Here is a 72089-nt window from a genome sequence, read left to right on the forward strand (position 1 = left end):
CAACATTTTTAGAAAGATATGGACGGACTTTATTTAAAATCATTGAACATTTAAGACCGCTTTTGTGCTACTTCTAGAAAAAATTGTCCCAGTTTCTAGTCCTGGAGGCGCTTGGTTCTAAACAGTTGAAAAGTGAGAAGTTATAATGAAAATTTTTGGAAGCGATTTGACCGATTTCAAAATTTTGTCCCAGTTTCAAGATATTAGGCCACATGAATTTAAATAATAGGAAGACCAAAACTTTACACAAAAATCCTTATGTATCTTATAGGGACTAAAACGATCTGACAAACCAAAGACATTGAAATTTTTAAATAAAAGGGCCGAACCCGCCTTGGGTTGCCTACGTATCCCAAAGGAATCAGGCTAGACGTAGTTCATGAATAAAAATAAGAACTTTTTGAGGTTTTCTAAATAAAAGGAGGGTCGAACCGATGTGGGTTGCCTACGTATCCAAACGGAAATCAGGCCATACGTAGTTCAAACCTAGAAAACAAAGATACCGACATATTTTAAATAGAGTGGACGAACCAGATGTGGGCCGCTTACGTATCCAAAAGGAAGTCAGGACAAACATAGTTCATTGCAGAAAATGAAAAATACTAAATTAGAAAGGCCGTAACAAAACATAGAGGCGACATGACAAAAAAACAAAAGATTCTAGCTTATGCCTCCGGCCCATTACAAAGGGAATTTTAAACATAAGCTACTGAAACTCCCGGCGAACCGGGGCTAAGATGCAAATCCAATTCTTCAACTCAGATCCTAGTTCGGCAGCCCATAAGGTTGGTGTTTCAACAATGTCTTCAATTACCACAACATGATCATCTTCATCTTCCACGAACAAGTTCTTGACACCTTCAACAATATCATCATAGGCAATTTCAACAGTCAAATATGAGGTTCTGGAGATGGCGGGTTTTGAGAAAGTTTGATTAATAGTGGGAATGGGTTTTGGCAAGAAAATGTCCTTTTCCTTTTTCTCTCGTGATTCCTTCACTTCTTCTTCAGTTGGTTCATATCCCAAACCAAATGTAATGTTGTGCAGGCAGGACTATAGGCTCAACCTGCCCATTTAATGTTTGCCCTACCCCAAATTCAGGTTGGTACCCATTTTTCAGCATTTCCTTTGTAACCGTGATTGTAGCGCATGACATTTTCGATTCTTGATTTTGACTCCCTTCACCCACTCTAGTAACATTTATAGCCTCCCAAGCATGGTAAGTAGTTCCATCGAACCCTCCTGTTGCCTCAATGAATGGGATAGATTGCTCCCGATAGATGGATACATCACCTTCTCCTTGTATGCATATTTGTTGTTGATTCCACTCAAATTTGACAGTCTGATGAAACGTAGATGGCACAGCTTCATCCAGATGGATCCACGGTCTTCCTAACAACATGTTGTATGTCGTGGAGATATCAAGTACTTAAAAATCCATAATGAACTCAACAGGTCCAATCAGCACGTTCAACTCTATTTCTCCAATAGGACACCTTTGAGCCCCATCAAATGCTTGAATATTCATATCGCTTGTCTTAAGCTCGCTAATATTATATCTGACCTTCCTCAGACTTGTTAGTGGACAAATGTTAAGTCCAGAGCCTCCATCAATCAACACTTTAGACACAAACATGTTATGACACCTGATAGTTATATGGAGTGCTTTATTGTGACTACATCCCTCTGGCAACAGTTCTTCATTACCAAAGCAGATTCGATGACTGTCAAGCACGCGCCCAACCATACCAGTTAATGTCTCACTAGTTGTTTTAATTGGAACAAATGCTTCACTCAAAATCTTCAAGAGTGCATTTCTGTGTACATCCGAACTCAACAGCAAAGAGAGCATAAGAATCTGGGCATTGGTCTTTTTCAACTGATCCACAACTGAGTATTCACTGGCCTTAATCTTTCTCAAAAATTCTTCTGCCTCGACTTCTGTCACAACCCTTTTGGGAGGCACATTGCTTTCTTTAGTTTGCCTCAATCTAGCTAGCTTTTCTGGAGTATAGCACCTTCCGGACCTTGTCATTCCTGAGGCTTAGTCTTGTCAGTGATCGTTTCCTTTCCTCGACATTCCATCACAGCTTGTTGATAATTCCATAGTACGACTTTGGTATCGAGAATTGGTAATTGATTTGGTGCTTGAACTATTTCCACAGGTGTTGATGAAGCTCCTAATATCTCGACAAGTACAAAACCTCTTACCACTATAGCCGGAGAAGGAACAGCTATAAGACCATGATCTTCCACGCTATCTACAGGCATTATAAATTTGGTCGGATCGTCATCACTTTCATCTACTCCAATTATATTTATGGAGGCTCCATCATGGGTCGGGAGTGGATTGTTGTCCACGTTTGGTGCCGATGCTGATTGTTTGACCATGATCTATTTTGCTTAAATAAGATATTCAACCTTGTGTTTCAATGCGTAACAACGATCAGTGGAATGGCTTTTTACCCCTGAATGGTATGCACAAGTTTAAGTGGGATCAAAACTTCAGGTAGTGGATCTGGAATTCTACCCTCCATAGGATATAATAAGCCTGAAGCTGCAGTCTTTCAATAACAACGCTCAATGGTTCTACTAAAGGTGTAAATTATGAAAAGGTCTATTTGGGCGAGGTATGAGTACATTGGTTGGATGATGGAATTGTGGTGGTAGAGCTTGATATGTTGGTGGTCGTGGAGCTCGATATGCTGGTTGTGTTTTGTAGACAGGGTATGAAATTTATGGTGATTGGGGTTGGTAAGATGGTGAAGCTTGATTGTATGACGTGAGGAATATTGAAAGTATTGTGACTCAGGAGCGTTAGACTAGTACTACGAAGGTTGTTGATGATGGTACGAGGTAATTCCTAGATCCATTACCGCTCTGGTTTCTTTCTTTTTTTTCTTTCCACTTCCGAGGGCTCCAGTTTGAATGGCCTTACTAGTAGACTGCAATGCCGCTAGACTTGTTATTCTCCCTGTCTTGATGCCATCTTCGATCATGTCTCCAGCTTTGATCACTTCTGCAAAGGTTTTTCCACCCATTGTTACCAATCATTCATAGTACTCCGGTTCAAGTGCCTGAATGAAAAAAGTGACCATTTTTGTTTCCTCCATGGGCGAATGTTCCCTAGATGCTTTTTCCCTCCACCGTGTAGTATATTCTCGGATAATTCGGTTGATTTTTTCTTTATTTTTGTAATTGAAATTCTATCAAGAGCGATTTCAACATGAAACTTGTAATGATCCACAAAAGCATTTGCCAAGTCATCCCAAGTACGCCATTTGGTCGTATCTTGCTTGGAGTACCACTCCAAGGCTTTCCCACTCAAACTCTGATTGAACACTCTGATTCATATCCCTGCATTATTCCCCACACCAATTAACTTTTCACAATAGACTTCTAAATGGAAGAAAGGGTTTTCCGACCCATCAAACTTGTCAAATTTTGGAATCTTGTAACCTGGTGGCAATTCTACCTCAGGAAATGCACATAATTCTTCATATCTCACGCTTCTGTTACTACCAAATCCACACAAACTTCTCATAGCATCTTCTAAACTTTTGAGCTTCCTATTTATCATTTCATCATTAACTGCCCTTTCTTCCTTTTCGACTTCGACATAATGATCAACATCTCGGCGACATAGTCCTTGGGTTTGTGTCACGGGTGGAGCCATGGCATAAGTATGTACCGGTGGAACTTGATGCGTACTATTAACATCATGTGCCAGCGGTATATACTGAGCCTTTGAAGAAGAAATTGTGAATAAGAGAGGAGCATTTGGAGTAACTGGGTGGGCGAGGGGTTCAGAATGAACTGGTTGAGAAGTGGTAAAATTGTTTGCTTGGTTAACTTCATCCAGGTTTGGGAATTGAGGTGGCATAGTCAATGTCTGACGAACCCCAGGAGATGGAGTCATATGTCGTCGAGTTTGAGAATATGATCGATTTTAAAGTACCATGCGACTTAGTTCAATAACTCGTTAGTCCAGACGAGCAATAGTCTCCGAATGTGTTTCTGTTTCATTTCAGGAGGTGGGATCACTCGAGATAGGTAAATTAAGAGGTGGCTCAGATGAAGTGGTTGCATTGATCAAACTTTGCTCCATTTTAGAACGAGTCTTTTTAGTTAACCAGGTGATTAGTGATGAGTCAGTGTCTGATTTCTTGGCTTTAGACCGTGTGAAATATGGATGCTCCGCCAGTTCCCCTTAGCACAATTCAACCTTTTGTTTTGAAAATAAGTTTAAAAGAAAAAGATAAAATAAGAAAAGAAAAAGAAAACGAATCAGTATGCGGTAAGGACATGTAATTGCACATAAACACATTATTACACAACATATCGTGTTCTATAATGCAAGGGACCTCTTTGTGCCTGAGGTGGGCCTAACGAATATTTGAAGGACAAACATGTCTTTTATGTATCATTCCATAACTCTCCTTAAAATTATTTTACAAGAAAATGAACATACTCTAATAAAAATTTATTACATGAATAATACAATTCAAAGCTAATCTAATCTATTTAGTCATTCATCTCCGCTAATTCCCTTAGTTGTCTTCAAACCTTCGTCACTAATTGGATGCTCCACATCAACATGCAACAAAATGTTAGTTTTCCTAAAATATCTATCTATAGAGTACTAGGTCCACATATTAGACACATTAATCCTTCAAATAATGCACATAAATCATGAATAGTGTCACTTAGAGTCGTAGACTCATTTGGACATTTGGTAAGGTTGAATAATGAACTCAATACACCAAGGATATTAAGTCTCCTAGGTTTAATATGATGCATGTTCTTACAAGGTTTTGGTTTCTCTCTACGCCAGGTAGACTAAGAGTGGGTTCACTAGACACAAGGTTCCCGAGCGGACTACTCGAGTAAGAAGGCTACGCGATCACACGGAAATCCGAACACCCCGCGCATATGCCAACTCACCTAACTTGGGTAAATTGGAAGAATTTCGCGATTGCACAAAACATATCTCGCGTGCACGTGTGATTGTGTGAATTTCCAGAAGTGGAGAAGTGAAACGGTATGCCAGTGTATATTAAAACAGTAACATATAAACAATTTATATCATACAAAACAGTTAATAGCACATATGAAAGTTCATGGTAAAAGCAAGGCAAAATACATCAAAACACCCCTAAACTATACCCAAAATGTCGATATCACACCTAAACTATACGAGCAACCTATTACACACCTTAACATCTTAAAAGTGATATTTTTTACCCCTCCAGAGCTGATGTGGCATAAATAAAATTTATAATTCAAAAATAGGCAAGTGAAGTCAAAATGAAAATAATTTTTTTTAATTATTCCTCCACCACCACTGCCCTCCCCCCCCCCCCCCCAACAACCTCACCCCACGCCACCCCCATCTCTTCCAGCTTCAAACCACTGCCACCGCCACTGCCACCCCGCCCTCCCTTCTCCTCTACCTTCACGCCACCCTACACCCCCAAACCTTTTTTCTTCATTTCACCAACACCACCCTCCCCCCTCCCTCCCCACCGCCGTTCTCCTCCCCCTCCCCGGTCAAACTCCACCACCAAAGCAACAATCCTCCATTGGTATACTTGTGAAATTTCCATTGATGTAATGTTGATAGCAAATCTGTTGCTCTAATCTACCTATAAAATAAAATGGGAAATTTTCTTCATTATCGTTAAACAACAATGAAGAAATTGCACGAACTGCCCTTCAAATGGGCAATGAAGAAATTGCACGGATTGCCCTTCAAATGGGCAATGAAGAAATTGCACGCACTGCCCTTCAAATGGGAAACAATGAAGAAATTGCACGAACTGCCCTTTGGGGGGTGGCGGGAAGGTGGAGAAGAAGGGGGTGGGGTTGGGGGTGGCGGGAATGTGGAGGAGAAGGGGAGGGGTTGGGGGGATGGTTGAATAAAGAAGAGGAAGTTGCAAAAAAAAAAATATATATATATATATAATAATTTTAAAAAGAAAAAAGAAAAAGTACTGAAAATAATAAAATTTATTTTATTTCCACGTGGCATGCGCGTGTGGAACACCACACGCTGTGAAAGTGGTATAATACCTTGCAGGGTGGTCTTAAATTCACTTTTAAGATGTTAAGGTGTGTAATAGGTCGCTCGTATAGTTTAGGTATGATATCGACATTTTGGGTATAGTTTAGGGGTGTTTTGATGTATTTTGCCTAAAAGCAAAGTAAGCAAAACACACAAAACTTTAAAAGTGATTAATTAAGCCCGTTATGGTTAGAACCTAAGTCTCCCCAGTGGAGTCGCCAAGCTGTTATATCCCATTTTAACTGGGTTAAATTAGAGTACAACATATTGGTGATTCCTAAATTAATTAACTAATTTAAGGAGTCGCCACTTAATTATTTTAGAGGTGAATTAGGACATCTATCAATTATTTAATATTAACTCCGTTTAAAGTCTACTAAACCTAAAAATTCTAGATAAGGGTCCAATTAATCTAAAGAGAAGGTGTTAAGCATCCTTTAAGATTCGTATTAAAACAGTGAACCAGCTGGACTTAGATTGATTAAATAAGGCTAAGAAAGTCATTGAAAACTTTGTATATAAATTACAGGTCATGTTTTTTTTTTTTTTTTTAAGAACCATCAACTATTGGATTTAAGACATTAACTTTGAAAAATACACTTGAACAAAGTGAGCAAAGATTTCCAAAAAAAACATCATTTTTTCTTTTTCCAAAGAAAGCTAAAAACTTGAACTTGTTATAAATATTATTTATTATTGTGGATGTCTATCTTTAAGAGAAATATTAGGGTTAGTGACTTTGGGATCAAGTCACTTTTTCCCTATAAATATAGAGGTTCTCCTTCATTGTAAATCAATCCCGAACAAGAGAAATAAGATATCTCCTCTCTTATCTCTTTCTCTACAAATATTCTTGTTCTTTTTTTATTATTTTATAATACGTTATCAGTACGAAGCTCTAATCAACTGAGATGTTACGATATTGCGAAGCATCCTTAGGTGTTAATAATATGATCGTTTGAACGGGTACTCACAGCTAGAGTCATGGTCTTGAAAGATGAAGCACTGTTTAGATTTGAAATATTGGATATTAATGAACATCACGTGCTCGTGCCTAAAACTGAAACGACTTTAACATATACCTAAAGTACCAAGTAAGTTTTTTACTTTTTCTATTTCTTTTGAATTCTTCAAGTTGTATAACTTGATTTTAAATATGAGCGAATATAATATATTTTAACTCTGGCAGAGTTTGAAAGAAAATATGATCCCATAAGTGATTATATTTTACAAATCTCGTTTTAATTAAATTTGTTAATCACCAGAAGTGATAATATTTGCACATACTTATTGTGATTACAATTGAAGATATATTAGAAAAATAAAAAAAATTCTATATTATATGTGTGCCACAATTTTCTCATGAAGTAGCAATATCTTAAAAGAGGTTCTAAGTTATCATAATTTGATATGATAAAGGCACGTTCAGATAATTACATTCTATTCGTGAAGAATGAATACTTTTGATTAACATTACAAATACAAATCCATTCCCTGAAGTGAATGTGACAGTATGTAGTAAATCTTATAAATACAGACGTGCGATTGGTTGTGAAGTTATCACAAGTCACCTCCAGAAGAGGTAGAATAATTGGAAAAAATAATATTCTCAAAAATTCTATGATTTACTCCCAAAGTAGTAAACTCAGAGAACTGCTCCTGAAGTAGCAAGATCAAAATATGCTTGTGCAACTCTATTACTATGGATATGCTTGAAGTTTATTATTATTTGCTTATCCACAATTGCTATTATGAATTTGCTTATAGACGATGGTGTTAATTATATGCTCATAACCATCAAAAGTGGTAATATTTTCATATGTTTATTGTGCTTGAGTAAAATAATGAGGCGCTAAAAGTTGTGTATAAAGCGCATCTAAATGATGAAGTTTCATTCCCCGAAGCGAGTGAAGAAATACCACAACACACCTCCTGAAGAGATAAAATAACAAAGAATACAGAGGTTATTTTGTGGTATGAAGATCATTGCTGCACGTACCTGTCGTACGTCAAATCATCTTGGAACTTTTATTATATATCGTTCCAAGGCAAATGAAAAAGATTTTGTCGAATATTTTCTATTATAACCACATTGATAGCATGATTAGTTCTTATTGATTTCCCTGAAGGAAATAAAAAATTCTGTATTTTTCTTCATCAAGGATGTGATATTTATATGGTCACCGCCAAGATACAAAATATTCGGATGTTAATAGTGTATCTCCCTGAAGGAGATGTTTGAGATACTGAATTCTAGAACATAATGTTTGCTTTTCGTTATTTATGAATTTATTATTTTTAAAAGTAAATTAGTTTACTGTCTTCTTACATGACATTAGAAATATCTAATCACATTCTCTTTCATGACACCAGCAGTGTCTAAGAAATATTTGGTAGCACAAAATTAATGATCAAGGTCTAGAAGAGCCTAATAATTTGTCTACAAGAATCATGACACCAGTAGTGTCCGAACAATTTGTGATTATGGAGAATAAATTAAAGGCTCCTGAAGAGCTTATATACTATTATGTCATTCATTCTAGATTGTAATATAAAAAGTTTTTATGATCGAAACACAAGTTGTAGTAAACCCGAAGTTTACTTAAGTAAATGGCTATCATATCCAAGTTATAAATGATTGGAGGACTAAATATCTCCAAAGTTCTAGTGGGTAAGAAATATTTATGTGAATGGTTCCCCTCTTTATCCTCCAAATTCTACTACACAAATATAAGCATGATGAAATCACATGTCACAGTAAACCAGAAGTTTATTGGTACAAAAAAAAAAATTATGTCATAGTAAACCAGAAGTTTACTAAAACAAATAGCACATGACATGGTAAACTTGAAGTTTACTATTATAAATAATTTTATCAGTTGGCATTAGCAATTTGGCCATCCTGATTCAAATATGATGTGCAGATTGAATATTTGACATTTATTGAAGAACCAGAAGATTCTTCAAGAATTTATTTTTGTTACTTGTCCTCATGATAAGTGGATTATACTGGCTAATGTTGGGATTGAATTTCCCAAATTCTGAAAAATAGAAAAGGTGAATATGGGCCCGTTCACTTGTTATGTGATGTCTTAAATAGATGCATCAATAAGACAGTCACATATGCGTTTATTATCAACCTGCAGTTTGACATATGCAAAGTTACTTGCTCAAAAATGATTGAGTTGAGAGCGCAATTTTCAGATTATGTAATCAAGATAATTCATCTTGTGAATGCTAGTTTATATCCAAGTTGGTTTGGCATTGAATGCCTCCGATAAAAAGCTAAACCATTGCTTATGAGAACAATGCTTCATGTGCTGAATTATGATAAATTCTCACCTCATAATTGGTTCAGGGTTAGGAATCATATATTTCCATCTAATAGTTTTTATGTGTGGTATATGATTAATTAATCTACCATGATGCACAAAGATGGATTCCCCCAAAGAAGATGGGATATATGTTAGTTTTTCTAACATAGGGGGGGGGGGGGGGGTGAGAATAAGCAGTTGAGGAATATGTTATGAATTATCATTAGTATGATCCTCACTCAAAAGATAATTCAACTCAAATGCTAGAAGCATTTGCTGACCCAAAATTAATTTCTAATTTCAGCTGCAAAATGCTCCTATTAAATTCATGTCCCTGAAGGACAGAGTCTATAGCATGCATGAGGCGTGATAGACTAATCGGTTCCAAATGCAATAATCATTGAAAAGAAAGAGGAGCAAATGATCAATGATCATTATAAGGAGGCAATGTGCTCTTGAAGAGCCTACGACATAACACTTTATGAAACCTTATGAGAGGTTAGGTACCTAAAAATAATGGAAGTGATGAGATCTCAATAAGTTATGTCCTATTGCAAACCGATACAAGATAATATATCGTCGACGATATCTTTGGTACAATATAGCGCAATATTGTAAAAGGTTGTGAGGATCTAAATTCTACGTCTATTAAAGCATGCTAACGTAGAAATTATTATCAAGTGAAATGACGTATCTTGGTAAGTGTAAAGCTTATTGGACATTTTGTTCAGACACCAGAAGATGTCACATATTTAAATAGAAATAGATGTTGTCACAACCTATATGAATTACTTGACAAAATTATATGAAAATTCCTGAAGAATTTTAAATGCCTGAAGCATATACAAGTTGTAGAAATTTGTTCATTATTCTGATATGAATTAAATCAAGCAAGGTGAATGTGATTTAATCACCTTAATGAATGTTTAATGACTAAGGGTCTATTTATCCCTACGTATTTGTGAAAATCAAAATCTGTCATATTGTTTGTGCAAGTTGATGACTTGAGAATTATTGAAACTCTTGAAGAGTTTTCAAAAGAAATATATTAGCTGTTGAAAGAAGTTGAAATGAGAAACTTGCAAGATTTTTTGGTCCTGAAGTGCCATATATTTATGCAATTGATGTATTTATATATTTTGCTATGACTATGAGGGATTATGGTCATATGATTTTGTTTTACATGATAGTCAAATCATATAAAGGTAATATATGTTTATAAAGCAAGTCAGAAATGTACTTGGAGTAATTTCAATAATATTATATACCAATGCAACTCTATCCAAAGACTGAAGATGCAGCAGCATACATAGCCCAACTAAAGAGCAGATTCATAAAAGCTCAAGGCATGTTTCATCAAAATTGTTCTTCACACACTAGCTCCAGAAGAATGGTGATATCAACATGCAAGAGATTTGTTCGAGCAATAATATGACTGATTTATTCACCAAGTCTCTAACAACTGCAACTTTTGATAAGATGGTGCATAAGATTGAGATGTGAAGATTCAAGTTTTTGGATTGAAGTTCTCATCAGGGGGAGTTAATACGCGTTGTACTCTTTTTCCCTTTCAAGGTTTTTGTCCCACTGAATTTTTCCTTGTAAGGTTTTTAATGAGGCAACCAAATAGCGTTTTATTAGAAATGTGTACTCTTTTTCCTTCACTAGATTTTTTCCCATTGGGTTTTTTCTAGTAAGGTTTTAACGAGGCACATTATCTATCAAATAGACATCCAAGTGGGAATGTTATAAATATTATTTATTATTGTGGATGTCTATCTTTAAGAGAAATATTAGGGTTAGTGACTTTGGGATCAAGTCACTTTTTCCTTATAAATATAGAGGTTCTCCTTCATTGTAAATCAATCCCGAACAAGAGAAATAAGATATCTCCTCTCTTCTCTCTTTCTCTACAAATATTCTTGTTCTTGTTTTATTATTTTATAATAGAACTTCTTTTTAATAAAGAAAGATGATACATAAAAAAACAAAAAAAAACTCTTGACTCAAAATTGAGGAAAAAGATTCACCACATCTAAGATTACAAAAATTGGTTTCCAAGTCGTGAAATAACAAACATGAGTTATATACACCAAAAGCTATTTTTTATGACTATTTCAGCATTACTATTCAGCAAGAAACATCTTTGATTATAAAGATTAGGTACCACCAAAAAATTAATTAAGAGTTAATTAAAACACTTATTTTAAAAGTCTTCTAGTTAGGACTTAGTCATGGAAATAAGCTATTGTTACAGTTCTAATGGAGATGAAAAGAAAGCGGTAAAAATCTTGAAGTGACCAAGATAAACAGTAATTAAAATAACCAAAGCAACTTAGTGAAGCGCTTCAACCAATAGCCAAAAAAATGAAGACTCCATTATTCTTTCACTATTTATACAGTGCAAGAGATTAAGGAAAATTCCTAAGCAAGATATGCAACAGTGGTGATCGACTCCACGATCGGGTTTAGGCAAGTCTCAGATTAAGACTCTATGTTTGCTCCGATGTACACATGTAAACAAAGATGAGTAGGGAAATAAGGATTAGAATGCAAGATATAAATATAAACATATAATGGCTGGAAACTAAACAAAATTCTTTGCACAAATAAGCCGTATAACTAAACAAAATTCTTTGCACAAACAAGCCGTATAACTTCAGGTATGAAACTATCAAACTGAATATATATATTTGACTAAGTTGCCTAATGTTTCCACGTTTAGCCTATAGGATTCTAAGAACATTCTTTCCTTAAATAATTTGCACTGATAAATAACTATAGTATTCTAGAGAAACAGATTCAATAAAAGAAAGATTCTAAAATATGATTTCTCAAGAGTTGAAACATATGGAGCAAAAACTCAAGCATCATCCTTGTTGAGTAAGAAGTCGGATTTAAACATGTGTCAATTTGAACATGCTACATTTAAACAAAGAGATTAAGAGCAAAGGATACATGTCCACACTCATGAATAATAACTAAAAGAGACTCAAGAATAGACATGACCATCCGGATTATAAAAATGTTTCCACATCGAGACACACTACATGTTTGCATTTTTCTTTATTTTCATATAAATGTGCAGAATAGCTAAATAAATTGATAAGCATAATTTCTAATACATGTTTCCATCACAAAGCTTCACAAACACATACAACTACATGATCTGAGATATTTTTTAGAAGAGGCCAACTTTCACAGTCATGCTTTTACAGAACAGAGGAATCCAACATATATATTTTATGGTATGCTATTCAAAATTTACACCAGAAACAAACTAGCAAACATAAGAAATATTCCAATATACAAATATCCTAAAGCATGATTTCTAACATGCAGTAATTTAACAACAAAAACTGAATAGAGTTAAGTCAGATTTACCTTTCCACGGTGCAATGAATTAGGGCTTTGAGGTCTTAGATCCACTACTACTCCACCAACAAAATGAAAAGTAAAATTTGTAAATAAACTAGAGTAGATAGACAAGAGTTGAGAGATTTTTTATGGTTTCAAAACTTGATTTCGGCTGAAGCATAAAGAGGTATTTATAGGCAAAAATTAGGGTTTTCAAATTTGAAATTTGAACACAATAAAGAAGGTCATGGGTGAGGCTTTGACTCTGAAAGATCCATTTGAAAAAAAAGAGTCCTATCTCTGAAAAGTGTAGATTTCTTAAAAAAAAAATGGCTTTTAGGTTGAACAAATCTTATGACAGATGTGAGAGAGAATGATTTTTCTGAAAATGGTGAAACCATTCTGATTTAGGTGTGAAGACGCCTTGGAATTAAGTCCAAGAGGGAAAGGGGTAGGGGTGAGCGCCTAAGAAAGTGAGGGTGTCAAACCCCTAGCTTTGGAAAAGGGAAAATAACATAATAATACCTATTTAAGACTCTATATTACAAAACATAAGGATATTTTTCCTTATTTACAAAATATACCAATTTAATTACAAAACATAATGGATTTGAAAAAATAAAAAGCCCACCCTTCCCCCCTTTTCCCCGTTCTCCGTATTAATAGATCCCCTACCCTTCCCCCTTTTTCCAATTCTTAGTTTCATACAGATCCAAAAACCCACCCTTCTCCCTTTTCCCTATTCTCTGATTAACAGATCCCCACCCTTCACCCCTTTTCTAATTCTTTGTTTCACACAGATCCCCACCCTTTCCCCCTTTTGCCTATTCTCCATATCATACAGATCTCCACCCTCCTCCCCTCCCCCGCCCCATTTTCCTATTCTTTGTTTCTTACAGATCCACATCTTTCCCTTCAAACGTGGGATGTGATTTTGATAGATGGGCCACGTGAATTTTTCTCTGTCGCTCCAAGAAAGGATCAAGGTGATATACACTGCTGGTGTTTTTGCGTGGAACAAAAAAGGTAATTCCAGCAAATCCCATGTGTTTGTGCACGAAATTGATAAAGAAGTAGAGATTTGCAGCGAAAAGTCCTTATGCAGTAAGAATTTGGTGGAGACGAAGGAATGACAGAAGGAATTTGGTGAGAATTTGCAGTGAAGCTAATTTGACAAAATTGTGAAATTGGTATTTTTTCAGATTTGCAGTTTTCTAGATCTGTGTTCTTCAACTGGTGTGAATCGGCAAAACAGGGGAAATTTGTGCTAAACAAAAAATTGGAAAAAGGAGATTTGTATGATAAGGAGAACAGGGAAAGGGGGGATCTGTATGATACGGAGATTCAAATTTGTATTAAAATTGTATGGTAGTTGTATGCCGAGTTTGTATGAAAAATGTATATTAAGTTTTCTATGTTGTTGTTGTTGTATTAAATTAAATTCATATGAATATTGTATGAATGTTGAATAAATTGTATTGTAGTTGTTTTAAATTTCCAAAAAGCTAACACGAAGTTTATATAAATTTACATTGTTATATACATATTTCATATCGTTTTCACACAGTTTTCATATAAAAACAAATGTGAGAATTCTAAGCCTTGAGTGAGATATATATATTTGATACAATTTTCATACACAAAATTTTGAGCGGAAGTTTTAAGCTTTAAGAAAGATATACATATTTCATACAGTTTTCATACACAAAGTTTTGAGTATAATTTTTAAGCTTTGAGCGAAATATACACATTTCACATAGTTTTCATACACAAAAAATTGAGCGAAAATTTTAAGCCTTGAGTGAAAATTTTCGTATATGTTTTGTAAGAAATCTATAGTTATATTTTGTAAACTGAAAAGTATCGTCATATTTTGTAACTATACTCTATTCTTATGTATATATATGTTATTCTCCCGAAAAGGGAAATGATATTAAATGAATTAGGTTAAGTATTTGGGCTGCTGTATTATTTTGGGAGGACAAGAAAAAGAAATTGGCCTATTGGGCTGATTCTGGTGTCTATTGAGACATGGTTTTGGGTTGTAAGAAAGGTGGCCTTTTCTTACCTCAAAATAATTTCTTTAAGCTTCATCATCTTAGTAACTTAATCAATAGACATAAACATCATATATACGGTTCACTATATAATCAAATGTATGTATGTATATAAAGTCAATTATAATTGTAGTTATTAGCATGATGACAATTACAGTATTAATAATACAAAAAAATTAAGCTGAAAGTTTTCAGTTTAAGGGAGGGAATGTCAAGAATTTTATGCACTGTTAGTGGACTAAGCATTTACTTTGTGTTTGTTTCATTTCAAAGTCGTATGTTAGTAGTCCCTAGTTTTTAGATTCTTGTTATCGTTTACGGTCATGTTTCCTTTTCTTTAGAAGTCATAGAAGGTAGTTTATTGTTTGATTATCTATTTAACAGTCTTGCTGTAGTTTGGTTTTAATCACTACAGTAATACAAAGTTCATTTTCCCTTCAATACTTTTTCTCTGTTTTTTTTGGTGATTTTCTTTATATTATGCGTGTGCTTTGTGAGGGCCATTATAATTTTTTTTATGACATCATTATTTTTAGTGACATAAGAAGATCCTTAAAATCCTCCAAAATATTTGATGATGCACAAAGTTATAAAAATTTCAATTAGGGAAAAAAAAAGACAATTTCGATAGTACTACAAAAAAAAAAAAAAAAAAAAATTAGTATTCTCGCTCGTATACAGGCCAGTAGTACTAATATCAATGGGTAGCGTAAATGAGGATCTGAGGAGTAATAAAAACGTGGGATTTTAAGTTTTAACCCATTATGTATTCATCTTTTAAGGAAAGAAGTTTAGTTTTAGAATTGGCGCTACTTGAAGCTCCTCCACTGATTCATTCTGAGACACAATAGATAAGATAAGGCCTCTCCTCTCCCACCGCCGTTGCAACATTCATCATTCTCTAATGCTATCTCTACAAACTCTACACTCCACCGTCCCTTCTCCACCATGCCTTCTCTTCCCCCACCCCACGCGCCGCCGCCATTGCCTCCACTTCCGCACTCGCCGACACGTGTACTCCCGCCGGGACCTCCTAATAAACAATCTCAACGGACCCGATCAAACTGCTCCTAGAACACTCTTCCCTGGTGGATATAAACGACCAGAAATCAAAGTACCGAGTTTAGTACTAAGCCTTAGCTGTGAAGATGTATTGAGAGATGATAAGACTGTAGTTGATGAGATAGATAAGGCGGTTTCGGGTTCGGGTCGGGTTGATGTTGTGGTGCTAAGTGGTGGTGGAGCGAGTAGTGGGAAGTTGTATGAGGCTGCGTGTTTGTTGAAGGATGTGATTAAAGGTAGAGCTTATTTGTTGATTGATGGACGTGTTGATATTGCTGCTGCTGTTAGTGCTAGTGGTGTTTTGCTCTCTGATCAAGGTTTGTGCTCTGTGACACTCTTTTGTACTCCCTCTGTCGGTCCCAGTTTATGTGATACAATTCGGATTTCGAGAGTGAAGCAAGAAAATCTTTGACCGCCATTTATTGTGACTTATATTGTAATTCTTATGTAGTTTCTAAACATGTAAATTACTTTTCAAAAAACTTAAAGCTTGTATGTGTATCACATAAATTGTGACAGAGGGAGTATTGTGTATTTCACCTTACACGGTGAGTTTGTGCTATGATGTTCTGTCCTTATAATTCGAGATAAATATTACTCCATCTATCCCAATTTATGTGATACAGTTCTGATTTCGAAAGTCAAACGAGAAAAAATTGACCGCGATTTATTTGTATGCCCTTTAAATATTTTAAATTGTTAATTATTCTGACTTATAGTACTTTTTATGTGGTTTCTACATATGTAAACTATTTTTCAAAAAACTTAAAGATCGTAGGTCTGTATTCACGGTCAAAATAAAGAAGTTTGACTCTTGAAATCCAAACTATATCACATAAATTGGGGCAAAGGGAGTAATGAAAACTACCTGACCATACTAAATAGATGATGGCCTTAATTTATCACCATTATAACCGAATCCTGCTAGTTTGGGATTGAGGAGTAGGTGATTGATTGATTGATTGATACCTAAAGGCTTTTATGTTGTTATCTTTTGTTACATAAAGTTGTAAACTTGAATAAAGAAGACACGAGCTGGATGGCCGAATTACTATTCTAAAGTGATTGTCTAATATCACTAATATTCAAGTAACGTTTTACTTCCAAAAAGAAAAAGTTACGAGTACCTAGTTGCAGTAGAATTATTCATGATGGGACATTGAATGAAGCTGGTTCCAACATATTAGACTAGCAATGGGATATTATTAACTTGTAACACGTTGATTATTACATACTTGTTGAAAGAAATGTTGATTATTAGTGTCTACAGTGGTTCAACCCTGAAACTAAATGTGTCTGAATAATAGTTCAAACTTCGTGAACAATGGTGGCAATTCCTAACCAAGTTGCAGTTGGCCATCACGAGCGCTCGGTTTTAGGTTCATGCAGTTCGCTTCGCTTGAATGCAAATGTTAACAAGATCTGTAATTGATCTTCTAGATGCATGATCTGCTGTCTAAATTAAGTAGCTCATAGCTGCCTGCATTAATAATTGCTTGTGGATAACCTATCTCCTTTCTAACAGATCTTCCTGCTATCGTGGCCAGAAACACAATGATGGATTCAAAATCTGAAGAGTTAGTAGTTCTTCCTTTGGTAGCAAGAATTGTACAAACACCTACTGCTGCAGTGGATGCCTCGAACTCTGAAGGAGCTGATTTTCTTATATATGAAGTTGGTGGCAATAGCGAACCTGGGGAGCTGGTGAGCTCTGTGTTTCAGAATGTGAAAATTCCTGTTTTTGTAATGATTGGTTCACTTGGGGATCAGAAGTTGTTCAACGAAGCATCAAATTTACTTGAATCAGGGGCTAGTGGAATAGTTATTTCGATGGAAGATTTGAGGTCTGTGGGTGATGATGATTTTGGCAGACTGTTTTTCAGTGCATATGCTTTGAAGAAGAAAACAGAGGAAAAATCTCAAAGTAACAGTCAGCTTAAAGTTTCGGACTTGGGGAATGGCTTTCCTGGTAGGAAGGGGGTGGCTGGCTTTATAGACTTGCGAGATAGAGAAGAACAGTTGCTGGGAAAAGAGAAACTGGTTTTGCGCGAGACCATAAATGCTATTGAGAAAGCTGCTCCAATGGTGATCTTGTTTTGTCAAAATTTAGCTGCTCAATTGTGGTACAGATGATAATTCTTCTGTCAGCGGTTTGCTTGTTTAGACTAACCTGGGCTACTACTGAAATGGCAGATGGAAGAGATCTCACTTCTCAAAGATGCTGTTTCTCAACTCGATGAACCATTTTTACTGGTTATAGTGGTAATTGAGCGCTGAACTTCAGCAAATTCTGGTTCCAGGATATGCATGGGTATTAGCTCTGAATTTCAAATGAGTATTTCCTTCTCTGGTCCAATCTAAATTTTAAGCAATGCATAAAACTAAAATCTTATAGACCTGAAGATGCTGTTTATGCATGTTTCTTTGTTATTTCTTTGGCCTACAATTTTTCCTTTTTTGAATTCTGGCATTTGTGACCTTTTCTCTGTCTCTTTCTCTCTATCTCTTCCACCATATTACTGTGTTTTCAAGACCGCATATAATACCACATTCAGCATAATCATTATTATTACTACTTCATCCTCTTTGTTTTGATTTCTGAATGTAATTTGCTGATAGGGAGAATTCAATTCTGGAAAATCTACTTTCATCAATGCTCTTCTTGGGAAAAAGTACTTGAAAGATGGGGTTGTTCCTACAACCAATGAGATCACCTTTTTGCGCTATTCGGATGTTGACGACTCGCAGCATTGTGAAAGGCATCCAGATGGTCAATATGTTTGCTACTTGCCAGCTTCAGTTCTTAAAGAAGTGAGTTGTCTTGTCTGAAAGTTACTATGGCTTCCAATTTTATATTTCATCAATGACTTTAATTAGAAATCTAGTTCAAGTGAGCAAGTAAATACGTCGATGCTAGTTTTACATATCGCGGGGTGCTTCATTTGACTTACCATTTTGTGTTTCTCACTTCTTGACTATGTGCAGTAGCCTGATGTGAGACACATTTTAAAGTTATGCATCATTACGTTGGTATGATGTGCTATTGTTAACCTTTGTAAACCATTAATGACGCTGTGATACGCAAATGCTTGTTTGAGTTTCATAATTTATTGCACATATGCTTTTCACACCATTTGTTACTAGTTTCAGTTTCAACGAGTTATTGCACATTTGCTTTTGATGCCAATAGTTTTCGGCACATATTTTTGCTGGATCTCATTTTAATGCAAGACGCTAGATGCTTCCTAAACTCTGTGCATTTGTACATTTTACTTTGTAACTGATATGGGTTGGTTGTTTTTTTTTTTTTTTTGATTAAGCACCGGGTGTCCGGGTCTCTTTGAGCCCCGACTAATCCCGGGGGTGCACAGGCCCTCGGCAAGGAGTTTCCCGCAAGTGCACCACGGGTAATTCAGGGTTTTACCCCAGTCCGATGGCCCTCAGAAATTGTTTGCACCCAGTGGGTTTCGAACTTGAGACCTTGAAAGGGAGCACCCCAAGGCTCAAGCCAATTACCACCAGGCCAACCCCTGAGGGTTGGTTGTTTTCTAGATTAAACTTTAGATTTTTTACTTCAAATGGATTGAAGCAACTCTCCAAATGTCTGCGTGGTATCAAAATCTAATGATGTGTGGTGTATAAAACTGACGAAGGTGGTTATTATCGGTAGTATGAAGGAAACATTTCAGATGTTAAAATTCGGTAGAGTTTCTTTGCTAGAAAGTTAAATTTTCTGCATTTGTATTGCCTAGTCTCTAATATTTAGCTTCCTTATAGCTTGATTTGAGTTCTTAATATCCATGCCTGGTATCTCCAAATTTTTATTGTTTATTCTGGCAGATGATTATTGTTGATACTCCAGGAACCAATGTGATTCTTCAAAGGCAACAAAGGCTGACGGAGGAATTTGTGCCTCGTGCAGATCTGCTTCTGTTTGTCATGTCTGCTGATCGACCATTAACTGAAAGTGAGGTATGGTTTTTGTCACTTTTATGAGTACCACCTAAGCATTTTTTAGGTTATAGAATCTGGCATCTTGTATGTCATAGGCGTCTTGTGTTGCCCTGTAAGAATGAGGATGTTTGGGTTCTGGAGATTAAGCTAGGATTGCATCTTACCTGATCAAAGAAAAAAAGGTAGGATTGCATCTGCTTTCAACTTCTCAATCAACAAATACAAGTAAAATTTTACCATGACATTATTCCTTTTGTCCCAAAAAGAACGATATCTTTCTATATTTAGAAACAATTTAATCTTATTTATAGCCATAGAAATATTTATGGCTTGTCTTGGACCACAAGTTTCAAAAGTCTTTTTTCCTGACTTAAAACTCCATGCGCGGTGAAACATCACATAAGATGGAACGGAGATAGTATACACAAGGTTATGCGTTGAAGTAACTTATCAAAAGGAAAAAAAAAAAAAAGGTTAGTACATGCATATTGCTTTTGGTGCACTATGGCTCAAAGGGACATCCTTTTTGTCTCAGTCGATTCTGACAACACTAGGTTTAAGTGTCGATAGTTGTGGGATGGTGGAAAGAGCACCTCCAATTGGGAAGGAGTGAGAACTTTTTTTTTTTTTTTTTTTTTTTTTTTGCGTGTGGTAGCACTAGCCAGTTAGCCACCTTTAAGAAACCTTCAAAATTCATGGTTAAGTTTAACTAGATTGGATTTGGTAAAACAATTGCTCGTTTACTGGAAAGTTGTGGTGCTTAAGGAAACTAAGGAATGGTCTTCTGGATATCTTTTAGATGTCACTGGAGCTTCATTAGCGACATCTATAGCTTCCATCTCTAAGAAATCTCAGATTTGTTATCTTAGTCTACAGTTCAGATGTGATTTGGTGCTGCAGTATTCTTAAGGGTTTGTAAAACCTCTGTTGCAATTTAATTATTGCCACCTGCTTTAAATAATGACAGTAAAAGACAATGTTATATTCTTCATGCGTCGTTGCTTTTAGCTTTTGCTAACACTGGAATTTATAGTGAATACTATCAGGACCGGTTAGTTGCAGACCTTTAAGTGCTAATGCCAACCAATTTCATATTTGTGTCGGTCCATAAATTTAGTTTTAACAAGAAGGGTTTGCCAAGGATTCTCTGAAAATTCTACGCTCCAGTTATGCACTGACTAGACCTTACTATTAAGGAATCCAGAGCAGAAAAGTGTTAATCCTATTACTAAAGCAAAATGATTTCTTGGTAGTCTGGCTAGTTCTTTGAGGGATCATCTGGAAGTTCTGTTGTGACTTGTGACTAAATCTGTATGTGTTAGAAAATAGTGACTGTGTAATACTCTCCTTTAGTCCAAGCAGAAAGTCTTTCATACACTTGACTATCACATCTTTTTGATCAAGTAATAAAATTATATTAAAAAATGGCAAGAAACAAGAGCCCGCATGCAAGAAGCATACCAAAAAGTAGAAAACCTCATAAAAAGAAATGGTTTTCTAAGAAAGACACCCAATCCTGTACACATAGGACTCGTGGGTGCTCTAACAAGAAATAAGGGGTCGTTTGGTTTGGTGTACTAGATGAAATAATACTTGCATATAGTATTGTACTATTTAATCCAGCGTTTAGTTTGTGTTCTTAATTCCTGCATAGCTAATAAGTTATAGAACAAATCCTGTATTATTTTATGCTGGATAAAAGATGAAATAACAATACAGGTATTGGATAAATATCCAAAAAGCATATTAGAGGACAGCTTACGTGTAAATGGGGTCTACATAGTTTACAACAGTACCCTGTCTAGGCTTTCAAAATTTAATACTGAATGTTAGCTTAGTGTAGGAATTTAGAGGAACTGGCTCTATAGTCCAAAAAAGAGCTAGCTGTGTATCAACTGCTTTACTTGGTTGAATAAAAAAAATTCAGTTGACCAAAAAAAAAAAAAAAAAAAAAACCCCAAAAAGACAAAAGTACCCTCAATTTGAACGTTTCGTCTTCAAACCCTTTTCAGAAGCTCAATAAAGAAGAAGAAAGTTAAAAATCATTGGTAATCCTCCATTTAATACTCTGTTGATTGAAGATATCAATCAACAAGATTATCTTCCCGAGCTTTATCCTTATACAGATTAAAGCTTTTATCCAAGCACTATCTTCCATTCATCCTTATTTACCATCTGAATCCTTTCTTAACCAGTGCCCCTAGGCATCTTTTTAATCAAATTGATTTGTGATGTACAGACACGATAAAGGAAGCTCTCCCTCAAGGCATAACTGAGTCGATTCTATACTAAAACTCCAAATCCGACAGTAGTTTGTTGTTTGTGTGTGTCAGTTTTGGGTATGAGAAGAATTCCTGTCATGACACTGGGTATTGGAGAGGCCAAAGGAATTGTAAAAGGTTAGTGGAATGGAGATGGAGGAGGCTTTGAAAAAGTTTGGAGAGAATTGAAGAGGTTTTGGAGTTTTGCTAATAAGCGAGAAGCTGATGGCTTTGAGAATGCAAAGCCATGTTATAACTGGAATCAATTTTTTATCCATCTTAAACCCAAACACATATTTCGGATTATACAAGGTATTTTCCATTTTTAATAGAATATTCAAACACTCAACCCAAAATGCACATACAGCAAATAATACATGGCCTATTAAGTTCCGGTATTATAATCCCTGCATCTATGTTGCTCGAACTCTTCAAAAAGTACATGTGGATGTCGGATCCTCCAAAAGTAGTGCATTTTTGGAGGATTTGACACGGGTATAACATTATTTTTGGAGAGTTCGAGCAATATAGTCTGCATAACTTTATTCCGTAACCGAATGACACCTAAGGATTAGAGGCTATTCCTCAAATATACAAAATCCTTCTCTACCCCAGCAGAAACTCTCTTATTTCTCTCTTCATGTGGTCCACATAAGTGCTAGAGGATCATCCTTTCATGCGCTGCTTCTTCCTATCCGTCTTCTAAGAGTCCAACTAAATATTGTTTCTTTCACCGTGCTCGACATCACCCACACAATTCCAAACCATTTCAGAATTCCCACCACAAGCAGCACTCTATCTGGTAATGTAAGAGGAGGTGATTCTCGTCTTCTCCTGAGTTTTTACACATGAAACACCAATTGACACAAGTAATCTTCCTTGTTCTCTTCCTCAAGTTATTTGCCGTCAAGATCACCCCCTCACAACTAGCCAAGTGAAAAAACGCTGTTCCTCAATACCCTAGGGATCTATACTGAAATATGTGGAAAAGCCAATACCTCCCCAATCAGAAGCTTTTCATAATAGGACTTAACAGAAAAGACGCCATAATTCCCGCCCTTCATCTCCATACATGGTTATCCGGCGTAGTGCTTTGGTTGTGAAGCAATTCAACCAAATTTGGAACTCTGCATACTCCAATCTTGAAAAGTCCTCCTAAACTTTGAATTCCAAGCACTTCTCCACCTTGCAGACTCCGTAGTCGTTGGACTGACATCTCTTTTTGGCATGAGATTCTTACATGTTTGGAAGTGTGATTCTGAAAATGTTGTTCCCGCACCACATATGTCCCCAGAAACTCACCCTGCTCCCATTCCCTACCCTGAATGATATGTTCCCAATAAACTCTTTCCACCCCGTCAAAATATTTCTCCATAGCATGTTACCATATGGAAATGAAACACTCTTAGTCGTAGTCCTCCACCCCCTTCCGAAACAGCATACTTTTCCGTGATCACTCCTCTCCAAAGAGCATTTGCATCTGCCTGAAATCTCCATGCCGTAGAAAAGCCCGCTGAAGTTTATGTAACTCCCCTGTAACACTGATGTGAGCGTGTAGTGTAGCAAAAACATGGAATATGTGCTCTTGATTAACACTTCCCTTTTGATAGGTACCTCTTTTGCCAGGCGGCAAGCCGCTTTTCTACCCTCTCTATCACCGGATTCCAAGCTACTTGGTCTTTATTAGATGTTCCTAACGGTAAACCAAGATGAGTCGTAGGAATAGCCCCAACTTTGGAATTCAACACCTGTGCTAGGGCCTCAATATTCTCTACCTGCGCTTTTACTATCACAAACTGACTTAACTTGAACTAGGACCTTTTTCCTTAATTACGCATTACCTCTGGCATTATACTGATTTGAAGAGTTTTACGAAACCCACTGTCTTATAAACCTTAAGCTTGCCAAAGTAACCATATATAGCTTTGGAAAATTCTCAAGTCCTGTGGGTGGTCAAAATAAGGCAGCAAAAATACTGTGGCCAAAGATGCTTCTTTTAATGTTGCAGTCCCCAAGTCTTAAGGAGGGTGAGGGTTTTGAGCCTTTTAGGTGTTGAAGTAGCCTTGATGAGATTGTTACTTCTACAAGTTTAATATCTTTCCCCTTATAATTTAGAAAAAAGAGTTCAATTTATTGTGATTTTCGGCATCTCTAATGTCTTTCTTTTGGTCTTCTTTTGCAAAAAAATCTCAATGCAATTCTGGTGCTCATCAGGTTAGTTTTCTGCGTTACACTCAGCAGTGGAGTAAAAAGGTCGTGTTTGTGCTGAACAAGTCTGACATATACCAGAATAAGGGCGAGGTTGGTCATACATTTGCTGTTGTGATATTGTCGAGTGAGAAAATAATTTCTTATTATACGGGGATAGAACAGCTTCACCAATTCGATTGAAGTCATGTATTGTTATTTTTTCATGATATAGTTGGAGGAGGCCATTGCATTTATCAAAGAAAATACACGGAAATTGCTGAATACTGAATCCATAACACTGTATCCAGTATCTGCACGGCTTGCTCTTGAATCAAAGCTTTCTACTTTTGATGGTGCGCTTAGTCAAATCAATGGGAGTTCAAATAATGATTCTCACTGGAAAACCAAGAGTTTCTATGAGCTTGAGAAGTACTTGTCAAGCTTTTTGGATTCATCTACAAGTACAGGAATCGAGAGAATGAAGCTGAAGCTCGAAACTCCAATTGCCATAGCAGAACAACTACTTTCAGCTTGTCAAGGACTTGTGAGACTAGAATGCCAGCAAGCCAAACAAGACTTGCTGTTTATTGAGGATCTTGTCAATAGTGTAGAGCAGTGCACAAAGAAGCTGAAAGTTGATAGCATTTTGTGGAAGAGGCAGGTTCTATCTCTGGTATGGGGTTGATATCGTTGTGACTAATAGCAATTCTCATGTTTTTTCTTGTTTTTCAACTAACATATGGCATGTGCCCTTATACACTTTGTGCACTGACATGCAGATAAACTCTGCTCAAGCACGTGTTGTCCGGCTTGTAGAATCAACTTTACAGCTGTCAAATGTTGATCTTGTCGCTTCATATGTATTCAGAGGAGAAAAATCTACTCAAATGCCAGCCACCATTAGTGTCCAAAATGACGTACTGGGTCCAGCGGTTCTTGAAGGACAAGTGAGTACATCACTCTCTGCTAGTAGTGATTAGAGTTTAACTCAGTTGTCCTCTTTTCTCCTTTGCTATCAAAATCAGAGTAATGTTGTTGTAGTTTTACTCAGTCATCCTCCTCAGCTATTAGCAAATTGGAGGTAAGATTGAAATAGTCGATCATAGTTTGTTATTTTCCCTTCTGTTGCCACCATGTGAAAGTTGGATATTTCCTAAACTTGATTTTTACTGGTTATTCAATGAAGATATTTTTCTCTGCACCTAATTTGGAAAGATAACCTCCTGTGATATTCGTTGTGATTGCATGCGTGCATGTGCGGAAAAAACCACATGCATCGGACATAACTACTGCAATCTTCCCTTCTTATTTTGAAGGCAAAGTGATCAACCCCTTTTATTTCATATGGATCAGATGCATTACTAATACTCATAATATTATCTTGCTTCTAGTTCATCTGGTAAGAAGGGGAGCCTTGGCGTAACTGGTAAAGTTGCTGCCATGTGACCAGGAGGTCACGGGTTCGAGCCGTGGAAACAGCCTCTTGCAGAAATGCAAGGTAAGGCTGCGTACAATAGACCCTTGTGGTCCGGCCCTTCCTCGGACCCCGCGCATAGCGGGAGCTTAGTGCACCGGGCTACCCTTTTAGTTCATCTGGTAAGTTAGTTTTTTGTCCTTTCTGTCACCTAGCCTCTGGGTGGGCGGGGCATAGGATTTTTATTTTTATTGCTTCATTTCTTCTAGTGCAAATAACTCCTGTTGGTTTCTCCTGGAAAGAAGTATTTGCTTTACTTTAGGTGCATGAGAATGGTTTTTTTTTTTTCACATCAGGAAATTTTAGGCAGGTTTCAATTTCCAAATTGGGCTCAAACTCTTGACTTGTATTTGATAGTGACCTGTGTTGTGCCTAAGCCAGTGGTATGGTAGCCTTTTGGTCTTCCTTTTCTTCCTTCTTCGGTCTTCCTTCTACTTATGATAGTCTTATCCTGGTATCCTCGTACAGACTCTTAATTTCATAGCCTAAGATATTTTGTTCTATTTCTGTAGCTTTGACTTATGCGACTAAATTTCTATAGCTAATTTATTCTCGGTGAAAATTATCTTTGGTCGCAGAACCTTCTCGGGGAGTACACTAAGTGGTTACAGTCAAAGAGGGACCAGGAAGTACAGTTTTATAAGCTGTCTTTCGAGAAAAGATGGACTCCATTGGTTAATCCGTCTGACCAGATTGAGTTGGGCACAACTGGTGTGCTGGAGAGAAAATCTGAAGTTAGCATAAGAGTCATAGAGGATTTCAGTGCTGCAGCTGCTTCAAAATTGTTCGAGAGAGATATTCGTGAAGTGGTGCGTCTTTCTGCTAATGCTAATTAACTGAACTGGTTTGTGCCTTCTGCTGCTGTTTGGACTGTCATGTTGCTGATTTTGACATCTTTAAAGTCAGTTATCACTTGCATGAATTTATACTCGATCCTTTCTTTGTCTCATTACTCTTCCCTCCACCTTCCCCTTCCCCTTCCCCCAAAAAATAAAATAAAAGAAAAAAGATAGAAAACCTTCCAATGCTTGACATCATATTTTAGTGACCCCATTATAAAATTATGTATGGTTGCGAGTTGTTGGGTACTGACATCTTTTTAATATCATTCTGTCAAGATGCTTCTTTTGGCTGTTCATTCTTTGTTTTGTCCTTTCAAAGAGTTGGAATCTTTTCCTTTTTGGGAGGGGGGAATCCAGTAAATGGATAGAAATACTTCATCCGTGGTAATAGATTTAGACAGATGTCAGTGTGGAGCTTTTCTCTTTGAGAAGCCTCCATACGTCAGGATGGTGGAGCTTTCCTCGTCTCTCTCACAGACAAGGGTGAGAGAGAATTGTGTTATTTTGCTTTAATTTTTTCTTAGTGTCATATAAAGAAGCCTTTTTGCCTTCACTTGCATATTTCATTTTTTTCTGAAGTTCTATACTTATCTTTGGTTCTAGACTTTGAATTAGCTATGAACAATAGCCAAAGATGTGGAGGTTCTTGTGTGCAGAAGATACTGTTACTGTCATTGATGTTTTAGATTCAATATAGGCACAAAACAGTAGAGTCTTGGAGTACTTTTGTAAATATGGTTTCAGTACAACCTATGTAGTGTTTTGCTCATATGATATAAATACAGTTACCAGTTTCAAAAAAAAAAAAAAAAAAGAAAAAAAAGATGTGGAGATCCTTGTGTATCTGGAAGACCAAAGCGGATGCTTTTCGGAAAGTAGAGATTGGCGCTAATACTGTCCTATTTATTTTAGCTCATCTATCTATTTTAATCCCCAATAAAACCACATTTCACCCTTATATTTCCAGTTGGTCATAGATAATACTCTTACATTTTTAGGGAGTATGACCTCTTTTCAGATCCTATGAAGATTCGAGATAGTTAGAAGAGGAAATTCAGTCACAAAGTTCATCTTTTGCTTTCTAGGTCCTTAGTGAAGCCATTTGTGGGGTGTGCAAAATGACGAGTAGAGATGTCCATTATTTTGAAGGATACATATGTTATTTTAAATATGATTATCATTTTCAGTTCTTGGGTACTTTCGGTGGTCTTGGAGCAGCTGGTTTATCAGCGTCACTTCTGACATCTGTTCTTCCAACCACATTAGAGGATCTCCTTGCCCTTGGCCTTTGTTCTGCCGGCGGGTAATCCTTTCTTTTCAATTTAAGTTCTGCTAGTATGTCTTTAATTTTCTCGAAAGTGTTATATCTTTAATCATTTATGAGAGTTTCCAGAACTTTTTGCTTGGCTGCTTGTATAGGTTGCGTAATATCCAATGCTTTTTCATGATGAATCACGCATAATGTTAATAGTAGCTCTGATATGTATTCTGTTATTTGAGAGGATTTGTTGGACACACAGATTACTATCCCATTGGAATATCCTAGGCTGTCTACTCAGAGCCTATTCTGTGCATTTTAGAGCTTCAAGTTTTGCTTCAATATATTGTAATTGGACATTAACTGCTGGCTCATAGAGGTCAAAGATTCCTGTTTCCTGGCAATTCAATGTTCATAACGAGTGCACTTATTTAAGCAAGTTTTAATGCCATACTGTAGATCCTGATCTGAACATGTATAATGCTGTTCCTTCTGTTCCAATTAAAAGTCTTTGATTGTTGTCGTCTAGTGTGTAGAGAGAGTGACTTTTGGATTGCAAATTACTTTTTAAAGCTTAATTGCTGAGATGTATCATTTCTTCAGAACCTAATAAATGGTATATACTAGCATCTTCTTTCTAGTATCTAGTATCTACTAGCTTCTCCATTGCTAGTGTGAACTAGTTATTTCTTGATGATTGTCAGTAATGTTGTTTGCTCTTGAGTTTTTGCATGGCTGGAGAAATGTTACGAATTATCTTTTATTCGACAGGAATTGTTTCCCTATCTTCAGCATTTGTTTGATTTGTACGTCATGGATAGTATCCTTATTAAAAACTGTCTTTTTTTAGTTTATTAGCAGTCTCCAACTTCTCATCCCGGAGGCAGCAAGTGGTAGATAAAGTAAAGAGGACTGCTGATGGCCTTGCACGTGAAATCGAAGAGGCTATGCAGAAGGATCTCTTGGAGACTACTAGGAATGTGGAGGACTTTGTAAAACTCATTGGCAAGCCATATCAAGATAGAGCGCAAAACAGGCTGGATAAAGTTTTGGCGACTGCAGAAGAATTGGCAAATATTGAGAAGAAACTGAAAGCATTGCGAATTGATATCCAAAATCTCCATGTTTCATAACAGGTGGAGTACCTTTTACCTTTTTTTAGAGCTCATAATTCTTTCACATAGGCTATTGTAATATCTATATATAGTGTTCACTATTTCATGTCAACATTGTAACCAGTTGTGTATAAGCAATTTGATTAAACTGAAAGAAATAATCTGGACTTGAATGCCATATTTTTTTTTTTTTTTTTTTTGAAACTGGTAACTTTGAATTGAATGCCATTTCTATTATAAACATTTGATATCTGAAAGAATATTGGGGACCAGTTAGTGTAACATGTCATCAGGACAAAAATTATTTCATCTGTGATAAAGGTTAACTTCAAAACTCTGAAATATTTGCTGGCTTATTGGACTGAACTTTCACGACTATGAGCCCGTTTGGATTGACTTATAAGTTGCTTATAAACTGTTTTAAGTTTTTTTGAGTGTTTGGCTGGCCAGCTTAAAGTCATTTTGTGCTTAAAATAAGCTCAAAAAAATAATTGAGCCCATTTGACTTAGCTTATCTAAAGTAACTTATAAGCTGAAAACAGCTTATAAGTCAAAAAAAAATAAGTTAGACTACCCAATTTATTTTTTTTAGCTTATAAGCTGTTTGCAGCTTATAGGCATAAGCCCATCCAAACAGGCTCTATATTTGGTGGTGTAGGGTCTTTAATCAAATTGTAGAGAAGACCATAATGGGCGAGATTAAAATAATATCCAATCATCAAAGACAATGATAATCATGTCAGCCAGTTGAGATGGCGTTTAGAAATTGCTTCATAAAAGTAAGCTTTAGCCTTTTTTCCAAATTTTAACATCTGAATTGTCGCAGGCTTGACTGATTATAGTCCTTAGTAGCTAGTGTGAATAAGCCAATTAGAGACATGCACGATTCTTGGAACAAAAGAGGGGTGGGGAGCACCAACTACCAAGCACTTGCAGAGAAAAGACATAAGTAATATAAAATGATAATGTACAGATTAGTTATTGCTATTATTTAAAAAAAAGTTATGTACTAGTTAATGCTAATCAAGGAAATTTTAAATTTGTAAATATGTTATCAGTGATATAAATGTGCAATTTCTTTTACACTGGACGTTCATAGAATTTAAACCTATTCGTAAAAGGGGATGGCAAATCATTGAGTATCGACAAGTGTCAGCCATGAATGGGTATATTTGTTAATTTAAAAAATAAATCCACCCACTTTTAAACCCAAATCCGCTGATCCGTTTAATCTGACCCATTTAATCCATCAATTAGCATGGACATCTAAAGCAAGAAGTAATATAGAAAGCGTGTAGATAGTTTTACCACTGGAGGAATAAAAATATTTACAATCTGGTTCTAGTCTGCAGTTACTATACTTCAATCCAAACATTTGAACGCTGGTAAAATGTTAAATTACGATAATTACTTATTTGGGATCAACTCAAACTTTTATACTCTCATATTGCTTGATAAAAGGAGATCTCCAAAACTTCCACAGGTAGGCAAAGGAGTAGCGCTCTAATCATGTTGAATATAAATTGCTTGAGGTAAATTATTGCCTCTTTATGTGTTATGGATGGTAACCCAAAGAGTTTGATGCTTTACATGGTCATGAAATTGAAGATGTTAAACGGGTCAGGGGTTTGAGTTCAAAAGTGGGTGGGTTTAATTTTTAAACAAATAATATATGAGACTATTCATAATAAGCACATGACTTTTTAAAGTTGGAAAAAGCCATCAAGTTTAAGGGGTATTTTTGAGCCAAAAAAATAGATTGAGGTATTTTCATACCATTAGGTGGATGGAGGAATTTATGAACCATTTTTCATACGTTAGAGGATATTTTTGACCATTTTCCGATCTTTATTTCAGCTCTTTATAAAAGTGTGTTTTAACTGTGTCTTATTTTAAGTTTCAATAATCAAGATCCAAATGTTCATGCATGTGTTGCTTGACAGAAAAGGCTGGGTGAGGCAGCTAGGTTGGACTTTTACCTGGTCGGCCAATATGATTATAGGAACAAAATTTCTTAATAAAACCAAAAATTTAAAGGCAAGAGATCAGAAGGAGGGATATGCTGGCAAATTAATGAGTAGTGTTGTTGGTATAGGTTTTAGGGTAGGGAGACATTATTACGAGCATCATTTGGTTGTTTTAACTAAAGTTGTATGAGTTGAAAATACTGGAACAGATGTCTTAATTGATTTTTGCTATTTTTGTCTATTTTTTCCCTTCTCTGTGGCGGAGACGCCGAGTCATCTTTTTCCTTGTCAATAGGTTTATTAGCAGGAAAAGGAGAAAAATATAAGATCTGTTTTTTTTTTTTTTTTTAAATATATTTTGGTACTTCGTTTCTTCCCATCTTTTTCTCTCTGAAGTAACACGTAAACCAAATCATTATGATTAACTCGGGTTAGCAATTATGATTTCCTTTTCTTCGACTGGCTATTGTTTATTTGTTTATTTTTTTGTAAAATTCTTTAGCATGTTAGGAAACACAAGCGTAATAACCGTTTTGGTAGCCTTTGGTTATCTATTTTAGGTAGTGTTTTGTGATTAGGGATTTCGATGCAACTCTTCTTGTTCAGAGACAAAGTATGTCAACTTGTATTAGTATGGTGCGTTACGAAAGGAATAAATAATCATCTTGATTTGATGATTGAAGTGGAAACGTTTTAGATGCATGTTCACTTGTTTGATTCGTCGAGTAAGAGTAAAGTTTTTTTTGCGAAGTTACTATTAAGTTTTTACGATATGATAACTTGTTGGCTTTGGGTTGAGGCAAATGAGAAAAGAAGGCTTCTAATTCTAGTTACGTACATTTCCATTGCTTTGATGGGAGTTGAATTGTGCTAACATTTCTCAATTCTTACACACATTCTTCGACAGCATAAGAGGGTGTGATTTTTCTTGATGATCATACCATATGGAGGTCATGTTATACCATAAGGAGATGAAATCTTTTTAGATTGCATTTTTTCTAGTTCGGGTTCGATAAATGATGACTAGGATATATAGTTGAGCATCATTTTCTCCTCTTAAATATTAAATTAAGGAGAAAAAATTATCAATAAGTTCACTATGATTGGACTAATTGTTGTTGCGCCTTATTGTTTACGGTGAAAAGACATATTTCTAATTAGACTAATCCCTTGAGATCCTTCTTTCGCTATTCTTCGATCAGATCTAGGTGTGAACATGAGCTTGTCGTTGTGGAGAGAGAATGAATCTGCTAATTACTATGCTGCAGTGGCGGATCTAGGATTTTCACTAACGGGGTTCGAAAAATAAAAATGTAGTGACTAGGATTTGAACTTGGAACCTCAAGGTGAATTTTGAACAATCTAGACTACTGAACTAACCTCTTCTCTTATTTTTAGGGTGTTCAAAATCTATATATGTACATAAAAAATGAAAAAATACCTTATATATATGGTGTGATTTTTTGCTGAGGGTGTTCGGGTGAACACCCTCGGCGTCCCTAGATCTGCCCCTATTGATCAAAGGCAGGTGACGGTAGAAGGAGGTAACAGTTGGTTAGGCGCTCCAGCTGCTCTAGAGTTAGGGATCTTGCTTTTCTTGATCTTCTAAGCTTGAAGTTCGCCTGCTTTGAGAGAGGAGACATGTCTCTCAAAGTTAAAAGGTAAAGGGTGTGTTCAATATGAAGGAAAATGTTCTATTGATTTTTTTTTCTCCAGGAAAATAAGTGAGTTTCTTACGTATTTTTTTCACGTTCAGTATGTACAAAAAAAATATTATTTTAAAAGTATTTGTATATTATCTAGACAAGTATATGGGAGGTGGTGGTGGGGAATAGAGGTGTCTGGTGGTGGCGATGGGTGGGGGTGAAGATGAGGTGTGTTGGAGGGTAGGGAGGCACAATCAACGTGAAATTCCACTTGTGGAACCTGTTTTTCCTATTCCACTAGGAAAACCATTTTTCTCATTTTTAAGAAACTTGTTTTCATAAAAAAATTATTTTCCAAAATTCCTAACCACTGAACATGTGAAAATTGATTTTCTCCGTACCTCACACACCCAAAGAGTAAGCAGTATAACAAGTGAAAGTTGATTGAATATAAATGTCTATAGTAGAAAAGTTCCCTCCAATGTTTATATCTTCTTTTTTGGCAAAGGGATAAATGAAATAAAAGCTTCATGTGTTACACCATCTAGATTAATTGTACAAGAAACTTTGTACTACTCGACTGAATCGATGCTAAACGCCACCACGAAATCAGGCATAAGATGCACCTGTAATTGGGAGCTTTTAGAAAGGAAGGAATGGCTAATTAAGGGAGACAAGACAGGCTGACCAAAGTAAATACAGTAGCGGACACGGAAAAATACAAGGTTGCCTGATTCTTATTGGTTCGTATTGCATATTAATGAACCAATGAGAAAAAGCATTAGAGGGACAAAATTCTTTATTGCACCTCTGCAAATGACATTTCTAACTTTAAACAAATCAAACAAAACAATCTTTTTCTTTAAGCGATGGTTTCCACACATTTCTACATTACCTATAATGAGCTATTGATCAATGGGACAGAATTCTTTATTGCACCTCTCCAAAATCTAAATGACATTTGTAACTTTAAACAAATCAAACAAAACGTTCCTTTAAGTGATCCCTACATTTCTAGATTTACTATAATGAGCTTAAAGGAAAGATTAACCAATGGTGAGCTTACATTAACGAAGCAACAAAATGGTGGACTCTTTACCTCTCATGATGGAACGTTTGCGCTCTTTAATAGGGCTGAGGAAATTCATGAATCAATTTTGTTTTCCGCAGTCTAAGATGCCATCATTTGGTCGGTGATTTAAATAAGCCGTATAGGTTTTGAAATTTATGAATTTTTATACAGATTTGAAGTTAATATAATAATAATAATTGAGTTTACAATCAAATATTTATAAAGATTTTATGAGTTTCTTAAGATAAATATAAGATCTGAATCAAATTTATTAGATTCACACGAACCTATACTGTAAAGGCTAGATCCGCTTCTGATGATGCTATTAGTTTGTACCAAAACGAATATGATGCTATTAAATATTTGAGACATAGACTGTGTTACACAGTCAAGTAATCTAAAAAATTATTATAATTAATTATTCATAATAAGTGAATCTAATTTATCTTTTTTTAAAAAAAAAAAAAAAAGAAAAAAAAAAGCAAACAACCTACAATAGTAAATACACATTGTGTAGATTTTTACGTACAATATCAATATATAAATAAATTAAATTTAAAACAGAATACATGTTGGTTCTCTTTTTCTTTTTTTTTTTCTTTTAAATCAGTGGGATGAGACACAAAAATTGAAAGATAAGAAATTAAAAAGAGGACGGTAGTTATTATTTCTTCATGCTTGTAAAGAGTAGGGTCTATTACTAGACTTTAGCTTTAATTCCAATTTGTTATAAACCATTTGTCAAGTTGTATTTTGAATGTATTATTAATGATTATATAACTAGAAGTGTATATTGTACCACTTGACTTAAAGTGATAAATACAACTTGTAAGTGCAAGTTGTATCTTAGTTGTATCAAGTTGTGTTCAAGTTGTAGAGCAACTTGTACAAGTTGTATATATTGTAGGTTTAGAGGGAAAACTCTTCTATAAATTGGGAGCTTTGTTTCTCATTTGTAACATCAAAAAAAGTGATAATACAATCTCTCCCTCCTCTCTACAACGTTATTGGTTTGCTTCTTTTACTTATTTGCAATTATAAAGTTTTATAGCACGTTATCAGCACGAGCCTTTATTACTGAGTTGGATTCCAATAATTCAAAATTGACGAGTTGTTTGGGGTATGCTATTGATCGGTACCCTCTCTCCACGAAAGCCTTTGCCGAGAAAAGGTTTGGACTTTGAATTTATAATTTATTTGCTCACCTTAAAGGTAAGTATTTTTATATCACCTAAATTTATTTTTGTACACCTCAAATCAAGTATAGTAGAGATTATTTTTTTGGTAAGTCCTATCTCATGTTGCTAATGTTGTTTGGTTACTACGTATATGTTATAAGTGTAGAATGTATTCTACAATAATCTCATAAATCGGATATCTCACCTTGGGGGATATACTTGAACTCCGGTAGAGTTAACAAGCAATATATGGCCACTAGTAGTGGCAATATTTCATAACTAAGTTTTGTTATGGCTAAATTATTTACGCCTATAACCACCGGAAGTGGTAATATTTTCATAAGCTTGTTGTGATTACAACTGATGATATGATAGAGAAAAATTCTCTACACTATATGTGTGCCTCAATTTGGTCCTAAAGTAGCAACATCTTAAAAGAGATTCTAAACTATCATAATATAATATTCTTAAGGCACGTTCAAATGATTATGTTCCATTCATGAAGAATGAACACTTAAATGTTAAAACTACAGATCAATTCCCTGAAGTGAATGTGACAATATTGTTAAGATAAGCACATTCATGTCATGACAATATTTAGTAAAATTTATAAATACATACACATTCTTGGTTGTGAAGAAATCACGACTCACCTCCAGAAGAGGTAGAATAATTGAGAAGAAATATTTTGAATATTCTATGCTTTACTCCCGAAGTAGTAAACTCATAAATCTGCTCCTGAAGTAGAAAACTTTGAACTCTACTCCCCAAGCAGTAGAACTTTGAGCTATACGTAGTAAACTTTTATCACTGCTCCCGAAGTAGCTAGACTCCAAATTCTACTCCCGAAGTAGTATAACTATGAGATCTACTCCCGAAGTAGTAGAACTTTGAGATCTACTCCCGAAGTAGTATATATTTCGAGATCTACTCCCGAAGTAGTAGAACTTTGAGATCTACTCCCGAAAGAGTTAAGCTCTGAAATCTACTCCCGAAACAGTTAAGCTCTTAAATATACTCCCAAAGCAGTACAACTTTAAAATTTACTCTTGAAGTAATAAGACCTTGAGATTTACTCTCGAAGTAGTAAACCTTTAAAATTTAATTCCGAAGTGGTAAAACATTACACTTTACTCCTGAAGCAGAAAGAATCGGTAAAATATTTGAGAAATTTTCTAAAGCAATGACTTCTTGTGCTTGAGAAAAATAATGAGCTAAAGATGAGCATCGTTTATCAAGCGCAATAATTTGGTTTCATTTCCCGAAGCTAATGAAGATATACTACAATCTACCTCCTGTAGAGATAAACTAACAAAGAAAACACATGTGGTATAAAAGTCATTGCAACACGTACCTGTCGTACGTAGAACATCACGAATAATTTTATTAAGTATCATTCTAAGGCAAAAGGGAGCAGAGTAGAATGTTTCTAATATAACCACATTGATACATTATTGTTAGTTGTTATTAATTTCCTGGAAGGAAATAAACATTAATGTATCCCTTCCCGAAGAATGTGATTACTCTATGGTTGCCGCTTTGATACAAAATATTCAGATGTTAATAGCTAATCTCCTTGAAGGAGATATTAGAAATACTGAAGTTTAGAGCTTATGTTTACTTTTCGTAATTTATAGTTTAAAATTGTCTTTAAATTTCCATTTGATTACTATTTTCTTTCATGACACTAGCAGTGTCTAATAATTTTTTTTTTCATGATACCAGAAGTATCTAAGAAATATTTGGTAAGAGTAACTAATGATCAAGGGCTCCAGAAGAGTTAATTGTTTGTCTACAAATATCATGACACTAGCGGTGTCCAAATAATATCTGATTATGGTAAATAAATTCAAGTCTCTTGAAGAGCTTATATATGATAGCACCATTCATCCTAGATCATAATTATTACGGTCGGAACAAAAGTTGTAGTAAACCTGAAGTTTAATGACAATAAAAATGATTATCATATTGAGATTACAAATGATTGAAATATTAAATATGTTCAATTTACTACGGGTAAGAATTACGTATGTGAAACGTTACTCGAGAAAGATGAGATCACATACCACGATAAACCAGAAGTTTATTGATTTACAATCTCATGCAATAATAAACCAGAAGTTTATTAAAATAAATAGCACTATCATGGTAACTTGAAGTTTACTAGTACATATAATTTTATCAGTTGACATGACCATCTCGTACGTCCTGATTTAAATCTGAAGTGCTAATTCAGTATTCAAAATATATTGAAGAACTAGAAGATTCTTCAAGAATTTGTTTGTGTTGCTTGTTCTCATGATAAATTGATTACACCAGCTAGTGTTGGGACTGAATCCCCTAAATTCTAGAAAATATAAAAGGTGAATATAGGCCCCTTCACCTGCGATGTGATGTCTTAAATAGATGCATCTATGAGACGGTGACATGTGTGTTTATTGCCAACATGCAGTTTGACATTTACGAAGTTGATTGCTCAAGTAATTGAATTGAAAGCACAATTTTTCAGAATATGTAATCAAGACAATTCATCTTGATAATGCTGGTTTATATCCAAGCTGGTTTGGCGTTGAATGGCTCCATAATGTAGCTAAACCATTGCTTATGAGAACAAGCTTTAAGTGCTGGTTTGAGATATGATATATTGCATACAACTACACTTATATGCTTCAGACCAATAAATTATGATAAATTCTACCCTCATAATTGGTTCAGGGTCAGAACTAGATATTTCCATCTTATAGCTTTTGATGTACGGTATATGACTAATGGACCTACCACGATCCACACAGATGGATTCTCCAAATAACATGGGGATATATGTTAGTTTCTCTAACATGAGGGGGAGATAAAAAAGCAGCTAAGAAATATGTTGTGAATTATCATCACTATGATCCTCATTCAAAAGATAATTCAAGTCAAATGTCGGAAGCATTTGCTGACCCAAAGTTAATCTCAGACTTCTCCTGCAAATGCTCTTATTGAATGACCCTGAAGGACAAGTATACAACATGCATGAAGCATGGTAGATGAATCGATTCCAAATACAATAACCTTGAAAAGGGTGAGGAGCAAATGATTTAAACGATCATAATAAGGAGGCAATGTGCTCTTGAAGAGCCTATGACATAACACTTCATGAAACCTTATGGAAGGTTTTGATACCTAAAAATGATAAAGTAATGAGATCTCAGTAAGTTATGTCGAATTGCGAACCGATATAAATGATATCTAGTCGATGATATATTTGATACAATATAGTGCGCAATATTGTGGAAGATGTGAGGATCTAAATTCTACATCTGTTAAAGCATACTAACATCGAAATGATTTTCAAGTGACACGATGCATCCTGATAAGCGTAAAGTTTATTGGACCTGTAGTCCAGGCATCAGAAAAATGTCATGTCATTTAAATACTAAATAAAAGTTGTCACAGTCTATATGGCTGACTTTACAGAATTTATTTGAAAATTTAGGAGTCAAAATGCCTGAAGCTTATACAAGTTGGAAAATTTGTTTATAATCCTTAATATGACTTAAATGAATCAAGGTTGATATACTGAATCACCTTAATAAATATTCATTGACGAAGGGTTCAAAGATGACTCTATATACACTTGTCTCTTTATAATAATCAAAATATAATCAAAATATTTTAGATTGTTCTGCAAGTTGATGACTTGAATATTATTGAGCTCTTGAAGAGTTTATAAAAGCAGTAGATTATCTGCTAAAACAACTAGAAAAATAAATTGGTCCTGAAGTATCATATCTTTGTGCAATTAATGCATTTAAATATCTTGCTATAAATATGGACATGATATAGTTTTTACTCCTACATGGAGATATTGAAGTAAGATCAATTGCATCTTGCGAATGAAAGCCCCAACATGAATGTGTTTATCCTAACACATATTGTCAAGCTTTTGTATATGGGTTATTCATATGATCGACGTAAATGTTTGATCCAAATATGTTATTTATGCCCATGAGGGGTTACTATCGTGTCATGTTTCACATGACAAGATAATAAAAAATTTATAAAGCAAGCCAGGAATGGTCTTGATGTGGTTCCAATAATATTATATGACAACGATGCAACTCTATGAAGAGATGGTGGCATAGATGATCAACCAGTTCGTTCAAATGATGATTTGACAGATTTGATCATAAAGGTACTGCCAGCCTCAACATATCATAAGTTGATATTCAAGATCGGAGTACATCATCATCAAGGATCTAGCGATGCTTTAATCAGGGGGAGTAAAATACGCGTTGTACTCTTTTTTCCTAACCAAGGTTTTGTCCCATTGGGTTTTCCTCGTAAGATTTTTAATGTGGCAGCTGGAAATGCGTATTACCAGATACGTGTACTATTTTTCCTTCACTAAGATTTTTCCCACTGGATTTTTCCTAGTAAGGTTTTAACGAAACACGTTATCTATTAATAAACATCCAAGGGGGAGTATTATAAACCATTTGTCAAGTTGTATTTTGGATGTATTATTAATGATTATACAACTAGAAGTATATATTGTACCACTTGACTTAAAGTGATAAATACAACTTGCAAGTGCAAGTTGTATCTTAGTTGTGTTCAAGTTGTAGAGCAACTTGTACAAGTTGTATATGTTGTAGGTTTAGAGGCAAAACTCTTATATAAATAGGGAGTTTTGTTTCTCATTTGTAACACCAAGAAAAGTGATAATACAATCTTTCTCTCCCCTCTACAAAGTTATTGGTTTGCTTCTTTTACTTATTTGCAATTATAAAGTTTTATAACACAATTTGAGTTTTTCTTTCTTCGTTGTTGAAGTTGGTCAAACGATTTAACACTAATTATAGGTAGGGCTGCTTATCGGGCGGATTGGACGGATAATTACGCTTAACGGTTCGGCTTAACAGTTATCGGCTTTTAAAAGTGCTAATCCGCTAGCCAACCTATAAGATATCGGTTGGTTCGGTATCGGATTAGCAATTATCGGACGGTTATCGGGCAGTGTATCGGTTAAATCTAAGAGAAAAATGAATGATAAAATCACATGTAGTCAAGGAAATTACCTGCCTTTAAAGTGACTCAAAATGTAATATTTTTACCTTATAGGTTATAAAGAAGATACTGATATCCTCCAAAAAAAAAGGATAGGAATATAACCAAGAAGATTGAAATGTTGGATTCAATATTAGTAAAAATACCGTGGCAAGTAGCAACAGTTTTCCAAGAAAATTAGCAAACTACGATATAAGCGAACAAGAAATAGGGAATGAACTATTTGATAGAAAACAACCAGGTTTCGCAATTAACAGAAATAAAGATACATATTCTAGGTTGAGGCTTTAGCTTTAGGTTTACAAATTACAATCACAATACATATTTTATTTGTTAGGGCTAAGAATATAAATATGACAAATTCTTAACGGATTAACGGTTTACCCGATAAGAAAATTGAGTAATCCGCCCCCGCACCGATAAGCCGATAACTATAAAATCTTAATCCATTCCCCAACCGCTAATCCGATAACGCAATATCATTAAGCCAATAAGTCAATTTTGCAGTTGGGTTATCGGTAGCGGTTCGGTTTTGAACAGCCCTAATTATAGGTTTAGGTTTCGACCCTAGTCCAAGTTAAAAAGAAGGAATAGGTTGAAAAGCACAAGTGAGATAAAGCAAAATCTATCAAAAAAAATATCAGAAGGAATCCTTTTTGTTGGCTCACTTTTGGATGCCCAAAGAGAACGACCCTCCAAAATCCACACGTTATTTAATTCATTCACCTTTTTAAAGTAATTCTTAAACTCACCAATCAAATTTTAGCTATTAAATAACAAGCCAAAATCGAATGTCTTCTGCCTAAGATAGCGAAAGAAGAAAATGAAAAGGAAAAAGAAAGAGAAATAATAGAAATAAAGACCAATAAGCTTTGTCCAACTTCAAATTATTTCTTAGCTTCCCACTGTTCTTTGTTCCTTTCCTCATTTTATTGTGTGGCAGAGTGAAAGCTGAATAATTCTAGTGGCACCAAAAGTTCAACTCCTCTTTGCAAATAGAAGAACCCCTACACCCCCACCCCCCCCCCCCACCCCCGAAAAAAAAAAAAAAGAACCTCAAGTGGTTACTTTTGGTCCTATAAATTCAACCTATCCCCTTTCACTACTCTTTCATGTCCTATCCATTCTCTACCTTCCCTCTGTATCCTTGTTTTATTTTCCTCCTCTTTTTTACCTTCAATTTACCACCTACTTAAGCCTTATCACTTAGGTACATTTTAGAGACCAAACATGACTCATTGAATTAACAAAAATAAATTAATTATCCTCATTTAAGTATATGATTTTGTCAACACTCAAGAACTTCACATTATTGTTAAAAAGTAGACCAAGTCCTCTGTTTTCCTCTGTTCTGCCCTGTTTTTGCTCTGTTCTTTTATTTTTAGCATATTGTTTCTAAACCAACATGACCTTAACCTCTACTTTGTATCAAGGTCTGCAATCTTGTCTAGAGCCTACACTTCTTGAACCGCGCATTCTAATGAACAAATTAACTCCTCCTAAATCAGATTTCTCACAACCAACCACATTGCCACAAAAATCGAAAATAGGTCAACAAGAAGGTGAAATTGAAGAAGAGAATGAAGAAAATGACAATGTTGGTGGCTGGAGCTTTATCCATGCACTAGAAAATCCTTGTCAATACTCGAGAAAAGGCGATGCAGAGGACAGAGTCTATGTTCATCCTCTGGTGAAGCCCTGTTCTCTCAATACAAAGAGTTTGGAAATGTGCACTGAAAGCTTAGGAAGCGAAACTGGCAGTGACATTTGTGAAAGCATAGAAGAATTCTCTAATTATCACGGAGTTCAACGATCAAAATGTAGAGAATTCGCGCAAAAATTCAACAGGACAGCTAGTTTTCCACCTCCATTAACTTCAATGAGTGGAAATGAAGGTGTCCAAGTTAGGCCACACCGCGAAGACGGTCGTTTAATATTAAAAGCCATGACAATCACTTCTTGCAACTCTAATTTCCAAGCTGAACGCGCTAATGGTAGGCTCAGGCTTTCGTTGTTAATACCTGATGAATGTAGCCATGGAGAAGAAGATGAAATTAGCCAAGAGAATGAACATGGAAATGATGAAGATATTGGTGGTAGGAAATTAGGAAGTGACATTGTGGTAGGAGAGTATTCAAGACCAAGAAGATGCAAAACAAGTGGGATTAGGAATAAAGGGATTCCAAGTTGGGAGCCATTTTGGGTGGCTATTTCCTAAAGGCTAGAGAAGTTCTTTTTGGAGCTTTAGTAGTTGAAGAAATCTCTCCCCCTCTCACTAGTCTTTCCTCATCACTGTTGCTACTACTATGTTTTTTTTCTGATTTTTATTTTGCTACTACTATGTTTTTTTTTTCTTCTTTTTTTCGATTTGATTATGTAACCGGTAGTTATTATGGTTATTGGACATACGATCCAATACTCTCTTTATTCTTAGTAGTACTAACGCGTCTATAACTTTTCGTACAACTTCCTATTATATACATACATATATGAGTTGTGACCATGTGAACATACTGACCAAACGACAAATGATACTGTATTTATATTTCTGTCATCATGAACCAACTACCATACCTGCAATGTAACAAAGAAGAGGGGGAGGGAAATGCAGGTTGAGGTTGAAATTATCAAAGGCTTTTTTCGCTAAAGGCACCCAGCGTCTGAAATCCACCGGTCTGATTAATTTGGTTCGTGTTGTGTAGGTTTTATTGAAGGGGAAAGCTTCCTATTAGGAATTTCTCCCTTCCTAGAACTCGAAATCAAGACCGTTAAGACGGGAGGGATTCCATAACTCCCAATCTTTTCGATGGTAACATTATCAAAGTGTTTTTCTTTGTTTAGGCATCTGACATCCATAATTTATTAGTCCGACTAATTTGTATTTGGTCTATGTAGTTTACAGAAATGGGCAATACTTCCTATAAAAAATTCTCCATTCTCAGGACTCGAAATTGAGCATCTTGTTAATATTGGAGGAACTCCATCCACGCCACCGCATATTTTAACGATAAATTTATCAAAGGTCTGATCAACATCAAAATGGCATATTCCATACAACAATTTTTGCAACCTTTAAACTGTTTCAAACATGGTAAGGTGGAAGAGGGCCCTTTTTGGTACTTGTTATAATCATCAAGATTGTACTAAGAGAAAAAATTTAATATGAGCCTCACACAACTAACATTAGTCGTGTGAGGCTCATTTTTGTGAGGTAAAAAAGTGGACCTAAAATATGTGAACCCAAAAGTGTAAGATATGGGTCTACTTTTTTATCTCACAAAAAGGAGCCTCACACAACTAATGTCAGTTGTGTGAGGCACATAGTAAAACTTCTCGTACTAAGATGACTTTGCCCCCAACCCTTCACCAATTGAGTTCGGAACCAAAATGACCCAATAAAAGACCAAGTAAATCAAAATACACTAGAAAAAAAAAGGCACAAAAATACAATACTGCGTTAAAGGACTTAACTGTAACGGCATGGTTAAGTCTTTTAACGCAGTATTTTACTGCGCTAAAGGATTTTGCCTGTCTCCTTTAGTGCAGTAAAATACTACGCTATAAGACCTATTTGTTTTGGTTAAACTCTCTTTCTTTTACATTTTCATACTTTTTTACATACTTTAGCCGTATATTAATCATGCTTTGAGACTCCGGAACTTTAATATTTTATATAGAACCCTACTTATTTTTGTGCGATTAATAAGGTAGGCTCAATACATCAAAGATACACAAAACTTTGGATTGTCATTTTAGTGGTAGAAAAGTGCTCGAAGTCCATTTTGTTTGAAGACTTGTAGTCATTAGCTTTACATTATTTATGTTTTAGGGTTTCGTGTTATTTTTAAATTAAAGAGTAACTTCATTTCGAATGTGTCACGATTTTGTTTTATTATCAATTTAGGATGTGACACTATAAACAATAATAAAGACTAAGATAATATTTATAAATATAAATAGATACGCTAAAAATATATACTATTTACTTAAACTGTACAACACTATTGTATTTACTAGTGGGTCCCTGATACGCTCAAATTACACCTATTAATGGCGTAAAGCGGACGTTGTCAAATATAGTAACCCAACAAGGTTGGGGTCGAATCCCACAGGGAATATGGAGAGAAAAGAGTACTAATCGTATGCGATACCAATCTTTAAATGCTTTAATCCTATTCCGGATAGTTTGAATTGATTGTTGAATAATGTAATTGAATACTTTGACTTAGAATGTAATTAATATGAGAGAGAGACTAAGGTTGTGTTTCCCAATTTGATTAGATATTATGCTTCGTATTTCAATGTGATATACTTCTAATGGTTGTTCTAAGAATATGCACTTGATCTCTTAAAGACTTCTTAATGTTTCCCAACAGTTAAGCAGTATTTCCTCTTTTTGATTCTTCCGAATATAAAAGAGTTACAATCGAAGAGCGACCAATAATGCCAATTTAGACTTATTCTTATTCCTAAGTTAGTCTATTAAACGAGGGTTAACGCCTCGAGTCATTGTTATTCAATCTTACCAATATTGACTCTCTTTCCCAAGAAAAGTCAATATAATGGCTTCGGCTAATGCTTGCAATCATTACCCAACGTTACAACACAAAGATAGAATAAATAACAACAACCATTATGCATATATCAATAATAGAAACCCATTCACATAATACCCATCATGGGATTCACAACCTTAGAATTGAAATTAGCTACTCATAATGTTTCTTGACAGAAAAAGCTTAAAGATTAACATAATACACTTACAATACTAATACAAGATGGAATGAGAGTGAAGTTGTTGCCTTAAATGCTCCAATCACTTCAAGATTAAAAATCTAGGGTTTATGCCTCTAAAATAAAATCTGAATAATGAATTAAAACCCTACATTATGTATTTATAGAGCCAAAAATCGCGCCAAGTTTCTGGACAAAAATGCCCTTACGCCGCATTGTTACGGACCGTAACTCAGGTTACGGTCCGTCCTTCATTTCGTCATTTGACCACTTCGACGTTACGGCCACCATGCGACGGACCGTACCCTGTGTTACGGTCCGTCCTTCTGAAGCGTAAGTGGTGACAATTACTTGGCAACTCTCTGGAATTTTGGATGATGTTACGGTGAAGGGTTACGGACCGTAACATGAGTTACGGACCGTAACACTAAACCGTAACACTGAAGATTTTATTGAAACTCTCTGGAAATTTAGCTCATGTTACGGTGACATGTTACGGACCGTAACACTGATGGTTTCAATGAAACTTTCTGGAAATTCAGGCCTTGTTATGGTTCAAAGGTACGAACCGTAACATGAGTTACGGACACCGTTACGGTCCGTAACATCGCTTAGCTCAAATTTGTCCGTTTTTCCAGCATTACTTCTCATTTCCGATCCTTAGTTAATCAACCCTATAAAACACAAAAATAACATAAGAAACAATATAAAAACACTTAAAATCAAGCAATATTTCTAGTTACAAAGGCATAAAATGTGCCAAAATTCACGGCACATCAACACCCCCAACTTAAGCTTTTGCTTGTCCTCAAGCAACTACAACAATACCTACTACTAACACACGACATCTTAGCAAAATAAGAATGACTACGGTGGTTTTGGCATGTGTTCCTAGCACGGACTCTTCAATTCAAGAAAAATATTTAGGCTCTTATCCATCTCCTATTTGTGACACAAGATGCACATTTCGGAAAAATGTCAATTCACTATGCAACCTCAATTAATGACATAATCATAGTACGGGGGCCTCTATGCACATGAATTTCAACTTTCGGAAAGCCAGTTACTTTGAAACCTACAATCCTTATGCCCTCACATAGACCAAAGAATGTCCCAACACACATTTACGACATAAATGGGACAGAAGACTAAAGAGACAGAAGAACACTCACACTCACAAAGAAATTTGCATACCATGCGTGCACATACCATAGGCTTGCCTTTATTTTCCATGCATTCAACTTTGAACAATTTGATCGTGATCACATTAGGACTTTTTGGGCTTGTAACATTGGCTTAGGGACGGGTAGGATGAATATTTGGGTATCGGTGACTCACTCTCCTTGACACTTCTTTTTGACTTCATTCACCATTCTTCCTATCATTTCCGACCCTCCATTTTTAGCGTGGATTTATTTAGAACTTTGAACAATTTTTTTTTTTTATATATATATATCCACGCTGAATTATGTCCCTTTGTATTCGTGATTACCCCCAACAGGCCTTTGACCTCATTTTCCTCATCTTTGACTTATCACCCCCAACTTAGGCTTTTAGCCTCATTTTCCGCATTTTTGACTTGTCACCCCCAACTTAGGCTTTTAGCCTCATTTTCCGCATTTTTGACTTGTCACCCCCAACTTAGGCTTTTAGCCTCATTTGTCAATCTTCCGTGTCAAGGAAGGACTTGGTGCCAAATGGGTTTATTCGAAGAAAAAGTCTATAGGCTCAAAAATGGGAGACTAGGGATCATTTTCTGTACGGGCCAGGCTCATTTAAGATACTTTGGGGTTAATACAAAGAAAGCCTAAGATCACTTCACAATCTAATTCTCCTTAGAATTCACGCACGACCAACCGGGCAAGTTCTAGATTGCAGGCATCATATGCAAATAGAAGCTAAAAACTCACAACACAATGGCATAAGGATTGTTTAAATACTCCGACTTCATTTCCGTTTGAAGATTTCACATACATAAACACCCTTTCTTTGCAATGTCATTAAAAGAACCATACATGTCAATATCAACAACTCAGTTTTGATGTACATCACAAATTATTTTTCGGAGGGATATCATTGAACTTGTAAAAACCATTTTTATCTATGCTAGAAACACGGACCACCACCACTTAAGTCAGCATTACTTTACTTCTATATTAAACATTCTAAACATGCTAGGTTCAACATACACACAGCATTCTTCGGGAATAGAAACACATAGCAAAGAACAGCCGAAGAACGTCCTAACACATACTTGTTAATAAAAACAATACCAACAAAACAAAACAATAACAATTGTCTTAAACACATGCTTACTATCACAATTTTGATAAGATATTTACCAAAACAAAACAATAAAAACAATATCCAGTATACTAAAACAGCAATCCCAACAACCAATCAGCAAATACCACACCCCCAACTTAAAAGCATGCATTGCCCTCAAAGCATCAATATAACGCAGTAAAAAATTTGGAGGGCCTCCCTGGAGCGCACTAGGCACCTGGATCTGTCGCAGCATCATGGGGTGGAGCAGTGGATGGGGGAGAAATACGGTGAGCCGGCTCTGTAGGCTGAGTTGAGCTAGAAGTAGCTCCTGCGATGTCGGAACTTAACCGGGACTCCTGGCGGATTCTTTTCAAAGTACGCCGCTCCTCTTCCTCATTCTGTGGGCGTAACTCAGCATATAGATCAAGAATTTGGAGAATGGGCTCGAGATGTGGCGAGGCTCTGCTTCGCTTCCCTTTGTCCAAAGAGGGGATATCCTCCTCCAACTCCTCGTCGTGCTGTTCCTCAACCGTGTCATCGTTGTCATCATCCCCTAGTAAGCTCTGAATCGGCTGGTATAGGGTCTGTACCAACTCCTTGTGTACTTTAGGAAGCTGGTCTGTCGCCACAGCCACTTCCTGGGCCTTCAATTTCTGCACATCATCCTTGACAGACCGCAACTCACTCCGAATAGCGCCCAATTCCATAGTAGGGTGTGTCCTAGTCAGCTCAGTCATCCTGCGCTCAATACCATCTATCCGGGAGTGGATTTGTAATGATTGTAGGTGGTCCGCAGCCATCTGTTCTTTTATCGGTCGCAGCGCTGCATCAATAGCCCTTTTTGTGTATAATTTTAGCTCAGTCATGATCTGCTTGACCTGCCTATCTGTGCGATCCGCTTGTAAGACCACCGCCCCAAAATTATCCCGGTTGAACATCATTTTTCTCGCAAGCTCGGGTGGGACTCCTGGTGTTGCCTGCGGTGGTGCTGGGCTTGCTCCAGTGGAAGAGGTAGGACCACCCGAAGTAGGTGCGGCTGGAGGTGGCATAGGCTGTGTAGCATGATCAGCCGGTGGAGCCTCAGAATCTGTGTGCTGATCCGCAGCAGCTCCCTCTTCACCCATGATAGCCAAGGGTATAACATCTGATCCCGTAGGCCCCTCCGGCACCTCAGAAACCGATGCAGAGGGCAACGAACCCTGGCTGAACACCTCATCTTTCCCTTTTGTGATGTCATAAATATGGCTGGCAATCACACTGTGATCGATATGGGGTAGGGGTTCTGGTTCTGCACGCAAGCATAGTAGCGTAAGCAGGCATGGATGAATGAGGGAAGTGGCCGGCTGGGTGGCTCTCTCTCGGAGGTCTTCGGCTATCAGTCGCCCGAAGTTGATCTTATATCGCGACATTATGGAAGCCACAAGAACAGCCCTGTCTGGAGTCAAATAATTATCTGATTGGGTAGGACGGATTCGGAACAGAACAATTTGCCACCAAAACTTTGCCTCTGGCGTTAGGGTGTTTTTCCAAATCCGCGTGGTGGCTGTCAACTTTGGCACTATGGCCCATTCAGGATCTGTTGTCCGTGCAATAACAGAAGCTACCCATTTTCGGACGGGGATTGTATCCTTCTGTTCAATTTTGTAGGCAAACTCCCCTTCTTCCGCTGCTGTAGGCTCTATATAATCTTCCCCGAATAGTGTTTTATTTATAGCCGATGGAGAGACATCTATCTTCTTTGTCCGGAATACAACCTCATTCATTGCCGGTACTTGAGTTGCTCGCTGCCCTTTCTTCACTACTTTGAATACAGCTGCCCCATATGAAGCGTAGAATTCCCTAACAAAAACCGATATGTAGGACCCAACGGGGTTTTTCAAAAACTCCAACTTGTGGAATCGGATAGTATCACTAATGCCGGGATATCCTTCGATTCCATCGAAGATGACATTCCGTTCCTCGAAAATACTCCGCCTTGGGTCCATTCCCTCACCTTTTACCCGCTCACACCCATTGTTATACAAATCTTCAGATCCCTCCACATTAAACCGGAGGATCTTCTCAGTCATAGTTTGCAGCCGAATGTCAAGTTTCCTTCTTTCCTGTTCGCGCTCTTTTTCGCGCTCCTCCGCAGTAGACTGTCTAATGGGTGGTTGAGGTCGGTGTGTTGGTGTGATAGCCCGCTGGGGTTCACTTTGGCTCGACGAACTCGACGAGCTCGACTCTCTTAACTCCTCAGTCGAGGAGGAACTTTCTGATTGTGGGTCTGGTTGGCTGGGTGCAACTGGTGGGGGTGGCTTGCTGGGTGTGACCGGCCTCTTTTTAGGCCTGGCGTCCTTGATCAGATCGTCGTCGCGCAGCCGTGAGGTTACCTTGCTTGCAGCACGACCTTTTCCTTTTTGCGCGACCTTAGGTGAAGCCTTCTTTGATTGCCGTGGTTTACCCATACCTGTGGAAGGAAAAGTTAGATATGATGTACGAGAAGTTGTAAAATTTTTACACCTTATGAATTTAAGCCAAAGACTTTAATTAGGTCAGGTACCGTAACACAGTCGACGGACCGTCGATGGTGTTACGGGCCGTATCTTCATCCGTAACTGAAATGGTTCAATTAAGCAAAGGGACCGTAACACAGTCGACGGTCCGTATCATAGTATACGGTTCATAACGTCGCACCGTAACGTGATCAAAATTTCCAGAAAAGTTACTGGAAATTTGAGAGGTGTTACGGTCCGTCACTCGTGTTACGGTCCGTAACACCTCACCGTAACGTCTCTCAAAATTCCAGAAGGCTTTCATGGAATCCATCGATGTTACGGTGTGATGTTACGGTCCGTCACTCGTGTTACGGTCCGTAACACATAATGACGGGCAACAGAGTAGCAAACAAATGGCTTGGCCAAATTTTATCGTTTTAAGCACGAGGCCAAGATTTTCGACTTAATGATCCATGGGTATGTTGTGAAACAATATTATATCCCCTCACATGCCTCGGGTTACTCAGACATCACCCGATTTTATTAAAGTTTTCATTGGGGACTTGTATCGAACAGTTGGTGGGCAAACCAATTTAGTAATTTCACGAATGAAACCTTCAACCGGATTTGCCCTCCAATTCAGTGGGAAGCAGTTGCTTGTACCCACAAATCTTTTAAACAGCACCAATACCAATCCCAACCCCCAACCAATGTCAAATCCCCCATAACTTATCAATTTAAATGCAAACTCAATCAACACAGCCCAAAACACGAATTTCAACACATATTATACGAAAGTACTCATGAGCATCATAGAACTCGCATTGATAGCTAAAAGAAAAGAGTAAAGACATGTAATACCTGATCGTTGGCGATTGTAAGGATGAAACTCAACTTAAAACAGTGATTGTGGATAAGAAAATAGTAATGAGATTTTAGAGAAATATGGGGGAGAATGGGAGGAGGATGAAGAGAGGAGGATGTGAAGAAGTGAAGAGAGGATTTATGAGGGAGAGGGAGTTGAAAAACGTGTGAAGAATCGTTATAATTTGGAATGGGAACCGTCGGTAATGTATTTAAACATTTCCGACAATTACGTTACCTGTTACGGACCGTATCATAGGATACGGTCCGTATCTTGTGTTACGGTTCATCAAACGACCCCGTTTCGTTTATTCATTAATGACCTGGTAGTCCAATCGACGGACCGTAACTCGTGTTACGGTCCGTATCACCTGGCGTAACATGTTGAAAATTTCCAGTGAAGCCCATATTTTGCATCAAAGTTACGACACAGTGTTACGGTCCGTAACACGTACGACGGACCGTAACTCGTACCGTAACACTCTTCCTCACCCTTCAGTGATTTTTTCTTTTTTTCTTTTTGCCTGTTACGCTTCATGATACGGACCGTAACAAGAGTTACGGGCCGTAACGTGGAGCGTCTCGCCTTGGATCACTTGGTAGTTATTTGGTCCCTTCAGTTCTCAAAATCCCACCACATTAGCACATCAACAACACAAAAGAATACAATGAAAATACAAACTTTAAACTACTTACAAAGCGGTAAATGTGGGTTGCCTCCCACACAGCGCTTGGTTTAACGTCACGGCTCGACGTGGTACCTCATTTTCGAGTTCAGGAGCCATATTTCAAACGATACCTATCCACGACCTTACCATCATCAATACACCAATGGTAATGCTTCACTCTTTGTGCATTCACCTTAAAAGTCCGAGTGCCATCCTCGAATTTCACCTCAATGACGCTTTCAAGATGTCCATCACCTCAGATTCCGCCACACATCTCCGGATCATATTGTCAGCACACGTTCTGAATAAGTAAGGCTCATCCCAACAATATTGTCGGCAGTCGCGCAAGAACTTCTTCTTTTGATATGTCTTCAACTCTTCAGGAACAATGCCAGTTACCAAATAATTGGCAATATCGGCATACCATGGTGCCACATCATTGGAAATGACCAAAACTCTTTCATCCGGGAAAGTGTCATCAATATCTAGCACATCACTCGGTCTCCCTGGTGCTTCCAGTCTGGAAAGATGGTCAGCTACTTGATTTTCTGACCCTTTCCGGTCTCTGACTTCAAAGTCAAATTCTTGTAGCAACAACACCCATCTTATCAACCGAGGCTTAGCATCCTTTTTCGCCATCAAATAGCGCAATGCAGCATGGTCAGTATGAACCACTACCTTGGCACCCAACAAATAAGCCCGGAACTTTTCAAAAGCATAAACAATAGCAAGTAATTCTTGCTCCGTTACTGTATAGTTCAGCTGGGCTCCATTCAATGTTTTGCTGGCATAATAAATTGGGTGTAGGATTTTGTTTAGCCGCTGACCAAGCACAGCACCAATTGCAAGACCACTGGCGTCACACATTAATTCAAAGGGAAGTGACCAATCTGGGGACACCACAATCGGTGCGGAGGTTAATTTCAGCTTCAACTCGTCAAACGCCTTGATGCACTTTTCATCAAAATTGAATTTGGATTCTTTTTCTAAGAGTTTGCACATGGGATTTGCAATTTTTGAGAAGTCTTTGATAAACCTTCTATAGAATCCGGCGTGCCCCAAGAAACGCCGAACTCCTTTTACTGAAACGGGCGGAGGGAGTTGTGAAATCACATCGATTTTAGCTTGATCAACCTCAATCCCTTTTTCTGAAATCTTATGGCCAAGGACAATGCCCTCCTTGACCATAAAATTACACTTCTCCCAGTTGAGCACGAGGTTGGTTTCCTCACACCGTTACAGCACCCGATCAAGATGACCCAAACATTCATCGAATGAATCTCCCACCACCGAGAAATCATCCATGAAAACTTCAAGAAAGTTTTCAACCATATCAGAGAATATGGACATCATGCATCTTTGGAAGGTAGCTGGTGCATTGCAAAGACCAAATGGCATCCGGCTGAAAGCGAATGTCCCATAGGGACAAGTGAAAGTAGTCTTTTCTTGGTCTTCCAACGCAATGTTGATCTGGTTGTATCCTGAGTACCCATCCAAGAAACAGTAATAAGATCTTCCGGCTAGCCGATCAAGCATTTGATCAATAAAAGGCATAGGGAAGTGATCCTTGCAAGATGCGGTATTCAGCTTCCGGTAGTCCATACACACTCTCCAACCGGTGACAGTCCTTGTTGGAATCAACTCATTTTTCGAGTTAGGGACAACAGTGATGCCCCCTTTCTTTGGCACACACTGAACAGGGCTTACCCAAGGGCTGTTGGCAATCGGGTAAACCACCCCAGTATCTAACCACTTAATGATCTCCTTCTTCACCACCTCTTGCATCGGTGGATTTAATCTTCTCTGATGTTCAACACTCGGCGAACTTTCCTCCTCCAACTGTATTCAGTGCTCACAAATTCCGGCGGGAATCCCCCGGATGTCTGCAATAGTCCAACCCAGAGCTCTTAAATGCTTTCTCAAGACTACGATGAGTCTTTGAATTTGGCCCTCATTCAGAAGCGATGACACAATAACTGGAAGAGTAGCATTTTCTCCAAGAAATACATATTTAAGATGTGATGGCAGTTTCTTGAGTTCCAGTTTCGGTGGCTCAATAATTGATGGTTTTGCTGGAGGAGTTGTTCGTTTCTCTAGATCAAGAGACAATTTCTTGGGCTCATAAGAGTAAGACCCCAGACCTGTGAGTGAATTCACTGTCTCATTATATCCCTCCATTTGGTCGGCATCAAAATTCACCAAGATGGCCAACAATGCTTCGCTCAAGCATTCTTCCTCCATTTTAAATTCCATTGCTTCATCCACCTTGTCAACAGAGTTTATGACTGAAATGCTTTGATAAGGACTAGGTAACTTCATGCCTTTGCTAGCGTGAAAAGTCACCTCCTCATCGTTCACCCGGAACTTTATTTCGTGCTTTTCGGAGTCCATAAGAGCCCTCCCTGTGGCAAGGAAAGGTCTTCCCAGAATAATAGGAATTTCTTGATCAATAGCACAATCAAGAATCACAAAATCTGCCGGCAGTAGAAATTCCCCGATTTGAACCAGCACATCATCAACTACTCCAACTGGCCTTTTTATCGATCTGTGAGCCATCTGCAACCTCATGGTAGTTGGCCTTGGCATAGCTAGCCCCGATCTCTTAAAAATTTCCAGGGGCATAAGATTTATGCTAGCCCCGTTATCACACAAAGCCCTGGCAAAATTTTGCTGCCCTATGGTGCATGGAATTGTGAATGCTCCAGGATCTTCCCTCTTTTGCATAGTGGTTTTGGAAAGAATGGCACTAACGCGGTGAGTGATACCCACAGTGTCGTGTTTCAATGGCTTTTTCTTCTTTGTTAAAAGATCCTTCAAATACTTAGCAAAGCCAGGCATTTCTTTAACAGCATCCATGAAAGGAATGTTCATCGTCAACTGCTTGAGTTGATCATAAAATCTCAAGCACTTCTCATCTTCTGTTTTTCTCACCAACCTTTGAGGAAAAGGCGGTGAAGATTTAAACAATTGGCTCAAAGGGCGAAGAGCACCGAAAAGTTTTGCCTTCCCCTTTTCCTGGTTTTCCACCGGTTCCTTTGGTTTATTAAGATTCAGCTCTTCTTCAACTACAATGGGGACTTCCTCCCCTGCTTCTTCCTCGACAATATCATCCAATACACTAGGCTGCGCTTCTTTTTCAACAATTGGTTCCTGATCAATTGGCTTTTTATTGTCACCCTGAAGTATTTTTCCACTTCTGGTGCTAATGGCAAGTACATTCTCCACAGAGTTCACTCCACTACCTTTTGGATTAGGAACTGTATCACTCGGTAATTGTCCCCGTTGAGGAGTATGCACTTCTCGGGAAAGGTCTCTGAATTGCGCTTCAAGCTTCTGAATGGAAGCTGAATGCGATAGTTGGACCTGGGACATTCCCTTGATTGTGCTCTCTGTTCTGTCTTGATTCATCAGCATTTTCTGCATCATACTCTTCAGTTCTGCAGAATCATTAGACGTGTTACCAGCAGAGTTAGTAGCTGAATTATCTTTCCATGGCTGGGAATTGGATGCTTGCCCCCTAGGTGGAATGTAGGGGTTAGAGCTCTTGTTGCCATAATTATTGTTATTGTAATTCCCTTGATTGGGATTACCCTGATCAGTTCTTCCATAATTCTGTCCTTGGTAATTTTGTTGAGGCCTTTGCCATGGGTGATTACCGGAACCTTGGTAGTTTTGCCGTTGATAACCCCCTTGCGAGTTATTGACATAATTCGCATCCTCATATTGTGGCTGCCCCTCAAGATAAGTTTCGTCAGAAACTTGATACATTCCGGGAGCATGAGGTGGCATCTCATCGATAACGTTTACACATTTGGCCTCTTTCTCCATAAGCCTTTTGGATAATAAATCCACGGTGGTTTGCAGTTGAGCGAACGCATGATCTCGCTCATGATTTTCTTTGGCCACCGCGGCCACAGAGGGACTACCATATGATAGGAATTCGCTATCAGTCGAATGCCAGGCTTGATTATGGGTAGTAAGCTTGTCGAGCAACCGGGTGATGTTGACAAAGGTTTTGTCCATAAAGCATCCCCCAGCTGCAGTGTTGACAGCTATTTGATTCATTGTATCTAGCCCCTTGTAAAACTTCTCTGTGAGAATTGCATCTGGAAATCCATGATTCGGAGATTGAGCTAGATAATATTTGAACCTCTCCCATGCAGCATATAGTTGTTCCCCTGGAAGTTGTTTAAACCCAAAAATCTTATCCCGAAGCTCAGCCTTTTTGCTGGGTGGGAACCATTGTTTTAGAAAGATATTGGCCAGCTCATTCCAGGTATGAATTGTATTGCTCGGGAGCTTTTCATACCATTCCCTAGCTTGGCCAGCTAATGAATATTTGAAAACCCGCAGTCGCAGTGCATCAGCAGGAACAACACCTTGAGATTGTTGGGAACATACATGCACGAAATTCTTTAGGTGTCGAAGTGGACAGTCTTCCGAAGAATTTCGGAAATAGCCTTCAAGTTTCAATAGCTGATAGATAGAACTATCAATTTTGAAATTAGCATTTCCTGTTCTCGGGGGAACTACAGCAGAAGCATAATCAGCTTCGTCGATGAATTCTGCAAATACATTCTCATCCTCCTCTTTTTCTGGTGCAGGATGGTTCACTTGGATCCCCCCTTGGTTCCCTTGATTGCGATGGGGTCTTCCAGCCATGTTCACCTGGTTCACTAAAACAGCAAACGAGGTGTGATGGAATAGAAAGTTTTTTAAAGAATAGTACACAACAATTAGTAATTTCTGAACCGTATTCCCCGGCAACGGCGCCAAAATTTGATACGCTCAAATTACACCTATTAATGGCGTAAAGCGGACGTTGTCAAATATAGTAACCCAACAAGGTTGGGGTCGAATCCCACAGGGAATATGGAGAGAAAAGAGTACTAATCGTATGCGATACCAATCTTTAAATGCTTTAATCCTATTCCGGATAGTTTGAATTGATTGTTGAATAATGTAATTGAATACTTTGACTTAGAATGTAATTAATATGAGAGAGAGACTAAGGTTGTGTTTCCCAATTTGATTAGATATTATGCTTCGTATTTCAATGTGATATACTTCTAATGGTTGTTCTAAGAATATGCACTTGATCTCTTAAAGACTTCTTAATGTTTCCCAACAGTTAAGCAGTATTTCCTCTTTTTGATTCTTCCGAATATAAAAGAGTTACAATCGAAGAGCGACCAATAATGCCAATTTAGACTTATTCTTATTCCTAAGTTAGTCTATTAAACGAGGGTTAACGCCTCGAGTCATTGTTATTCAATCTTACCAATATTGACTCTCTTTCCCAAGAAAAGTCAATATAATGGCTTCGGCTAATGCTTGCAATCATTACCCAGCGTTACAACACAAAGATAGAATAAATAACAACAACCATTATGCATATATCAATAATAGAAACCCATTCACATAATACCCATCATGGGATTCACAACCTTAGAATTGAAATTAGCTACTCATAATGTTTCTTGACAGAAAAAGCTTAAAGATTAACATAATACACTTACAATACTAATACAAGATGGAATGAGAGTGAAGTTGTTGCCTTAAATGCTCCAATCACTTCAAGATTAAAAATCTAGGGTTTATGCCTCTAAAATAAAATCTGAATAATGAATTAAAACCCTACATTATGTATTTATAGATCCAAAAATCGCGCCAAGTTTCTGGACAAAAATGCCCTTACGCCGCATTGTTACGGACCGTAACTCATCCTTCATTTCGTCATTTGACCACTTCGACGTTACGGCCACCATGCGACGGACCGTACCCTGTGTTACGGTCCGTCCTTCTGAAGCGTAAGTGGTGACAATTACTTGGCAACTCTCTGGAATTTTGGATGATGTTACGGTGAAGGGTTACGGACCGTAACATGAGTTACGGACCGTAACACTAAACCGTAACACTGAAGATTTTATTGAAACTCTCTGGAAATTTAGCTCATGTTACGGTGACATGTTACGGACCGTAACACTGATGGTTTCAATGAAACTTTCTGGAAATTCAGGCCTTGTTACGGTTCAAAGGTACGAACCGTAACATGAGTTACGGACACCGTTACGGTCCGTAACATGAGTTACGGACCGTCGCTTAGCTCAAATTTGTCCGTTTTTCCAGCATTACTTCTCATTTCCGATCCTTAGTTAATCAACCCTATAAAACACAAAAATAACATAAGAAACAATATAAAAACACTTAAAATCAAGCAATATTTCTAGTTACAAAGGCATAAAATGTGCCAAAATTCACGGCACATCAGTCCCACATGTGGTATGCTTGAGACTATTCTTAGGCCTGAGGCTCATACCATCCCCACCGTCCTCGCCATCGTCTCCATCCCTCCTTTTCCTCTTAATAAGAGGCCGCTCTAAGCCATGATCATCCCTCGCCCTTGTGCCTTTCTGCATAACGTGCTTCTTCTTGAGATCTAGTCCCGCTGGCACGCTCAGAATCGCAAGCTGAGCTGGGTCTGGAAACGCGACCTCATCCTCATTAGGAGTTGCCACCGCAGGCGCCGAAGGATGAAGCTGAAAAATATATAAAAATTAGTACCATTTCTTATTTATATTGAGTACATTAACTTTTGTTGAATAATCAAACTTGTGTATCGATGGGTGCCTGAGTAGGCTCCTGAGATAGGTCTGGTGCAGATTATGAGGTAGTCTCATGGACGAGATGCTGTTTGAGGTCCAAATAAAGGTTAAAAAAATTAAATAAATATTCACCTTATATTGAATCAAATTGATTATAAGTAAAAATCTTACCCGTGGCGTGATAGTCTCATGAGAAGACACCTCTGGCTCAGCAGGCCCATGAGAAAACTCCTGAGTGGGTTGCTCTTACGGACCCACTGGCGCCGAATCCTAAAATATGAAAAATTACGAAATAATAAGTAACAAATATGTATTTTAAATATTCACCTTATATTGAATAAAATTAATTTTAATAAAAAGCTTACCTTGGCTCGACAGTCACATGGGAAGACACCTCTGGCTCGGCAGGCCCGTGAGAAAACGCCTGAGTGGGTCGCTTTGGTGGACCCATAGGCGCCGAATCCTAAAATATAAAAAACTACGAAATAATAAGTAACACACACACACACACACACACACACACACACACACACACACACACACACACATATATATATATATATATATATATATATATATATACATAAGAAGTAATTTAAATGATCAAATAAGTATTTTAAATACTAACCGGGATTAAAAAGTCATCGAAGTCAAGAATCATGGTTCCGTCTAAATTCTTCACAGGCTGTTCATCATTTAATGATGCACGAAATGCCGCCCAATTGATGTCATCACGCTCCTCCATGTACACATTCTGGCTTGGCTGAGATGAAGACCCAAGTATCTCAGCAAGTAGGCACGCCGGCATAAACGTAGGTGACTGTCCAGCTAAGCTGCCACTGGCCTGGAACAGCTGCGGATGGACTAGAATAGGAACGACCTCTGGAATGGGAGTGACCTCAGCCACCTCATCTACCAGATGGTGTCCTCCACCACCAGGTCCTTTAGCAGCACTGCGTCCTCTACGAGCACCGCATCCTCTGGCAACACCACGTCTTCCTCCTCGCGTCGCCTGATACTCAGCCTCTTGAACAGGATCATCCACGCGCCTAAACTCTCCGGCCTGTCGGATACCGTCCTCAGATATCCGTACCATCTCCACTGCAAGCCCCGCAACCCTGGGGTAAGATATATACTCTAACCCAATATGCGTAATCGTTGTACGACCACTAGTTGCATTTGTGTTCAACAGTAAAAAATAGTTATTTTTAAAACATAATAATTAATACAATTAAATAAATCTAAATACGATAAACTTACCAACGCCTTGTACTACCTCGCGAGTGCTGCGTATCCTACAGCCCTTGCGGGACACAAAGCTGGGTTGCTAATCAATCAGCGTGTGATCCCATGATACCAGTGCATGTAATCCATGATGGGAGTCGCACGGCCGACCACTGCTAAAGTACCTAACCTGTCCTGCCAACACTAGAGCTGGACACCCATGAAAGCCAGAAATGCATCACCAATGGCAACTTGATCATCCAGCTGGTAGTGTCGGAGCTCATGACGAACGTCCGGGGGAGGGGGGGGGGGGGGGGAAGGGGTGGGGTATGCTCTGTATATGCCCAAACTGTCGTAAGACGCGCTCGGGCATGTGGTCCTCAACGATGTCTAGGTGTATTAATAGACACCGCGACCTCCACACGGCCTGACCTGGCCTGCAAAGGCCGGCAACCCATCCAAAATAGCAGCGTATGACGTCCATATAAATAGCGGCATAAAATATAGATTCAAATTAGTGATCACCAAGTAGAAAAGACTTTTAATTAAATTAATAACGTAAAGTTAAATAGTTTTACCACATCGTCCGTCATATGATTAAGCTGGTCCCGGAATGGAAGAATACTGTGGTTGCATATCCATATCACGACCAAAACCCGTCGTCCACCTCCTCGCGTAGGGATGTCAATATTGAGGTGATGCCTGTGTACGGGCTGAAAAGGCAGCATCCTTTCCCACGCCCATAACTGTAAGCGATATTAGAAAATACGATTTTTTAGTCATCGTTTCAAGTGGTTTGTTTACATTAAAGGAACGCACACTTAAAATATTACCTGGAGAAGATAAAAAAAATCCACACACATCGCTGATACAGCCAATAGACGCTCTGCATAGGCATAGGTAGAGGTACGCCAAAATAGCACCGCCCCAGCTGTAGTCTCCCAAGCAGTCCAGATTCTCCAAGAAGGCCAAAATCGTAAGCTGACAAAGGCACCCGATGTGTTCGGGAATAAGATGCCCCCAAATATATAAGCAGGAGACCTGGGCCGCGACACCAGGCACGAAGTGGATGAGCCTAGTCAATTCGGCCACCCATGTCCTACCAAGAGGAGGCTCGTACCGACTGTATATTGACTCTCCATCTACCCTCAATCCAAACAGGACCTCCGCATCCTGAAGTGTAATAGTTGCCTAACCAGTGCGAAGATGAAAGGTATGTGTCTCTGGCCTCCACCGCTTAACCATGGCCGTAATGGGTGCCCAATTATATTGTACCCGACCAACGAACAGGCAACGATAGATACTGCCCCGAAACAATATCTCTAAGACGCGGGGGTGTGGGGGGCGCTCGCGTAAAAGAGCTCACACTCTCTGCAGCCTACGAGGACGGAGCCTAGTCGCTATCCCTATATCACCAGTCCATAATAACTTTGACCTATGAGTGTCTTGCAAAGACAGTACTGATCTATCATCGGGCCCCGGATGAACATTCGGATCCATGAAAGAGTCGGGTATGTAGAAACTAAATTATTCATTATTCTTGAGATTAAAGAGAAATTATATTACCTAATTAATCATTTATAGAGAATATGTGAATTATATTGTATTATATCTTGTGAATAATTATATCTAATTACAATTGTTCTCCTAACTACAATTTAAGAAATAACGAACTCATTTATTTAGTGATTAACATGGGATAAACAAATAATTAACATGGGATAAACAATTTCACAAATAAATAAAATAACAATGCCATAATTAACAAATAATAGGAGATTAATATATTTTTTTGTAACTAGTCTTTGTGTGCGTGCGTTGCACAAATATTTCTTGTCGCTTATTATAATATTATTTATATTATATTGATAAGCAACTTGAAAAAATAATATCTGATTATTATCTTGAATACAATATTTATTTTGAATGTATAAAAATCAAATATTTACTGCCTCGCACGATTCTGAATATTTGATTTACTAATTTTGTTATCAATCTTTAGTAGATAGTCTTTTTCAAAAAATATTTTCGCTCTCTAACCAAATTTTGAAAGAAAATAATTATTTTTCAGAATAACTTTCGCCACATTAAATGTGCAGTAAATTTAATATGTGATAGTAAGGACATGGGGATTTGAATTATGTGATGGCAAAGACATTTTAGTTAATTAGTTTGGGAATCGAAATTTAGAAGTGACATTTGCTTAAAACCCTATTTTGAATATGTGATATTTTTTCAGTTTACCAAAATAGCCAACACAAATATGATAAAATTATACTAAAGTAGTATATTCGTCGACCACATATTTTTCTAGAAACTTTAAATTTTATTGTTAACGTATCTATTTATGAAATTCACAATAATTTTTATTTCCATGAACATAAATATTAAAAGAAGAACTTTAACTATTCTTTTTTAAGTTTAGTAGATAATCTTTTTTTTATTTATTTTGTATGTTACATAGTTGACATAGAACATAATTATCTTAATATCGTGTTCATAACCACAACTTCATCGAGTTCTCTCAAATTTAGGTTTAGTAGTTAATCTTTTTTGTTTTAATATGTTACCTAGTTGACATAAAATAGAATTATATATTTGAAGGAATTTTTCTGAAGGGTATAAAAGTCGTTCAATATTTGAAGGATATTTTGGTCAACTAACATATATATATATATATATATATATATATATATATATATATATATATATATATATATATATATATTCATGCTTTTAAAATAATATAGATTTAACAATTCATAATCAATTAACAAAATAATAATTCATAAAAAATTAACAAAATATCAATTCATAATCAACAATTAAAAACTAATCAATTAATAATGGCATATTTTACAAATAATAGTGGATTACTATATTAAACAATTAATAAACAATTAGCAAATTAACAATTCATAAATAATTAATAAATTAACAATTCATAAATAATTAACATTTATTAACAATTCATAAACAATTAGCAATTTAACAATTCGTAATCAATTAATAAATAATAAATTAGCTAAAATAAAAATAAAAAATGGAAACAGTAGCAAAAAGCTACTGCCCAGCATGATCAAGCTAAAAAAAATTGTTTTTTTTTTTTTTTAAATTCACGCCTATTAAATGTTAAACATGCTTAGTATATAATGTATTTAATAAAATAATAACAAAAGTTCATAGTAGAATACCTTGATCGAAGCTTGTTATAGGATTTTTTTAATCGAGTTGTAGTCGCTTTTTTCCAAAATTCGACCTTAGAATCTTGCTCCTTGACTTGAATATACCGAGAAAACAAAATTTGAATAGAAAACAACGTTTTTTGAGGTGGGCCCGTTATGTTTTTTTAGCTTCAATGGCGGAAAGATGTATTTTTTTTTAAATGGAAGTGGGGGACCAGTGGTGGTGGAACCCGATCATTTATGGGACTCCTATAACGCAGTATTTTATTGCGCTAAAGGAGAGAGGCAAAATCCTTTAGCGCAGTAAAATACTGCGTTAAAGGTACTTTTGTGCCTATTTTTTTTCCTGGAGTATTTTAGTTCACTTGATCTTTTATTGGGTCATTTTGGTTCCGGACTCTTCATCAATCTTGCATTCAACATCAACATCAAGGAGCGTCACTTTTCAATCACTGATCAATAAAAATGATAATATCTGTGACTCTGTCACATGCATGTTCATTGATCCATTCCTTCCCAATATAGTCTATAGGAGCTAATTTGGGATAGTATGTTATAAAACATATATGGGAGCAGTTTTTTAATAATCTATCGCTAATCTGTTGCTAAATAGGTTAGCGACCAATTCTGTTGTTCAGCTACAAAATTTATCGCTAATTTCTGTTTTTTAGTAGTGAATATATATTGTCCCTTATGGCTCATGCTAAGTTGGCTTCTGTACCAGTGGGTACTGTACGTAAGCCTTGTTACTGTCATTGTTTAGACCACATTGGACCTAGCATCATGGCTTATGGCAATGTATCACATGTCCATGTGACCTAAACATCCATGACTAATTATGACGATTTTAATAAACTTTGGACAGTGCGCGGAGACAGAGCTACATGGTCAGAAAGAAGTTCAATTGAATCTCCTTCATATGAAATTTATCGATGCAAATAAGGTAAAAAGATACATATATAAAATTGTTGAATCTCAGGTGTGTTGTATCTTAGAATTTTTGGTTCCGCCACTGACCGTGTATTAGAGATTTAATGGAGGTGGTCCTAGAGGAAGAGGCACTAGGGTCATACATAGTACAAGAAGTTAGGAACTAAAATCAAATTGTTACCTTGGAAATGATTGTGAATGTACAATGAAGAATGGACCAATAGAAGGCATAGAAATTGAAGGCTCCATATCTTTGAAAAGAGGACGTAAATGACCAAGCGTGGACTCAAGCCTTCCATACATTTAGGTTCCTTATGTCTGACAAAAGGAAAGATGTTAAAAAAAGAGTTACTAAGAAGGGGGAATATAACTGGTTAATAAATACACTGATATATATATACAACAAAAAAGTTCTGTAAAAAATCTTGAGCCAATATCTTCATCTCTGCTTAATGTTTTCTGCTTCGTTATGCAAAACAAAAAGTTGTTTCAGCATATAAAATGGCTGATCATATATCCTATGTTCTGGAGAAAGGGTGGAATTATATACTAGTTTAAGTTCTATGCATTGACAGGCGTAAGAATTTGTTGACACAATTATGTTATTTAAAAGATAATTACAAGTAAATATCTATGATAAACATTAACCAAAAATCTAGTAAAAGTGGTTGCTCCATCACTTGTGCATCAAGTTAAATTATACTTATAGTGTAAAAGAAATTTTTACTCTAGTTGATGCATAACTTAAATACGTAACATATAAGGGGATTTTGGTTCGCTGCACGAAGGCCAATCCATTCACTATTCTCTCTAAAATATCACATAGCTTTTAATGAACTAAATTGATAGGATTATGTCTTATATATGAAATACTATGAATGTGTAAGAATCTTACATTGCATCGTTCTTTAAAATATTGGTCTTCGTATCTCTTGAGAGCAATCCATTTGGAACCATCAAAGTTTCTTTAAGCTGTCAGGTGCTTCTATTAGAATTGAAATTAGAATCTGAAGTGGGATTGTCATTTGTCCCTTCATTTCAATTGTATGTAATAACTTCCATTCTCTTTCAATAAAATGTCAATCTTTAATAGTGGAAATAACTAATGGGTCAGGTCCATTCATTAAGGTTGCTAATTAGCCCGTCAGCTCATTAGCGTGCCCTCCTCCTAAATCCTATCTACAATAACAACAACATACTCAGTGCAATATCACAAGCGGGGTCTGGGATTAGCTTGTCCTCCGCTTAAATCGTCATAAATTCTATTATAACGTATAAATACGTCATTATAAGTATTGGAAAATATAGATTTTACCCCATAAAATGACAGCTAGAGTTTATACATAAAGAAAAAACGTGCTGCATCTTTTAGAGGATATCTAGGTTGCGGACAAAAACAATTCATCTGCTTCGTAAGGATTCCCAACGACTGGAGACATGAGTCACGGTTATTGCAGATTCGCGTTCTTCATGAATTTTTTTTATCTGCAACTTCACATCATATTTGGTTAAGGAAAATGAATGGATTTTCTTGATACAGGACTCGAGAAAATTAATTAATATCACTTGCGCACACAATTAGGAGCCCGTTTAGATTGGCTTATAAGTTGTTTTTAGTTTTTTTGAGTGTTTGACTGACCAGCTTAAAGTCATTTTGTGCTTAAAATAAGCTCAAAAAAATAATTGGGCTCGTTTGACTTAGCTTATCTAAAGCAGCTTATAAGCTGAAAACAGATTATAAACCAAAAAAATAAGCTAGGCTCCCCAACTTATTTTTTTTAGCTTATAAGCTGTTTGCGCTGTTTGCAGCTTATAAGCTGCTTAAAATAAGCTCATCCAAACGGGCTCTAGGTGTCTCTCATCATTGGTACTGTGTATGCTTGCATAGTCTGTGAAATGATGCCTAGTTAAGACCAGGCGTTCATGTGGTTCGGCAGAGGTTTCCATCCTATACCAGAAAAGTCCAAGGGACCAATAACAATTAAGTGGTCCATCTACTAGTACCACCTTTTTTTTTCTTTCTTTCCAGATTTAAGTTATATTTATACACTACTCCGTGTTAGTGTACAAATTTTGACATTAAAATATTTTAGCATGTTGTAGCGAATTATCTCTCTCATTTTCCAAATTATTAATCCGCCATATTATGAGAATTTATTTACATAATTAATAATCAATGTTAGCAATTAAACTTTTTTTTTTATCCGATTGTCAATCTACAATACTAGATTGAGCATTGCTTGAGAAAAGGAAAACTGGGAGAAACGCTTCAAGAGAAGTGAGGGTAGTGCTGTGGAGTTCGGAAATTGGACCCCTCTGGAGATAGTTTTGCACATGATATTAGTTAATCTGTGAATGACATGTGAAGGGTGTAAGGTATTGTTTTGAATTTGTCCACTGGTATACATAGATTCGACGTAACGTGAAGTGCAGTCTCAATATCTTCAAATTTCAATTCTTTCATAATTACTTGATCCATATGAGTTCACATGAAGGGTGTGTTCGGTATGAGAGGCGGACCCAGGATTTAAGACGCCGGGGCAGTATTATCTTAACATAAACGCCAACAACAATTTTAATGACGACTGAGGGATAACACTGTGTCGGATCGGTCACTAATAGCGTAGCAGTGACGAAAATACAAGTATATAGGTCAAATATGTGTAATAAATAAAATTTAACATAGTGAAGCAAATGAAAGAGATAGCTCAGTGACTAAGGTTGTGCAACATGTGGTGACAGTGCAGGTTCGAATCTAGGGGAGCTCATTTAACTCTTATTGCTTTTTTAAAAATAGGCTAAAAAAAAAATAATTAAAAGTGACATTAGGGTTCGGAAACAGCCGCCCTACCTTTCAAGGTGGGGGTTAGGTCTGCGTATACTCTACCCTCCCTAGACCCCACATGGTGGGATTATACTGGGCTTGTTGTTGTGTTGACATTAGGGTTCGATCCGGGTTGACATGTCAGGGAAGCAGCGGTTGCAACCAACGTGCCCCAAAGACACTTTCGTTTATTAGAGTGCACAATTAAATATATACTAATTTCTTAAGGTATAGACATATATATATATATATATATATATATATATATATATATATATATATATACATACTTTTTTCCAAAGGGCACTCCCACCCTTCTATGTAGGTCTACCTCTATTCGGTATGGAGGAAAATGTTTTCCGGGAAAATGTATTTTGGGTAGTGGAAAATAAGTGAATTTTTTACTTATTTTCTCATATTCAGTTGGTTGGTAGAAAATATTTTTCGAAAAATACCATTAATGCCCCACCACCCCATACCACACCAACCCCCATACCCCAACCCACCCCCACCACCCACCATCCACCCAAGCACCCACCCACCCTCCACTACCCACTCCACCCATCCCTAAACCAAATCCCACCCCCACCCAACCACCACACCCTCCAACGCACTTTACCTTCACCCACCCTACCCCACACTACCACACATCCCAACCCCACACCACCACCCATCCCAATCCCACCCCACTCCACACCACCACTCTATCCAACCTTCCCGCCCACCACCCCCTCCCAAATTTTCTATTTTATATATTTTATTTTACTTTTATAAAAAATAGAAGTTTTTTCTTATCCACCACACCACGACCCACCCCCACCCCCACTCCCACCCCCCAACTACAATCCACCTCAAACCAAATTAAACCATACAAACTTTCCATTTTTATAAAGGTAGAATTAAATATGAAGTAGAAAATTTGGGAGGGATAAGGGGTGGGGGACGGGGTGTAGAAAATAAAAAATGAAAATATTTTCAAAACTTTTCAGCAAAACAAAAAAAAATTAATTTTGTTGGAGGGGGTGTTGGGGGGTGGAGGAGTTGTAGAAAACCAAAATAAAAAAATAAAATAAAAAAATAAACCTTTTTTTTTGGAGGGGGTCATGGGGTGTTGGGGGGTGGTGTAAAAAACCAAACAAAAAAACTTTTTAAAACCTTTTTTTTAAGAAAAAAAATAATATTTCTGGAGGGGGTGGGGGGGTCCCACGAGACGCGAGGGGTGGGGAAGGGGGGATGTGTGGTGTAGTAAAATCCCCAAAAAAAATACTTACATTTTTTTTTTTTGGGGGGGGTGTGTGGGGGTAGTGAGGGGACGAGGTGCGTGGGATTGTGGGAGTTGTTGGGGTTTGGTGGTGGGTTGGGTGGTTGGTGAAATGTCAATTGTGGACTTATTTTCTCTACTTAAATTAGGGAATTCATTTTTCCTATTTTTAAGGAACTTGTTTTCCTAAAAAAAAATATTTTTCAAATATTTTGATCAAACAAACATGAGAAAATTGAAAAACATTTTCCGGAATGTATTTTCCTTCATATCGAACACACCCGAAGCCACTGTCCTAGCTCGATATTTAGCTACTGCACTCCATTTCTTGCAACTACATTTTATTTCTAGCCTGTCAAAGGACGATCATACCCAATCTGCATCTGTATATCCAACAATTTGTTCATATATTTCCTCAGGCTTTGTAAAATAATCCTTTAATTTTTCGATTCCCATTGTAAGTCAGTTCTTAAATTCTCATTATAACAATCATGTTACAAAGGATTTTCACATGAAGTTACCTAATCTGATGGCATTCTCTACTGCACAATATTGACGCTTTCTTATATAAATTCTAGTCATGCACAGAGAAAGGAAACTTCATCTTTCACTTGAAGACATGAAAAAGATGTCAAAGAATTTATCAATACACAAATAATGAAATCTTGCTATGAGGTCATATGGGGATTAGCGTACAATTGTCAAACAATATGATTAAAGGAGGAAGAGAAGAATATGACTTGGAGGCGGATATAGTGCTTTAGTTATGGATTCATTTGAACTCAATATCTTTAATCACGTAATTTTTTTAATATATATAAACAACAACAACATACCCAATGTAATCCCACAAGTGGAGTTCGGAGACGGGAGAGTGTACGCAGACCTTACCTCTACCTTTAGAGGTAGAAAGATTATTTCCTATTACTAAATTAATATACATAATAAATTTTGAACCCAATAAACCAAATTAGCGGAATGTAATATATTTTTAAATTCTGAACCATAACATTCAAACTTTAAAGTCCCTAGCGCTGATATAATTGGTCAACTATAGTCAGATCTCTTTATAACGACATCTGCATATAACAACATCTTTCTATAATAACCAAGTTTTTATTTGGAACTAATTTTTTATGTTATATTTTACTTCTCTATAACAACATTTTACCTATAATAGCAACAACCAACTTTATAACAATACACTTTTTTTAAAATTACCCTCCATATAACAACTATTTTTTTTTTTTGTAATATATAATAATTAACCATCTTTATAAAAATAGAATTTATATGATTAACAATAATAAGTGTAGAGATTTTGACCAAATATTTGATCATTTAATAACTATCTATGACAAAAAATATCATATGAATATATATATATATTTTCATCATTAAACAGTTTTCCTTCGTTATACTTATACAAAGTGTGATTAAGCTTAAAATTTGATAATTAATAAATGAAAATTAGATTTTATGCATCTTTTTTGCCTACAACAGCGAAGTATTATTTAAATGTCAATGCTGTTATAGGTGTATAACAATCATTCTCTATAACAACTGAAAAATTTCGGACTCCACAATGCTGTTATAGAGAGATTTGACTGTACTTGTTTCCTAGCAACCTCCCCCATTTGAATTTTTCTTGAGTGGATGTTATGAGGGTTGGCACTTGGTATCGACTATTTTATTGCTCACCCGGTAATTAACCTCAAATGTTCTTTGAGTGGGTAGCTTACAAGAAAAATATTTATCTTATAATGAACTTAAAATAAAAAGACACTAATAATAAAACGAAGAATAAGAACACGGAAGAGGGTACCTATTTGTGTTGCCGTTTGATGTAATTATGAGTTTTAAGTTTTATACAGAGAATATTTATATAATAAAAATTAAAATTAATTGTACGTAACTCTCTCAATGATATGTATCCATTGGTAATAGTTTTTTTTTTTTTTTTTTCTGAATAACCTAGATAGTGAATCCTTTAGTCATTATTCCAAGCCAGTGTCCACAAAACACCCCACTAACGGACAAAAATATATAATGGAAAAACAAGAGCGCACTAGAACGTGTTTCATATGTACTCATTTACTTTTTTGGTACAACGATTAAGAGCCTGTTTGGATGGACTTATGCCTATAAGCTGCAAACAGCTTATAACCTAAAAAAAATAAGTTGGGGTAGTCTAACTTATTTTTTTTGGCTTATAAGCTGTTTTCAGCTTATAAGCTGCTTTAGATAAGCTAAGTCAAATGGGCCCAATAATTTTTTTGAGCTTATTTTAAGCACAAAATGACTTTAAGCTGGCCAGTCAAACACTCAAAAAAGCTGAAAACAGCTTATAAGCAACTTATAAGTCAATCCAAACGGGCTCTAAGACCTTATAAGTAAGAGAAAGTAAAAATGAAACCAAAATGCAGAATCGTTATGGCAATGGACAGTGGCAGAGACTTTGCATTTTAAGAAGCACAATAAATAAATAGATAAATAAAGGGACAACATACGACGTAGACGGTTGATTGGTTCCCCATTTTCAGCAAAGTCATATATTAGTACTGTTGTAAAATGGCATGATAACGTTAAGCTGTCACTGTCTCAATCAGGATATATAGCGCAAACCATATACTACTATTTACATCTGAAATCTGTACTCACGTATATCTATATATATAGATCGATGTATCAATTTAAGTTACAATATACTTTCATTAATTACCATTAAAGGACGTGCGGATGAATGGGATATTTTTATTCTTAATTAGAAGCTTCAAACTTGAGCCATGAGAATAGGAAAATTTCTGGTAAAGAGCGCTTCCTCCTTGATGACCCATATGTAACATAAATCTGAATTAGTTATCAGGCTTATGAGTTCTGGAATCCAGACAGTTAAAAAAAGGAGAAGGCTAGTACACTCATGATCATGCAATTTAATTGATTTGCAATTTATAGGATGACCAGAGATGAATCCAAAATTTGAATATACTAAGTTCGCGAGTTTGAAATTTTACCACAACATGCCTTTCAATTTATTGGGTTTACAATCTATTAATTCACTACTATATAAGGGAGGATAGCTCCCTTTTGTCGTCCTCACGGGGACCTAATAGGCATTTCTACTTTACACATGGCCTGTTGTAATTTGGCTATTGCAATTTATATATTGCCCTTGTTTTCCATCTTATTACTTCAATTACTTTGTATGTTTTTGTAAATAAGACCACTTTACCTGCCTTTCTATATAAGGCTTAACTGACAAATTAGAGATGACATGCAATTAAAATCACACCATGGAGATTTCTCATAACCTTATCTTTTAAGGCCTTCTCTTAAATTGTTTGACTGTAGAGGCAATAGCAACTTAAATTTCTATTTCTAAAGTATTCAATATAAATATAGCATAATTTTTATAATCAACAATTTTAGAATTACAATTAAAAGTTTAAAAACAATTCTAATCCTTCACAAATTTGCTGCATTCTTATTTTTTATCTACTCAGGTATAAGTTTACTTAGAGTATGTGGTTTTTTTTTTTTTTTTTTTTTTTTTAATTTAAAATTTACCTTATTTGGATAAGCGATTTTTTACGTAATCAAGAATCTGTATTGAATTGGTACTATTTAATTCAGAATAATTTAATGAAAACACTTCTTACTTTTTAACTGTGCATGATTTCTTAAGGGATGTGTCCAAGCTAAAAACACTTATAACATGGACCGGAGGAGTACCTTTTGACATTATTTGTCCCGATACATTAATTTAGGTAACTTTGGAGCAAACATTACCTTTTTAACTAAAGCATTGATTAGGTTTTACTTTACATATAAACAGTCTACGTCATATGTTCCTGTCCAAATTCTATTCTCTATTTGTTTTAAACATTCAAAATTTTGTTTCTTTAGTAAGCTCATGTGTGCTTACAAATATAGAGAACACGAATTATTACATGGTGTAGTGTTACAAAAAAAGTAGTGTGTTCATTCTGGATAGAATGTCTTTAAAATCTCTTGTTTTTTGGTTAACTAAGCATTAGCCTTTTTGAGCATAAAATATATATGAGAACTAAATTGATTTTTGAAGTTCATTTTAATGAATTTACGTTATTTCTTGAATTTCGAAGCTATGGTTAAAAAGCACATGTAACTACCATAAAGCTTAACCCATATTATAATGAGTGAAAATTAATAAATATCAAAAGAAATCCATTTCCATCTATAAATAAAATCACATGCTCACAAATTTATAAATACAAAAAAATATATACAATTTATGATCTTCGGCGAGTTGTAATTATCATCCTTTATCATATTAGTTTATAGAATATCAAATCACTTGCGTCCCTTTGGTATTTGCTAAATTTACTGCTACTACTAACTTGCTTCCTCATAAATAAGTTTTCCTTAAAAATTATCCAATTATATAACAAAGAAACTCTAATAATTATGAAAACTTATCAAAATGATATGATTAACCCGCAGTTACATTAAATAATTATGGAGAAGAAAAATGTGACACAAATTATACTTATTTAATAAGAATTACTATTTTAAAATTTTGAGTTTGGACCCGGGCTTAGCACGAGCCTTCTGTAGCTAGTGTAAATATATATATGAGTTGTGTTATCTTCAAGGCGGGATGTATTGCATGAGTTATGGGTTTATACGAACACAGTAACTGTGTCTACATATATTGTAACGACTAATTTTTCGTTCCTGAAAATAATAATCAAGACAAGAAAAAGTAGCGACAAAGAATAATATTTGATTTCAAGAATTTGTGCGGGGATTACAATCTTTATGAAATCTTAAATAGAAAGATGTAATCCTATGATTCTTCTCCTCACGATACGACCGTCAATCAAGGGTTTTGCTTGCTCTTGAATGGACGGATTACTTGTTGTTGAGATTTCACTACGAATGCGGAGCCGAGCTTTAATCACAAACGTAGAGGTATGGAAACTTGCGGCTCACCACTAGGAGCGAAGACTTCTTAGTATGCGGAAGACTTGCGGATGAGAGATTCTCTATGTATTTTTCTTAATCGCTTTTGGCTTTATGAAGACCCCTATTTATAGTTGCAGAGGAGAGCTAGGGTATGTATATGATTGGTTGAACCATGTCATTTGAACACTTGGCGACATTTGATTGGTTCTTCTATTGACTTGACATGTTGCGTCACTTA

The 72089-nt window shown here is 36.6% G+C and overlaps 2 protein-coding genes and 1 non-coding gene across 5 annotated transcripts; all 3 read left to right on the forward strand.

Annotated features, from left to right (window-relative positions):
* Positions 1 to 15530: 15530 nt before the first annotated feature.
* On the forward strand, positions 15531 to 29127 carry LOC132610975 (probable transmembrane GTPase FZO-like, chloroplastic). 3 transcript variants are annotated; one of them, XM_060325380.1, is made up of 11 exons: positions 15535 to 16172; positions 17381 to 17940; positions 18049 to 18117; positions 18475 to 18666; positions 19696 to 19827; positions 24285 to 24371; positions 24493 to 24933; positions 25040 to 25207; positions 26313 to 26543; positions 27764 to 27879; positions 28685 to 29127. In XM_060325380.1, exons 1-11 carry the CDS (start codon positions 15698 to 15700, stop codon positions 28965 to 28967), a joined length of 2754 nt encoding a protein of 917 aa, XP_060181363.1. In that variant the 5' UTR covers positions 15535 to 15697; the 3' UTR covers positions 28968 to 29127. The 3 variants fall into 3 exon arrangements, with proteins under 3 accessions (XP_060181364.1, XP_060181363.1, XP_060181365.1); XM_060325382.1 differs by having other exon boundaries at positions 16033 to 16172; positions 17403 to 17940; XM_060325381.1 differs by lacking the exon at positions 27764 to 27879 and having other exon boundaries at positions 15531 to 16172; positions 28685 to 28874.
* Positions 29128 to 40982: 11855 nt separating this feature from the next.
* LOC132610064 (protein FANTASTIC FOUR 3-like) lies at positions 40983 to 42340 on the forward strand. Its single transcript, XM_060324316.1, has one exon. The coding sequence runs from the start codon at positions 41270 to 41272 to the stop codon at positions 42080 to 42082; it is 813 nt and encodes a 270-aa protein (XP_060180299.1). The 5' UTR covers positions 40983 to 41269; the 3' UTR covers positions 42083 to 42340.
* A 12646-nt stretch (positions 42341 to 54986) lies between these two features.
* Positions 54987 to 55093, forward strand: LOC132612400 (small nucleolar RNA R71). Its single transcript, XR_009571767.1, has one exon. It is a non-coding gene; the product is annotated as a small nucleolar RNA R71 (small nucleolar RNA).
* The last annotated feature ends 16996 nt before the right edge of the window (positions 55094 to 72089 follow it).

This window comes from Lycium barbarum, chromosome 9, assembly GCF_019175385.1.
Source record: "Lycium barbarum isolate Lr01 chromosome 9, ASM1917538v2, whole genome shotgun sequence".
Classification (NCBI taxonomy): domain Eukaryota; kingdom Viridiplantae; phylum Streptophyta; class Magnoliopsida; order Solanales; family Solanaceae; genus Lycium; species Lycium barbarum.

Bases quoted from the DNA above. Each gene is read 5' to 3' on its own strand.
- LOC132610975 (XM_060325380.1), top strand. From the start codon at position 15,698: ATGCTATCTCTACAAACTCTACACTCCACCGTCCCTTCTCCACCATGC. The intron at 18,118-18,474 runs GTAATTGAGCGC...ATTTGCTGATAG, and splicing joins CATTTTTACTGGTTATAGTG to GGAGAATTCAATTCTGGAAA. The intron at 24,372-24,492 runs GTTGGTCATACA...TTCATGATATAG, and splicing joins TATACCAGAATAAGGGCGAG to TTGGAGGAGGCCATTGCATT.
- LOC132610064 (XM_060324316.1), top strand. From the start codon at position 41,270: ATGACCTTAACCTCTACTTTGTATCAAGGTCTGCAATCTTGTCTAGAG.